Source organism: Medicago truncatula, chromosome 4 (assembly GCF_003473485.1).
Source record: "Medicago truncatula cultivar Jemalong A17 chromosome 4, MtrunA17r5.0-ANR, whole genome shotgun sequence".
Classification (NCBI taxonomy): Eukaryota; Viridiplantae; Streptophyta; class Magnoliopsida; order Fabales; family Fabaceae; genus Medicago; species Medicago truncatula.
Genome location: NC_053045.1, coordinates 41,876,533 through 41,948,472, shown reverse-complemented (window position 1 = coordinate 41,948,472; position 71,940 = coordinate 41,876,533). Strand labels below are relative to the sequence as shown.

At 32.8% G+C, this 71,940-nt stretch overlaps 8 protein-coding genes across 9 annotated transcripts; 4 read left to right on the top strand and 4 right to left on the bottom strand.

The window, feature by feature from the left end:
• The first annotated feature begins 16,404 nt into the window (after nt 1-16,404).
• LOC11441410 (CDPK-related kinase 5) lies at nt 16,405-22,137 on the top strand. The gene is made up of 11 exons (XM_003607975.4): nt 16,405-17,501; nt 18,102-18,232; nt 18,823-18,864; nt 19,066-19,174; nt 20,158-20,236; nt 20,329-20,625; nt 20,709-20,821; nt 20,926-21,033; nt 21,113-21,175; nt 21,266-21,433; nt 21,585-22,137. The coding sequence occupies exons 1-11, from the start codon at nt 16,977-16,979 to the stop codon at nt 21,726-21,728; spliced, it is 1,779 nt and encodes a 592-aa protein (XP_003608023.1). The 5' UTR covers nt 16,405-16,976; the 3' UTR covers nt 21,729-22,137.
• Nucleotides 22,138-24,630: 2,493 nt separating this feature from the next.
• Nucleotides 24,631-26,615, bottom strand: LOC112421292 (protein ANTAGONIST OF LIKE HETEROCHROMATIN PROTEIN 1). Its single transcript, XM_024782414.2, has one exon. It carries the CDS (start codon nt 26,269-26,271, stop codon nt 24,940-24,942), a length of 1,332 nt encoding a protein of 443 aa, XP_024638182.1. The 5' UTR covers nt 26,272-26,615; the 3' UTR covers nt 24,631-24,939.
• A 3,463-nt stretch (nt 26,616-30,078) lies between these two features.
• On the top strand, nt 30,079-34,961 carry LOC11445730 (zinc finger protein ZOP1). The gene is made up of 5 exons (XM_003607973.4): nt 30,079-30,298; nt 30,527-30,727; nt 33,407-33,485; nt 34,235-34,330; nt 34,417-34,961. Exons 1-5 carry the CDS (start codon nt 30,290-30,292, stop codon nt 34,767-34,769), a joined length of 738 nt encoding a protein of 245 aa, XP_003608021.1. The 5' UTR covers nt 30,079-30,289; the 3' UTR covers nt 34,770-34,961.
• Nucleotides 34,962-39,480: 4,519 nt separating this feature from the next.
• LOC11446958 (uncharacterized) lies at nt 39,481-40,783 on the bottom strand. Its single transcript, XM_003607972.4, has one exon. The coding sequence runs from the start codon at nt 40,612-40,614 to the stop codon at nt 39,652-39,654; it is 963 nt and encodes a 320-aa protein (XP_003608020.1). The 5' UTR covers nt 40,615-40,783; the 3' UTR covers nt 39,481-39,651.
• A 5,472-nt stretch (nt 40,784-46,255) lies between these two features.
• Nucleotides 46,256-50,727, bottom strand: LOC11446957 (polyadenylate-binding protein RBP47). The gene is made up of 6 exons (XM_003607971.3): nt 50,108-50,727; nt 48,895-49,390; nt 47,838-47,923; nt 47,629-47,759; nt 47,206-47,302; nt 46,256-46,735 (listed from the first exon to the last, which is right to left on the bottom strand). The coding sequence occupies exons 1-6, from the start codon at nt 50,528-50,530 to the stop codon at nt 46,604-46,606; spliced, it is 1,365 nt and encodes a 454-aa protein (XP_003608019.2). The 5' UTR covers nt 50,531-50,727; the 3' UTR covers nt 46,256-46,603.
• Nucleotides 50,728-54,120: 3,393 nt separating this feature from the next.
• Nucleotides 54,121-59,674, bottom strand: LOC11443441 (nodulation protein H). Of its 2 annotated transcripts, none has more exons than XM_024783040.2 (6): nt 59,334-59,674; nt 58,771-58,988; nt 58,431-58,689; nt 55,611-55,790; nt 54,762-54,917; nt 54,121-54,656 (listed from the first exon to the last, which is right to left on the bottom strand). In XM_024783040.2, exons 1-6 carry the CDS (start codon nt 59,361-59,363, stop codon nt 54,483-54,485), a joined length of 1,017 nt encoding a protein of 338 aa, XP_024638808.1. In that variant the 5' UTR covers nt 59,364-59,674; the 3' UTR covers nt 54,121-54,482. The 2 variants fall into 2 exon arrangements, with proteins under 2 accessions (XP_024638808.1, XP_003608017.1); XM_003607969.4 differs by having other exon boundaries at nt 58,771-59,006; nt 59,334-59,673.
• Nucleotides 59,675-65,315: 5,641 nt separating this feature from the next.
• Nucleotides 65,316-66,677, top strand: LOC11445231 (probable carboxylesterase 2). Its single transcript, XM_003607965.3, has one exon. The coding sequence runs from the start codon at nt 65,499-65,501 to the stop codon at nt 66,450-66,452; it is 954 nt and encodes a 317-aa protein (XP_003608013.1). The 5' UTR covers nt 65,316-65,498; the 3' UTR covers nt 66,453-66,677.
• Nucleotides 66,678-70,356: 3,679 nt separating this feature from the next.
• Nucleotides 70,357-71,593, top strand: LOC11444596 (probable carboxylesterase 12). Its single transcript, XM_003607962.4, has one exon. It carries the CDS (start codon nt 70,513-70,515, stop codon nt 71,476-71,478), a length of 966 nt encoding a protein of 321 aa, XP_003608010.1. The 5' UTR covers nt 70,357-70,512; the 3' UTR covers nt 71,479-71,593.
• Nucleotides 71,594-71,940: the final 347 nt, after the last annotated feature.

Genomic DNA, 71,940 nt, shown 5'->3' with positions numbered 1-71,940 from the left:
GACGTTTTTAAGAATTTTTTTGTCCCTTTTTATAAGACCTCTTTGCTATTTCCAACTATATTAATTATTTTTACATACATGCCCCTATTAATTATACATCTTTTTCTTCAATCAACAATAAATAACATATTGAAAACATAAATCATCTCTCTCTTAAAGGATAAAATTGTAAAAACAATACTAATTACAAACATATTTAATACAAATATCCACTATCTTAATTTCCGTTATTTTTTCAAAAGGGCCTATAATTAGGGATGGAGGTAGTATTGTTGTACTTATCAAGGGTATATTGTGGTGCATCTGATATTGCTTAACGAAATACTATCTCACATGAATTAAGAAATATTGTTGTGTTTCCCCTCTCTATGTTTTTTTTTTTAACAAGAAAAATGGAATTATATTAACAACAAGAGTCTCATTAGCACAAGACGTGCCACAAAGACTACTTCAGAATTCAGTACAACAACAAAACCAAGTTAGCCAATACCCAAACATTGTAACGGGTTTGACCACCAATTAAAAGTGCCAAACAAAAAAGAAGCGTTTCTAGCTTTCAACCAACCTAAAGATAAATATTTTACTTTGTCAAGCAACCTGGGTAAAGGAGTAATAGAATCATTGAAACACATATTATTACGTTCAGTCCATAAAACCCAGACACAAAGAAGCCAAATAAACTGGAGAAAAGACTGAGAAACCCTCTCTATGTTATATTAGATTAATGTTTTTTTCCTCTCTTCTCACTTATTCTTATAATTCTGAAATACTATCTTGCATAAATTAAGAAAATTATAAATAAAGAAAAAGTATGATGATTTTACTAAATTATCTTTTTCAACTATTGGAGATTTTTTATTATCAAAAACGTAAAGAGAAAAGTAATGTTTATCAAAATAGATAGACAATTAAAAGTTGGGCGAATTTTCTCCAAGTCGATGGAAAATTATGTGAAGGCTTTAACAATCGAGTAAGGGATATCTGATTCTTTCTCAAGTCTACGGACTTTGTCAACGAATCATGTCATGAAGTGGGAAGGTAGCGTATTATGGACCTTGTCAACGAATCATGTCGTGAAGTGGAAAGCTGACAGTCGTACGTGGGGTGCCACAAACCCCTCCGGAGGGAAAACTAACACACTGACCACCAAAATAGTCGAGCAAAGCTAGACACTGTAGTGCATGTCATTTCAGCCACTAGGAATAGTTTTTCCTATAAATACCTTTGTTTTTTAAGAAGTTAAACTAGCCCGTCCAAGTTGGCATCAGGGAGAATTAAATCTGAGACTTTGAGGAAGAGCACAAGCCAACACCTCCAGACTAACCCCAATGGGTTTATAAATACATATGTACTACAACGTAGTAAACACACAATCAATTAAACACAATCTATTTTTGCTATTTTTATCCTTTTATCATTTTTTTTTCTTTATCTCTATTACATGCATTTCTTAGTTTAGTAGAAAAAACCTAAAAACAATTGCAGTTAACGTTCTACTAGAGTTGTAACGTCCGAGGCTGGCGAGGATGAGGAGTGGTCGTCAGTGCACAAGGCATGACAATGAGCGACTCTTGGCAGCTTCTAGGCAAACTGAATCACATCGGAATGAGAGGGATCATGAGATCGTGCAGGTATGTGACTACATTATTTTTTTTTGTCAAGAGTGACTGCATTGTTTAAGGAAGGCTTATAAGAATTGTTTTATAGGAAATTTCTCATAAAATGTGTGTGTGATGACAAAACACGCTGAAAGAACTTGTGTTGGTTTGTGGAATCAGTCGACAATACTTAAATCGTCTTAGATGTTAAAGGAATAGTTAAAGAACCTAAAGTTGAGGGATAAATTTTATTCTTCAACGACTAATTCCTAACTTCACTAACAAATAATAATTTGGAAGTGATGTACATAGTATTAGTTAGACACGGTGATGATTCATGTTCAAAGGTGTGAATGTTATGATATCCAAGACTCGTTCTTCACAATATAAATACCATTATCCAGACACAATCGAAGGTACACTTTTCCTATCCAAAAATCTTTACTATCACTTAATCATGTAAAGACTTCAGAGTAGAAGTGTCATCATGTACCACCCCAGTTTCAAGGAGACGAAGTGTTGTCCTTGGAGTCTACCAGTCAGGCCATCATTCTCGATACATTCTAGACCAGTTTCTATACATGAAAACATATAACTTGATATCCTTATTGGTCTAGTTATTTGTGTTTGATTATAAAGGATGTTTGTATTTGAGTCGGTGTACTTCCTATATTGTCATTAATTCAAATTTCATTATAAAAAAGGAAAACCATGTACACACGAAAAACATTATGATGTCAAAGTAAGACATGGTTTAACCAGGATTTTAATATACACTTGACTTGAGTTAACCAACATATTTATCTTTAAAATTACACTTTCAAATTTACCCATTTGAAAGATAGGAATAGTTTTTTTTTCTTTTTAGATTTACCCATCTGAACTACTTGGAAGTGGAAAAATAAGCTTTCATTATAACAACGTCAATGTTCGTCTCAAAGTATCCTTCATTCTAATAAATTTCAAACATTTCTTTCTTAAAACAAAAATCACATACCCCCACCCTATACCAAAATATTGTCACAAAGTGGATGTACAAATATCATTATTACTAGATGTTTAAAAAAATAAAGACAGTCCAACGACCTCCCTTCAATTAAAAAAAATGAAAAGATCCACAGAAAAAAAAAATACTTGACTTTTGGTGACAGACTAAATATCACTAGAAGTCAGTTTTACTGTACTACCTAACATTTACATTCATCATATATACAAATTGACCTGACAGATTTTGTTTGTCACTGAAACTTTTCTTTTCAAATATTTTTAACGGTTTTTTCCAAAAATATTTGAAATAAAATTAATTTTAGTTACAAACAAAATTCGTCAACCAAAGTTAAGCTTACTACACAATCCGATATTCACATTCATCATACTATATAAATCTTTTTTTTTCCCGGATCTATATAGAGGGTGTTTTGGGTAGTTCGTGTGTTTTATAGGGGGTAGAAGTGCAAATGGGGGGTAAGAAAATAACTTCTCTAGTATTTAACACAAAAAGTTTGTGAATGGGCGTTATGTTTTTTTTTTTGTTGGAGAAGGGTGGGCTATAACTTAGAATTCTGCTCTTCATCCAGCACATTTTGCTCGCATCCCTGCACATTTTTCAAATATACCTTTGTGTGAGTTAAGTCACGCAACGTGGTTTAACTCACGCACCTCACAAACTCTGCGTGACTTAAGTCACGCAACACAAAGCCTCTGCGCGAGTTAACTTGCGCAAGTTGGCCGGTAGTAAAAACTGAAGCACAAACGTTTCTTGGACGGTGGTCAATGGTTTTGATTGATTTTTACACGTTTTTCTTAAGTTTTTCACACGTTTTTAGACATCATTAAGTGTTATCTACCTTATATCACCTATAAAAACCCTCACATACTTCCTCTTTTCCTCACATTTTCTCCTCCCACTCTCTCCCCCTCTAGGTCTTTATACCCCTTTAGGTAAATACCGGTGGCTTTTGGGGGAAGTATGGTCCGTTAGGTTGGGGAAAAAGACATCATTCCTTGAGGTAAAATTAGGTTTGCTTCCTTTTACTCCCAAAATATTTTTACCGTGGGTAAAAAGAATCATCATGAAGGTATAAAAGGAACCAAATTTAAATTTAACTCAAGGGGTCTTGATGTCGTTTTTCCCAATAGGACGAATCACTATTTTTTCCAAGGGCTATTGGCATATACCGAAGAGGGTAAAATATTTGTATTATATATTGTAATGTTAGAATCACATTAATAAAATGAGAGTTATATTTATTAATTTTGTTTTTTATTTTTATTTATTTTTGCATTTATTTTATGTTTGGCTCTGTTTGGTAAAAATAAGCTATAAGCTAGCGGATAGCTTATAGCTGAAAAGCTTGCTTATTAAAAATAATGTGTTTGGTAAAATTAGCTGTTGAAATGGCTGATAAGTATAAAATGACACAAAAGGACATGTTTTTTTTTTTTTTTTAGTATACATATAGACACACATTTTTTTGTAATGTATTTATTTTTTAATATTTTTAATTATAGTTAAATATGTTTTTGGTCCCTATAAATATTCAAACTTTTGGTCTTAGTCTCCATAAAAAAATTCTTCGACCTTTAATCCTAAAAAAAAAAATCACCGACAATTTTGATCTCTGCTTTATGTATCCCAAAATTAAGAGAAAGGTGAAAACAAAAAGTGAGCTAGAATATATAAAATTTTACAACGTACAAAAGACTAGTTATTTTTTCCTTTAAAAAAAATAGGCTAGTTATTTTTTGTGTGGTGTACGGCAGGTTAGTTATAGCAAAATATAAAGCATTTCCTTAAAAAAAAATATATATATATAAAGTGCTCCTTAAAAAAAACTACGTGGCATTTTTTTTAAGGTAAAAAATGGGGCGGTTATAAATATGAACATGGATAGTTGTTTAATTAAAAAAAATAATTAATTTAAATTAATAGGGTTAAAGTTGGAAGAAAATATAAAAGCCTACCAGCTATAAGCTAAAAAGCTACTTGAAATAGCTTTTCAAAAAACACTATAAGCTCATGAAAAAAGCTTGTTACCAAACACGTCACGTTTTCATCTAACGAGCTTATAAGCTAATTCAACAAGCTATAAGCTAGCTTTTTTGTGTTACCAAACACAGCCTTTATGCTTATGTATTGAATAAAGAAATATTGAATAAATAAATTAGAATGAAAATTTAATTAGTATAAAATCGAATTTATTTTATGTGCATAAATAAATTAGAATAAAGTGACCAAATAATTTAAAATTAAGTAAATAGAATAAATAAATAAAAAGTAGCTACTTTGCGTCACTTTACGTGCGCACTAGTTTACACTTGCGCCACTTAACGTGCGCAAGACTACTAAACTTGCGCACTAGTTTACACTTGTGCTAGTTAACTAGCATAGAGGCATTTTGGACATGGCTGCAGGGTGCGAGCGAAATGTGCTGGGTGAAGAGCAAAATTCTATAACTTAACCTTTTTTTACTATTGCTCTTTAATAGGCTTCAAAAAAATTTCTCATGCACCCTAAAATGATCTTAATACCCCAAACAACACAACTAAGGATGGCAATTGGACCCAGGCCCAATGGATACCCGCATAAAATACCTACAATGGGTAGGATAAAACTCCGCTATCATGGATCTAGGGACGGGTCCGGGTAATACCCACAAATTTAAATGGGTATGAGCACGGGTAAGGGTACTATACTGCCCAGCCCCACAACCCCGCATATACATATTTATTTAATATCATAAGTAATTTATTTATTTTTAGTGTATAATTAAATAATTAATTTAGCTATTTAAGCCTAAACTAAAACCTAAATCAATAAACTGTTTAATACAGTAACAACTCTATTATGCGAGTGTACAATTTTTTAGAGATATTTTGGATGTTTTTAATTTGACTAAATACTACGATTCGTATTATTTTATTAGTTCATTTTAAAAGATTTTGATCATAATTTTATTTCAATTGTGATGTTTTCATTATTTTTTCATAGTTAAAGTGCGGGTAATGGGTGCGGGTATGGGCACTTAGATACCCATAGGATATAGGAAAGGGCACTAAAGTTATTGCCCACGAGGGTACGGACACGGGTACAGGTAATTTTTAAAAATGCAGATATAGAGATGGGCATTGTAGTACCCTACCTATTGCCATCCCTAAACACAACGGTTCGTTAGTGGTAGTGAATGACAATTAACTGTCGTTTAAGGTATTAAGGTAACTACAAGTTGCAGGAGATAATTTTTTTAAGCTTAAAGGATAATTTTCACCGTTTTTTTACTGCATTTGTCCCATATTTTGGTTAAACTTTATATATTGTCTACAGAACATATTCACCTGATTTAAAATTGATTTTGTATGCAACATTGAATTTTTTTCTGATCCATCATAAAAAAATTACCAAACTACCACATTTTTAGAATTAAGTTACATTACAACCATCATTTTCTATGAGTGGACAACATTCACACCAATTTTAGGGGAACCCTTTTTATTTATTTATTTATTTATTTACATGATTGAGGGACAAAAACAATCACACCATTAACTAAGTACCATTTTTTTTTAGAGCATTTATTTATTTATTTATAACCAGGTAAAAAGATGGAAAATCAGTTATATCCACAATCTAATTTTTCACCTAGTTATAAATAAATAAAGGGAAATGTTAACTACTGACCGGTTAAAAGCGTAACTTATCATGAAAATATATGTAATCAATGTATCGGAAATCGAAATATTTAACTTTTTTATAAAATAATTTTTTCTTTTGAAATCCTTAAAGAATACCCCGGAGCCACTCGTTCACAAGACCCATAAATAAAAAGCAATGGTATTAGTCAATATGGTGTTATTGTTTCCCTCAAACATGTACGATTCTCACAAAATTTATGTGAATGTTGTCAATCATAAAAAAGAATGAATGGTAGTAGTGGAGTAAACCCCAAAAGGGTGGTAGTTCGGTAATTTGTTATGATGATACGGTAAAATAAAATAAAAAATACCAAACCAACACCCTTCTAGGCATGGCCGATTTCAAGGTCCGGCAACCCCAGGCAGTCGCTCGGGCTTTAGCCTAAATTTTTTAAAATTTCTTTTGTAAATCCCTCTAAATTTCTTATATAAACTCTTATAAATTAGATAATTTCTTTAGATTGTATTAATATTTTTGCTTGCAATTTTTTATGTAAACCCATGTAAATGTGTTGCAATTTTTTTTTGTCCAAACTATATAATAAACCTAGCTCCGCCGGTGCTTTTAGGATTAAGTAAGCTACTACCATCATTTTTATGATTGAACATCACTCACGCCAATTTTAGGGGAATCAAATATATCGTTTTCTGAAAATTGGTGTGAATAGTATTCGGTCATAAAAAATTATGATAGTAATGTACTTAATCCCAAAACGACGGTAATATGGCCTTTTTTTTATGGTGGAACAGTAAAAAAAAAACCTTAAATTTACACTAAATTTACCTTAAATGCTCAATTGAGAAGACTTAACACACTAAAAAGATAAATTTTAAAATAGGAATGATATATTTTTAGCTTCTAAAAGTCCAATTTAGCTTCTTTTTGACCATCTTTAATGAGACTTTTTAAGTACAAAAAATGAGTGTATCCATTGTAGATGATGTTATGAGTCATGCATGTTTATGATAAAAATGGAGGAATGTGCCTAATATATTACAATTACAATGTATACATGCACAGAGGGACCGCACCACCCTGCTGCTGAATCCTGATTGTAGGGAAAAAAAACTGATTAATCATAGAAATATAAAACACTAGAATAAAAGAACTATTAATTAGTACTTCTTCCACTGCTGCTATGACAAAATATAGATTGCTGCAACCGAAAGTTGAAATTCCAATTGATCCAAAAAGACTGGCCGATGTTAAAGTAGTATACTACACTGACAAATTTCAGAAACAATTCAAAACCTGAACTGATCAACTGTAATGTAACCACTATTGGATACCATTGCTAGTTGAAAGTGGAAACTGACAAGTTGCATTGTTTGGAAATTCGGGAAAGTAGACCCAGGAAGCATGATTGCCATATGTATGTATATGCGTATAATCCGATCCACCTTGCTATCAACGTACAAAATCGTGCTTTCAAAGTATCAAATCTATGTAAAACTTTGTGTTTGGTCATCTATCAAATAGTATATATTTTATGGACTATAGCATACGTGATTATTTAAGAATTAGACGTACTTGGCATTTGGTGGTTTATCCAACTAACTTTTGATGCATTTTCGAACCTTCAAGTTCAATTCATATTGACAAATTAACAAGGACCATGGAATGAGTCATTAGCATAGTAACTGCCAAAATATCTTCTGTATCAAAAAGATTTCATCCTCAGATTACAAAGGTGTCTTAATTTGACCTGTGCGTAGTTGGGGAAAATTGGATTTTAAGAAACCAACAAATTTTATTTGTTTTTTTACCTTTTGGCAGTACTATATAAGATCTCAATTAATTTCATTCTTGAAATATAATTGCTTCCTCAAAATATATATATATATATATGATTGCCTAGCTACACAAGATGGATTAAAAATATCCAAAGTTACTAAGTGGAAGTGAGTGAGATCCTGAAAAAAAAAAAAAAAGGTATTGTTTATAAGAAGATCAAGCACTAGAGGCTAGAGTAAACAACTTATTTTAATTGAAATTTCATAAGTAAATAAACGATATTGACATAACTTTTGGTCTATCTTATATTATATGATGACAAAATCTTCATGAACAAAAATAAGAGGGGAGAGTCTTCTTTTTTCTTTATTTAATTTTCAGTTGTTAGATAAAGGAAATCCCCATAAATATGAAGCTCATTTATACACAATTACACATGTTGTGGTAGTTGTAGTACACATTATTTACTAGGTGAGGTGAGGTGGGGTGGGAGAGGGTTTTATATTGTTGCGAGTTGGGGAGTGCCGGAAGCTACGACTGATAAATTATATTGAATCACAAGAGATAGACATATCAAAAATCTTAAGATATCATGTACATACATTTAATTTATTCATAATCGATGATCCACCACTCACACTTAAATCATTAATATATTAATAATATGAGTTTCAAACTTTCAACTCTGCCTCAACCATTTTTAAGAGAAAAAGTAGTTTGAAGTTCGTATACAAATTCAGACCAACAAGTAAGTATTAATCTAACTATTAATTACTAACATTTATCATTTAAAAATAAAAAACTAGGAGGAGTTGTACAACAGTCCAAACAACCGATTACTAAAGAAACAAATAATTGTAAGGTAGGTGGTATAAGATAAATGGAATGAATGAATATATCTAAAGAAACTACGTACTGTACACAGTTAATTAATATAGCAAACAGAGGCAAGAAAAAGACCGAGAGAACAATGTTTGAGAAGTGCAGCAACGATATATCTATCTAGTACCAGTAGTATTTGTAACAAGAACATGTGGATCACACGTATGCCTATCAATGTGGGGACTCATCCAACATAATTTTGAACAGTACAAGTCATCACTGCTTGTTGCTGTTTAAATCATGATGATGATGATGATGGTGCCATATATTTTTTTCTAAGGAAATAAAGTGAAGCATAGAGAGATTCAAGTACTCCATATCACCATCCACTAGATAATAATAATAATAATAATAATAATAATAATAATAAGTAATGGGATATCATTTTCATTTTGTATGGGCATAGTTGATAAGTTAGTTAGAAGATGTGAAAATTATATGTTCCAAATTAATATTTTGTTAGTTAAACAGGTTGTCTTTAACCTAAATCATTTATTAGACTATTGTTTTTATGTTTGCATGTAACTAAACATGGTGAAGAAAGGGTAGGTGAAAAAATATATATGAGCTTCGAGGGTGGGTGCCAAATCTATTTTTACCTTGAAGCAACTGAGAAACTTTAAATAGATGCATTGATTAAACCGACCACCAAAGAATGGTTAATTATGGTCAAATTTGCGTCCATATCAAACAGAAAGGCTACAATGGGATTTAGTGGGGAACCCACTATCACAGCCCCATGATGAGGAGGCCAGAAAAATATATCTACTCTACCTTTCTAAATCAACTTTTCAATTCCCAAAAAGATTAATCAAATTTTCAAGAAAATTTGTTATAAAGAGAGTTTAACCAATTATAGGTATTTATTTAAACTTTTGACCTCTTATGTTTGTCACTGTAGCAATTTTGACCCCTAACAAAAATAATGTAATTTTGACCCCTTAATTTTCCCAACTGTCATGAGAAGCTGCCACGTGTCCCAAAAAAGGGGTCATAATCGCAACTTTTTTGTAAAGATAAGAGGCCAAAAATGCATATTTCGCTAAACATGGCAATATTAGGGGGTCAAAATTGCATTTTTTTTGTTATGGAGCCAAAATTGCTACGATGGCAAACATATGGGATCAAAAGTGCATTTAAGTTTTATTTAAAATGTTAAATATATTTTTAGTCCTTACAAATTCACGAGCTTTTGAGTTTAGGTCCTTAAAAAAAATATTTACTCTTATTCCATATTTACATTTTTATAATAACCATTTTGAAGATTAAAAGTGTCCACTTTCTGTAAATAGTCTTCAAAATAAAGATTATTCTTACAAACAACAATATTACAGATGATTAAAATTACCATTAAAATTTGATGGAACTAAACTTAAAAATTCATGATTTTGTATGAGCTAAAAAACATACCCTTATTTAAATCAATAAATCATAAATATAGTTTTTCTATGCCTGTTTTGAAAAATTATTGTACAATTACATTTAGTTATAGTTACATATTAATTATAGATTGCTTTGAGTGATAAGTTAGATAAGCTATTTAATTTGAACGATGAGAGAAACCTAAAGTATTGGGTGACCGTTACATCGAGATAAAAGTAATCACATAAGTGTTTGGACATCATATTCTCACTCAAAATAGCTAGATATATATATATGTCATCTCACTTGCATACAACTTTTTTTTTCTCTAATGTAGGACTCTTAGTTACACTTGACATATATACCATCAATATGGAGTCCTAGAGTTTTGATTTCCTTTATTTAGTGTCCATTTGTGAAGGAAATAGACATACATGATAGCTTAGTGATTAAGTGGATCTCATCCGCGGATCAAAGCTTTCACATACGTATATCTATCTTATAAATGGACAATAAATGGAAGAAAGTAAATGGAGCAATGTTAAACTCGGAGTCCTATGGTATTGTGAATTTGAGTCTCCTAATAATCTTGTGAATTTGAGTCTCTTAATAATCTTATTAGAAGACAAACTAAGGAAAATGTCAACTTGTGTTCCAATGGCACGAGATAAGGATATTAAAATATAATTAAAAAATAAATATTGCATTGAAAAGATAAATTTTTAAACTTTTAATGGTATGAATGTATAATTTTTAAGATTAAACTTATACATTTAATGTCTTATCTTATGTTTTAGGATACAAGTTATAAGAGCACAAGTTAGCAAGACTCTAAAATTAATATGTAACATTTATCGTTCAAAATAATAATTTACTTTTGATACACTGTCATTTCAAAAACTTTTACGCCGTGAATAAATCACAATCAGTTATATATGAGATTTTAGAAGTTGATTAGGACTAAAATTAGACATTTTTTAATGATAAGATGATTGACTATAAAATAAAAGAATCTTTACACTAAAAAGTATATGAATTAAATCCATAATAGTACTTGATTTAAAATATTTCTAACAATGCATCAAAAAATGGTTGTATTTAGCAAAAGTAGACTAATCTCGGACGGACAATATGTAACAAATAGATGTTTCCATTTGGTATGCTACAGTGTCTCAAAGAGAATCATAATATCTTTGTGGAATACCAATCATAATATCTTTGTGGAATACCAAAAATGTATCAAAGAATATATATTTTTCTCACTTGTTGGAAGATATAATTTTGGAGACTCTTTAAGAAGCAGAAAAGTGAGTCAGATAGAAGAGGTAGTGGAAGAAAGGGAATGGTGGGGGATAAAAATGTAATAAAATCAACCTAATATATGATCGCATTGAACCTGCTTTTATGATAGTCTTAATTTACACCATAAATATACATCTAGGATTCCTTTAGAAAGGCCAGTATCATACAGATAACAAAGTTTTTCATGAAAAAGCACAAGTTTTGCTACAACAAGTGATTCTTTTTCTTTACTGTGTCATTTATTCTTTGACAGTGGAATAATTGAAACCTCCTTGTGGATTCTGTCAAAAGTCATTTTCTTGATAGAATATAACTCAATGACTTAGGTCTCAGTGGATTTTTATTCAAAGTAATAAAAATATAGTACTATGGTTGATGGCTGCATTTCTGGCTTTTTAATAGTGGACAAGTCTAAATTCAAGACTAGACCTGTCAATATAATTGATCATGACATTAATAATATTTACTTACCATACCATTATTATTATTACCAATAGTTATTTTCCCTGGCCGGTAATTGAGGTGCACCCATGTGTTACTTTATTGATTGTGTACGTTTGGATCAATAAACTAGTAATTAGTTATATTGGTATTAGGCACAACCAAACCAAACATACAATGATTATGGCATGAATTAATAATATTCATTGTACAAGCTAAAACTATTGTTGGACCAAGCATATGTTTTTCACTCTTTTAAACCAAACAGAAATGTGGTTGGAGACTTGAAGTGGAACGTTATGAAATAAATCTTGACAACAATATTATTTGTAATGGTTAAAAATTGACCGAGGATCCTGTTTCGGTGGAATAGGGATTGAGCACGTGTCTAGGATCAGATTCTTAAAAGTGCATCAATATACAATCATGTACCATCCGTTTGTACTCTGTACCTAAAATCTTTGAGAAGAAGGCCAATATTTTGCATTGCATTTTGCATGAGAAATACTACTATTTTATTTTGGAGTATGACATTATATACTATTGATGCAGTACTAATTAGAAAACAAATAACCCTTCCATTATTCCTCTTCAACCTTTGATTTGTGAAATCATTAGAAACTTAAACACATCTTTCATCCATATTTTACATATACTCAATTATAACTTTGTTCGTCTTCCTTTCATAAAAAAAACACCATGAATCCACCAACCCTTGTCAATTCTTTGGTAACGAGAATATCTTCAATGACCAAGAACATTACTCCTCATGCACATTCTTTCCAACACAGGTAACCACCATGTAACCTGTGCCAATAAAACCTTTGAACAATGTTAGGAACAAACATGAACAACGTAAGCGTTAATTTGAGAGAAAATAATAGTAATTTTTAAAAAAAAAATAAAAATTGAACAAGTCTCAATCCTAACATGTCATTTTCTTGGATATGCATGAAGTATAAAGATATGCGGCCGTCCAATTAAGATTTGACAATCCAGATTTCAAGATCAACTTATGTTTAATAAATATAATAAAATTCAATCGTGAAATATGGGTCATCCAATCTTATCTTAATTAATGAGATATTTAAAAGACATGACTTAGTACTAACATCAAGATAATGAAAATAGTGAAATAAAATGAAAACAAGTAGTATTAAAGACAAAACCCCATTGCATTCAATGAACTAGAAACCAATTTTATGTACTAAATTTAGTTTGGATTAACTTTTAACTTACGAAAGATTTTCAGTTAAAAAAAATATATATAATTGGGCTTTCATTTGTAGGTGAGAATTTAGATGAAAATTAGGATGTCCAATTTAATTTTAACTTGAAAAGACTTAGATTCCTTTTAAGATTCTCTCAACTTTTAGGAAGCTAGTTTAACTAAATTGACAAGTATTAAACAATAGGTATACATTATGATTTGGGTTAAATATGTTTTTGGTCCCTATAAATATGTTAATTTTTTGTTTTAGTTCCTCTAAAATTTTCCTTCAACTTTTAGTCCCTATAAAATTTTTAATCTTCACTTTTGGTCCCTCTTTTAAAGTAAACTCATATGTAAAATTTATATTTTTTAATAAAATTTTCCAGAAAAATTCAAAATATTACAAGAATCACGCCAAAAAAAATTTAAAATTTTTTAACAAAACATGAATTTAATATGAATTTTTATATGTTTTACGGTTAAAAATTCATATTTAATTTGTGTTTTGTTAAAAAATTCTAATTTTTTGTAGGAATTTTTTTTAGAATATTATACATATTTCTGCGCAATTTAATTAAAAAATACAAAAATTAAATTAAAAATAGGGACAAACAATAGTGATTGAAAATTTTATAAGGACTAAAAGTTGAAGGAAAATTTTAGATGATTAAAACAAAAAGTTGACATATTTATAAAGTTTGGCTAAATTATATTTAACCCTTATGATTTTAGATAAATTATTGGTACCGAAGTTGATTTTAACTCTGATATAAAGTTTGCCTAATCTGAATCAATTTGATTTGATTTGATTTGTACTACAATTTAGGTTGGGTGATGAGTTTGTAAATGGACTACAACAGCGAAAACTTTGTTATTATCCTTGAACATCATTACCATATTTAGGATATAGGGATTGCTTGCGAATTACTCGGTATTTAATGGATAAGTTGGCACTGCACATGGGTGAGAACCTCCAAGTAGTGTTACGTGCATTGTTAGCTTGATAGATACTAGTTAGTAATTTAAAATTAAAATTGATTGCATGTGAAACACAAATCATATGGACTCGCAGATCAAGTTCCTTCCATGTACCGGATCCGTATCTTAGTCCCAAGAAAACAACATGTCTTATACTATATTTTTTTTATTAGAGATATCTTAGACTATGTTATTATAATAAAAAATTAAAATAAAAAGTTAGAATAGCATCGCACACGTATATTAAATTGCACTCAAAAGCTTATGTATTAGCTTTATTAAAATAAAAATAAAAAACAGTTTAGGTATTAGCTAACGTATATATGAGATTTTTTAATATTTAAGTGAAAAAATAATAATTATATTCGTCATTTCTGTTAGAGCCGCCCTACCTCAAGACAATTATATTCGTCAATTCCTGCATGAATATTTTTATTACACATTTTTTTAATTTAAAGAAAAAAATTGTTAAAGTGGTGTAACACATATGATAGATATTTGGATCTCTTAACTATTATTTGGTCCAAAATTTGATCTTTGGTCATGCGTAAGGAAAAAAAAAACATATTTTAGGATATGTCATAATGTTCAAGGAGCAAATAAAACTTTGGGAGAGAGGTGTCCAAAATGCACCGTTTTACCAAGTATCCAACTGACTGGTCATGTCAAATTAAACTATTTCATCAATAACTTCATTCTTACAAGCCTCATTTGAATAACTTGTGTACTTATAAGTTTTGAGGAATTGGTACTTAGTCCACATCATGAACATTGAGCGACACTTCTCAACCATTTCACTCTTATAGAGCCTGTGCTTTGGGGGGCTTATATACCAATATGGATTTCGAACAGTTGACAATTGTAGTCAAACAACATTGATCCAGGCCATTTTTTATTCAGTGTGAACAATTAGTGCTTGAGGATTACAAAATTAACAGTGTGGGCGATCATCCAAGTAAGATAATCTGATCCATAACCTAACCCTAATGAGGAGCTAACTAGACCTATTTATAAACATATACGAGGAGACTCCCCTAACATGACCTAAACTCCATCCACCTCACTAAACCCTAATGCGAGATAACCTACCTACATACCCCATTGCAATTCCTATAGAAAATACCTTAGATTACCAAAAATAAATTTACCTCAAAATTGTAAAATGTCTCCTTATAGTTGAATATCAAACATATTTTCAACAAATATTTTTTGAACTATGTTTTAGTGGAGCACTATAGCAGCAACAACAAATTAATTATTATGAACACTAAAAAAATTTGACATTATGTTTTTGGAGAACATTATGGAGCAACAAAACTAATGATCCATAGCACTAAAAGACTTTGACACAATATCTTCATTTAGTATATTAATCACCACTCTTATATATTCATTTAGCATGTTTATACCTGATGAGAGACTACTCAAACATGAATTCCAACAATCTCCTATCAAATGTAAGTATTCCACAACATATACTTGTAATATTATCGTTGCCAACAGACAAAGCATGTCTTCTAACTACATCGTCAAAAATACTTTTGACACAACCATCAAATACACAATGGTCCACTCCACCACCAAGCTCAACCTCACTCTAACACCACTTTGTTGGAGAGTTCAAGGGAATGTCAAAGCATCAAGAAATTATTGACCAAGACCACAAGTCCTTGACATCACATCTCCATCAAAATCTTACGACTTTTTAGTATACGACTCATCATTCTCTTATATCCTTCATTTAACTATTATAACTTTGATGCGTGACTAATCATCCATACTTAAATTCAAACAAATCTAAATTTTGATTTAAGTAATCGGTTCTATTTTGTATTTATATTATTACATCTACAAAATCACCTTATAGATTACTTAGATAGTGATGTATGTAAGAAAGAAGTTTGGCATGATATGTGATTCAAGCCAAGAAAATAGGGATGAGGCATGCATATGCCCAAACCGTTTATAATAAATAACTAAGTGGTTAATGAAGTCAAGAATATGCTATGCTCTAAAATTGGAGTTTGCTTACTTGAAGCATATGACGAGTTGAGTGAAAACAAATCAATAAATAATTGAAAGTCGTATGGTATCCATCTTCTATTTAATTGTTTATACATCACTATCTTATTTCATAACCACTCAATGAATAAATACTATACACATAATAATACTTATTCAATTCAATGATAACTGCCCCCTAAACTTTATTAGTTTTGTTTTTCAGTTTTTGTATTCTTGCCTTCATATTACACCATGACAATCACCCTTTATTTTCCTCATAATTTTTCTTTCTATTATATACTTGTAATTTCTTTTGGTACGGCATTCTTGGCCTTCAGTCAAATGGGGGAACAATATGTAGCCAAATCTGTGGCAACAATACAATTACAATAATCCCCTTTTCCATCTTCACACCTATTGCTTCACTATTCTCTTCACCACCATCATCATTTTCAATCCCATAACCATTTTCTCTTCTCTTTTCACTTTCCAAATTCAATGAACACCAAAACCAAAACTCAATACTCACGTGCATGACACGTGTCACGTGAAATTTTCCAATCTTATTCTTCTTCTTCATCATCTTCTTGTACACCTAAACAAATCCACTTATAGTTCAACCTATCTCAATTTTTTTTCCAACCCATTTTAAACTTTTGCAAAGTTTGAATCTTTAGTAGAAAATAACAAGACCCAGAAAATTATTTTTGCAATGCGACGAGTAATGATTCAGTAGTTTCAACTTTCAAGCTTCTGTGATCGTTCAACAATGGGGGGTTGCACTTCAAAGCCACAGAAACCAAACCCATATGCCCTTAGAGAAACGGAAACTGACCCAACACAAATCCCACAGACCCCACAAAGTCCCTACACCGGTAACCGGAAAGATGACGTCATCGCCGGAAAAAAGTCTCCGTTTTTTCCATTTTACAGTCCAAGTCCAGCTCGGTTTCTGAAGAAGTCTCCGTCGACTCCGGCGAGTGAAAGAAGCCGGAACTCGACGCCGAGAAGGTTTTTCCGGCGACCCTTTCCACCGCCGTCTCCGGCAAAACATATAAGGGCTGTGTTGGCTAGGAGACAAGGGAAGAAGGAAGCCGCGGCGATACCGGAAGAGGGGGAGGAGGGTGCTGGGGATTTGGACAAGAGATTTGGGTTTTCAAAGGATTTTGCTAGTAAGTTGGAGGTTGGGGAAGAAGTGGGTAGGGGGCATTTTGGGTATACTTCTGCTGCTAAATTCAAAAAGGGTGAGTTTAAGGGTCAACAAGTGGCTGTCAAAGTGATTCCTAAAGCAAAGGTTGATTCTGTTCTTCTACTTTATATGGTTATTTTTAGCTAATCATGAACTTAAAATTGTATTTGTTTAGTGTTGATACTTTCTTTGATGAATCACTTGGTATACTTTGGAATATTGTTATAGGCTTGGAATTCGTTTTGATTTTGGTGATTCATATATTATTTGCTTGACAAACTTTGAGGTTTTAGGTTGTTTTCTGGTTACTTGTGTTTAAGGATATGCTGTTGAGGATTGTTTGTTTAGAATTGTTTGGAAATGTTTTTCTAGGACTTGGAATGAAGCGTTAGTTTACGTGTTTTTTGGTGAAAATAGAGTAGATCAGCTTCGATTAGTACTCTTATTCTGAGCTTGATCTAAAAGTTAGCTTGATTGATGTTGATCAAACTTATTGGAGTTAAACTTGAGGAATAAAGAGTATAGAAATTGAATTTGCCTTGGAATTTGGACGATAATGTTTGTTGTGTCCATATTTTGGAATTTTCTATACTCCGTGATTCATTCTACTCCGTGTTTTATTTTTGTTTCCTTGCATTTGATTTAAACTTTCTAGAGGGTACCACATAGAAATTACATATTCATCTTTAAGTGTTTTGTTGCCAGATGACAACAGCAATTGCAATTGAAGATGTGAGAAGAGAGGTCAAAATATTGCGAGCTTTGAACGGGCACAGCAATTTGGTAAAATTTTATGATGCATTTGAAGACCAAGAAAATGTCTACATTGTAATGGAGTAAGTTTGAGGGCATTTGTTTCTTTTTCAATTATGATTTTGGTAGTGCTTTGCACATCCTAGTTAAGAAATGTATGTGCGTATCTATACATACATTATATTCACTTCCTCTAACAAGTCTTTTAAACTTTCTTTGTTAAATAACTTCGTATAAACATTTAGTTTCATCAATTCGACTAGATTTCATCTATTCAACTAGTGGATGGGACGTTCTTATTAAGTAGATCGAGTCTACAAACAATCATGCAATATAAGAAATAAAATTGATACTTAATCATAAAACTTTTTTCAGTGAGTAATATACTTTTAAATAGCAAATATTGACTGCAAGATTGCACACTGTATCAAAAATTGATAGGTCTAACTAATGATTCAGCTATTGGATTTGTTAAATTAATATTTCACATAAAGTTGTTAAAGAGATTAAGCTTAAGATTTGTTTCTAGAGCAAGTAAATCCCCACGTATAGGTGACACCAAGGTGATTTATTAGGTTTAACATTTATTTGTTGATTTGAATGCCTGCTGCTTGTGAGAATTTTTTGTTTATATAGCATATTCATAATTAACTGAATACTATCAACGTTTCAGGTTATGTGAAGGGGGAGAGCTATTAGACATGATACTATCAAGGTAATTATTATGTTGTCAATAGCATGAAATAGAGCCGCTATCGGTGCGGTGCAGTGGGTGACCTCCCCCACATGCACCGTCTCACCCTAGACATGAGCAGCGGCCATCATAGCCGCGTTAGCGGCGTTATTTCAATAATAAAATTTAACTTAGTAATTGCACCTTGCCACTTACTAGCCACATGATTTATTGCTTCTTCAGAGGAGGGAAATACTCAGAAGATGATGCCAAAGCTGTCATGGTACAGATACTAAATGTTGTTGCATTTTGTCATCTTCAGGGTGTGGTGCACAGAGATCTTAAGCCTGAGGTGAGCATATTCTTTCATTTGTCTTTCAGATAGTTAATGTCTTAGAGTCTGCTATAGTTAATCATATTTAAATATCCTAATTTTACTCCCCCTTCAAACAAAAAACCTTTGCCTCTGCATCATTCATCTGCCACAGGGACATGGTACTGACTTTAGATCTGATATAAGCCTATAAGTTCACTGATCTTTTCTTATCGCTTTATGTCGCTGGCACGGGTTCTAAAACATTCCATAAAGCTTACCAACTTTTCAACATGAGTCGTCTTTGCAAATCAGTCAGCTAGTCTTCAGCTGACTGAACTTGGAATTTCTCAATAAACTTTAATTTGATATTTTTTCTTTCCTTTGAACAGTTGTCCATATGTGTGTGTTTACTCATACATTTGATTTGTCATAAAAGGGGACTGGACAACTTTTTTTGTACATTGTTTGATTTAGAAACTGATCATGGGACTGGACAAAATAGGTAGCAAGGAAATGGACAAACTTGAAAACTCTTTGTCCATTGTATAGACTATCAAAAATACCAAAATGCCCTTTTTATTTTCCAACATAATTCTTGAAGTTTTGTCTTGTCCTGTACTGTTTTGCAAATGAAACACATCTTTATGATATATTGGTCAATATCATCCGTGAGTATAATTTATGCAGTTTCATTTAGTTCACGGTCACTTGGACAATAGAAACTAGCTTCCTTGTCAGAGCCTCAGAGATGCTAGGATAAATAGAATGACAAATTCCATGTCCAGTCAGCGGAAGACTAGCATTATTTTTTGTATTATAAAAAACTTGTTGAATTTATTTATATATATATTTAAACTCTAGAAACAGAAAATTTCAAGAATTAATTTTTGCCGGAAAAACTTGTTGTTTGTATTGTATATATAAACAATTCACTCTAGCTTAAATTGAATTATTGAATATGGATTTCAATTTCGAATTGATTGCATATTGTCTAACCCCCCTTGTGTTTTCTTATTCAGAATTTTTTGTACACTACAAAGGATGAAAGTTCTGAGTTAAAAGCTATAGACTTTGGGTTGTCAGATTTTGTCAGACCAGGTTTTTCTTCACAAGCCCTTGGTTTTGGTATTAATATCTTTTTCCTCATGAGAGTTCAGCAATTTTCTTAATTACTTTTTCATGTAATACAGATGAAAGGCTTAATGATATTGTTGGAAGTGCATATTATGTGGCTCCTGAAGTTCTCCATAGATCTTACAGTACAGAAGCTGATGTGTGGAGTATAGGTGTGATAGCATATATTCTATTATGTGGTAGTCGCCCATTTTGGGCTCGAACAGAATCAGGTATTTTTAGGGCAGTTTTGAAAGCTGATCCGGGATTTGACGAAGGTCCCTGGCCATCCTTATCTTCAGAAGCCAAAGATTTTGTCAAACGCCTACTCAATAAGGACCCTCGGAAGCGAATATCTGCTGCTCAGGCTCTGAGTAAGTTTTCTTGTCACCTCTAATATAAACGAGATTCTAGTAGGACATTTCTTGAGATTCGAACAATAATCTTGTGCGTACAGGTCATCCTTGGATACGTAATTACAATGATGTAAAAGTTCCGCTTGATATTTTAATATTCAAGCTCATGAAGACATATATGAGATCGTCATCCTTGCGTAAGGCTGCCTTAAGGGTGAGTATTTTGGTTTCTAAATACACTGGAATGCAATTTGTGATGAAAATGACTTTATTTGGTTTTTAATTGTATTAGTTAATTTATACTCATTTCTTTGGCAGGCCTTATCTAAGACTTTAACTGCCGATGAACTCTATTATCTGAGAGAACAATTTGCGTTGTTGGAACCAAGCAAAAACGGCAGCATATCCTTGGAGAACATTAACAAGGTTGATTGCCATATCAACTTGTAAGAAGTTTATTATTGTCAGATTCCACAAGTTTTCTCATTCATATTTTTCTGGGCAGGCCTTGAAGAAACATGCAACAGATGCCATGAAAGAGTCTCGTATCACTGATTTTCTTTCCTCGGTAATAATACCTTGTTCTATTATTGTAGATTCCGAATTAGTTTGACTGGTTGTTGTCTCACATGTTCCTGCTATTTCCCATTTATTACAGCTGAGTTCATTACAATATAGAAGGATGGATTTTGAAGAATTTTGTGCGGCTGCATTAAGTGTGCATCAACTCGAAGCTCTTGATCGTTGGGAACAACATGCTCGCTGTGCATATGAACTTTTTGAGAAAGATGGAAATAGGGCTATTGTCATTGAAGAACTAGCTTCAGTAAGTTAAAAGCACTTCAGCCATAGTTATATTATTATACATGATACCACATTTACACCTATTTTGTTTATACTTTATAACTACGCTATATATTAAATCATCAGTATACATGGCTAATCACCACCATATTTCTTCAAAAATTGTTTTATAGGAACTTGGACTTGGTCCATCGATCCCTGTTCATGTTGTCCTTCATGACTGGATACGCCACACAGATGGGAAGTTAAGCTTTCTCGGGTTTGTCAAATTATTGCATGGTGTATCTAGCCGAAGCCTTCCAAAGGTTCAGTTATGATGTAAAGCAAATGCATGTGGATATGCTGGATTTTCTCTGCTATGTAGATCAATCATATTTAAATTTGTCTATTGTACTGCAACTGATGATTTGTCTCACCGGCATCTGAAGCCATTGCAAGCATGGCCCACTAAAGTATAGTTTCATTATGAAATGCAAAATGATTCTTTTGAAGGCGCTCAAATTGTAAAATAGTCTACAGAACCGTGGCTTAAGATATGAATCGTAGGTTTAGAATTAGCTTTGCCTTGATGGGTGGTAATAATTTAGTGTCACTTATCTTAACGAATGCTTTTATATACATTTTACATTTGAAAGTCTTATAATTTCTACTCTCTTTTTTGTATTTGTGTATTGTCGCATAAGTGTACTAATTTAACATTCGTAGAATCTAATTATGTGGAAAGAAGTATACATTGTTGCACCTTTGTTCATTCCGGTCAGATATACAACTCACTCGAAAGCTATGAGCCACTGAATTACAAACTCTGCTAACAACCCTATTATTTACCAATATGGAAAGACAATCTAAATATAAAATTATGAGCTTAATCTCAGCAAAACATTGGAGCTCCATAGAGGCGTAAACAGTGCCTCAGCGTCAATTTCAATGGAGAGGTTAGCGAAATGTTGTTCCTCGGTCAAAGCAAGGCACCGCCAAAGACCCGTACACTCTTCCATTGGCAGGGATATCCCAGTCAGCCTTTGTTGCAGCAAACATCACCAAGCCAGAAGAATTTCTAGCCACACGACCCCAACCAGTTTTCCATCAGCAAAACACTCAGCATCCACGTCGATTCAGGGGGGAAGAAGCCTGCTTAAGCACTGCAACGGCTTCTGTATTTATTTTAGGAAAAGGATTGGCTTGTTTAAACTCCTCCACAAAGAGAGATACACTTTGTGCAACCCCAACGGGATCAAAGGCATCTTAGGTAAAAACAGTTTGGTTCCTATGTTTCCAAATCAGCCAAAAGAGACACTAAACAATTGTTGAGCCAGGACATTGGAGGCTGATAGCCAATACAACATCCAAGTTTGAATATCCATCTGATTAGTAACATCAATACCCAGGAGGGGGCATTGCATAAATAATTTATCAATATTTTCCAAAGATGTGTTACAAAGAATGCAGCTCATCCAAGTAAATGCCTTTTTTTCTTAAGTTTCTTCTCGTTGGAAGGATATCTTTGGCTAATCTCCACAGGAAATTCTGAGCACTTTTGGGTTTGTAACATTCCAAATCCTCTTCTATAAACCAATACAGTTACCATTTGACAATTCAGAGACAGAAACACGGTGTCTAAAATAATGATTTCCATCCTTCTTCCAATGCCAAATAAGCATATCCTCGTGACGTCTCAAAAATAGAGATATTGATAATTTGCTGCGGAGTAAAAATACAATGAAAGAGGATAAATACATAAGGTGCAGCTTAAAGAGGAACTAAATTGCACGTGATTCTAAATTTGTGCTCCCCTTTCTATAATTTGTTTTTAACCCTGAGAATATTTCATTCTGATCTTGCCACCTTGAGCAATTCCATGCTGAATTGACTTTCAAAATATGTTGCAAAAGTTCAATAACTTTGCATCACAACCAAACACCAGTAACTTCGGTATATTGTTATCTGCTTGAGCACTGTGCAGCCAAAACGAAGCTAAAACCAAGTTAACATACATTAGAACAGCTTGACATTCAGGCAGCAATCTACCGAGTATTAATGCTGCTATAAACTTTTCCAGACAATTAAAAGCAAACTATGAAACATGAGTTTGCAAATTTATTTTGTAATCAAAATAACACAAGCAAAATCTTGCAGAACTATTTTCTGTCTGAAATTTCTGCAAACCAGTTAATCTCGACAAGGGGAAAATGATGTAAAAAGAACCCAAATGGCAAAAAAATGAAGCTCTGCCATTAGAGTTCAGTTAAATTTGTCTGAAACATTTAATTCAAATCTAATGTTAGTACATTAGTACTCCTCATCTAAAAGACAACAGGCATTACATACACATTTACAAATCCTGTAATTTAGTTCTACATCTGGTTACTATGATGTGTTGCAAAGAGTGCAGCTCATCCAAGTTAATGCCATTTTTTCCTAAGTTTCTTCTTGTTGGAAGGATATATTCAGCTAAACTGAGATCTCCACAGGAAATTCTGAGCACTTTTGGGACAGGAACATTCCAAAACCTCTTCCATAAACCAATACAGTTTCGTTTGATGATTCAGTCAGAGAAATAACTCTCTCCTCGCAGAGAATGCAGTGAGCTGATCTAACACAATAATTTTCATCCTTCTTCCAATGCCAGATAAGCATATCGTCAGAACATCTCACAGAAAGAGGGATATTGATAATTTGCTATAAATCATAATATGCAATGAAAGAGGATAAACACTTAAGGTGCAGCTTAAAGAGCAACAGAATTGTACGTGATTCTAAATTTATGATCCCCTTTCTATAACTTTCTTAACCCTGAGAATATTGCATTCTGATCTCGCCACCTTCAGCAATTCCATTGGCTGAACTGACTTTCAAAAAATGCCGTGCAACTTCAATAACTTTGCATCACAACCAAACATGTTCGTTATATTGTTATCTGCTTGACCATTATGTCAGCCAACACGAAGCTAAAACCATGTTAACAATACATTAGAACAGCTTGACATTCAGGGAGCAATCTACTGAGTATTAATGCTGTTATAAATTTCATCATAGATTAAAAGCAAACTAACTATTAAAACATGAGCTTGTGAATATATTTTGCAGTCAAAATAACTCAAGTAAAATCTTCGTAAAACTATTTTCTGTCTAATACTTCAGCAAACTGATTAATCTTGACAACGGAAAAAGGATGTAAAAGAAACTGAATGGCATAATGATTAAGCTCTGCCAATAGAGTTAAGTTAAACTTGTCCGAAACATCTCATTCAAATCTAATGTTAGTACAATAGTTCTCCTCATCCACAAGTCAAGTAGCCATTACAGTTGAACACATCCACAAATTCTATAATCTAGTTCTACAACAGGTTACTAAAATCAATCAACATAAAAATACATAATAAGCATCCTACTCCTACAAGAGCAAAAAAATTCTTCTTTTAAAACACAAATCAAATAAAAATCTACATCACGAGGTGATTCACCCTCACCATCAACAATAACATATCAGTAAAAGTCTAGTTACATTTTAGAACTGGAAAATGACAGTTATCTTGATGAGAGCTTTTGGTGCAAATCCTCAGTGAGAACTTGCCTCAAGCTTTCCCCAAAGAAATACAAAGACTTCTCACTATCCAGCACCCTAGGTTGAGCTCCACTCTCATCAGGATCCTTCCACAACTCGGCCGGTTCAGGCTCCCTAGCAATCTGACACAAATTATGCAAAACACAACACGCAACAATAGTCTGCGGCACATGATGAAGACCCACGTTCAACTCCTGAAGAATCTTCCACCTCCCCTTAAGCAAAGCAATAGCTTCCACAACCACAGACCTACCCTTCATAAGCATCCCATCAAATAAATTCTGCGCTGGAGTACCCATCCCACTTGGAGAAAAAGGCGTAAGCAAAAACGGCAACAAAGGATAACACCAATCACCAACAACATAAGGACGAACATGGTGACCGCGAACATTGATCACCTTATCCCAAACAACATCACCAGAAGTTAAACGCTGGTAAAGAAGACTATCCCTAAAATGAGTAGCATCATCTGTTCCACCAGGTGCTTTAACACAAACATCCCAAAAAATCTTCTTATGATCAGAAACAACCTGAAGAAGAACTGAAGGATAACCGTAACGCGAAAGATAAGTAGCAGGGTTTGAACTAGGACCAGACCGAAGCTTAACAGATGTGGAATCAATAGCACCACACATATTAGGAAGTGAAGTGAGTTCTTCAAAGGATTGTGTAATTTCGATGAGTCTGCGACGACCTACGGGAATTTTGATGAATTCTGGGTAGAGTTTAGTGGCAAGGAGGCGCGTGACCATGTTGGTGATTTTGGTAACAAGGTAAGGCTCGAGAGAGTAACGATTAGCGACGGTTTTCGCGGAGAGGCCATGAGCGAGACGAGAGAGAACCATAGCGACGGCGTAATCAGACGGAAGAGAGAGATTTGAAACGGCGATGTGGGGTTTGAGTTTATCAACGACAGTGGTGAAAACGGGGTAGGAGAGGCCGTAAAGAGAACGCCACTGAGCGTCACGGAGTGGAGCTTCGAGGGACCAGATGTGTTCGGTTGAGAGGGCACGGAAGGCGGCTACGGAGTAGTCGGAGGCGTTTGGGTTGCGATTACGACGGAGGTGTTTGTTGCGGTGGTTGGAAGAGGAGGATGGTGTTCGGGTGGATGCGACGTGGGAGAGAACGGATGCCATGGTGAAGAGGAGGAGAGGGGCGATGGAGGATGATTGGAGGAGGGAGGAGGAGGAGGAGGTGGAGGAAGTTGCGGTGGAGGAGAGTGTGTCGGTGGTTGGGTCGAGGGAGTTGTGGAGGTGAAGGAGATTTGAAAGCATAACGAGGAACCATTGATCCATTACTAGTTCTGAATCAAAACCCTAATTTATTGTGTTGTTTTTATCCGATTTGGTTTGAATTAAGGGTTTTGATTTCTGATGATGATGGATCTAACTCTTGAGTGAGACAGACATGGTGTTGCTATAAATAAATCTATAATAATAATAATAATGTTAGTAGGATAAAGTGTTGGGTTGGATTGGGGATCTATGAAAAAAATGGGGGAGATTGCAGCATTTGTTGTGTTGTGTCACTTTCTCTGTCTGCTTCTGGTGTTGGTGGCAGTGTTGGTGGCAGTGGCAGTAGCCGGTCACTGCCTACTTCAGCACCACTACTACATCTTCCAACCCATTCTCTTTTATTTAATTTTTACCAACAAAACATTAAACATTCAATTTTTTTTTAAGGAACATTTTTTTAATCCACATTTTATTTTTTAAGAAACATTAAACATTGATGTTATTTTCCTTTTTTTTTGGCCCAATTTATATATATATATATATATATATATATACACACACACACATTGATATACATATATAAATTACACTTTTTTTAGGGAATATATAATTACACTTGTCGTAAAAAAACAAACATAAATTACATTTGTTGTTCCCTACTTATTATAATAGGACTGGTGCTAGTCACACCCCAAAAAGAACAAGTTACACCTAAATTTATTTAAAATTTTACAATAATATCAAAATTGCCATCTTCATGTAAATTTTTAAAAACTCATCTTTTCTGATCATTCTGAACCCTTACTCCCTTTCATCCACAAATCACCATAGGTGTGCAACCAATATCTGAATCAACATCTTTGTTATTGATCTGTACTATATTCATAAAGGTTAGTGAATTTTATGAATTTCATTTTCGATGAGTTTCTATTTGTTTATTGTTTGTTTTGGTATGAGATATGTTCAATTTAGGTTAGTGTAAATTCAGTTTACTTACGTTCAATGTAGGTTAATGTAAATTAAGTTTACTTATGTTCAATGTAGGTTAATGTAAATTTAGTTTACTTATGTTCAATGTAAATTAAGTTTACTTATGTTCAATTTAGGTTAATGTAAATTCAGTTTACTTATGTTCAATCTAGGTTAATGTAAATTCAGTTTAGTTACGTTCAATCTAGGTTAATGTAAATTAAGTTTACTTATGTTCAATTTAGGTTAATGTAAATTTAGTTTACTTATGTTCAATGTAAATTAAGTTTACTTATGTTCAATCTAGGTTAATGTAAATTCAGTTTACTTAAATTCAATCTAGGTTAATGTAAATTCAGTTTACTTACGTTCAATCTAGGTTAATGTAAATTAAGTTTACTTATGTTCAATTTAGGTTAATGTAAATTTAGTTTACAAATGTAAATTAAGTTTACTCAATTTAGATTAATGTAAATTTAGTTTACTTATGTTCAATCTAGGTTAATGTAAATTCAGTTTACTTAAGTTCAATCTAGGTCAGTGTAAATTCAGTTTACTTACATGTATGTATATAAGAGGTTAGTGTAAATTCAGTTTACTTACGTTCAATCTAGGTTAATGTAAATTAAGTTTACTTATGTTCAATTTAGGGGTATATTAGTCATTCTGGGATGTAACTTGTTTTTTTTTTGGGTGTGACTAGCACCAGTCTTATAATAGTAGCTCGTCTTCGCAGTTGAGTTATGAATTTTAATTTTAGATATCAATTTTGTTACTTGTCTTTTTTTTTTTCACATCATTTTTTACATTTTGAATTGTTTGTATATGAATTTCAAGCATTCAATATAAAATTCATATTTAAACATGAGCGAAGAACTGTATATTTGAAGTTTAAAAATCCACATGCAAATCGATCAAAAAGATAAAAAAACAAAATCGGTAATTGAAAATACGTTAAGAAGCGGTGAGACTAATTTTGTGTAAAGAAAACCTCGCATGCTTTCTATATATATATATATAGAGGATGTATACTATAAGAATGAGTATCTTATATGAGAATGATTATCAACCATCAGATCAAAATTAAATGATTCAGATTAAAAAAAATTATTTAAACAACCATGTGCCTTCACCTAGTCAATCCACCATGCCTATTAAGCATTAAGCGTTTCATCTTCTCCAAAATTCAACTATCCATTTTCTGCAACTTTTTCTACCAGGAAATAAAATCAAACCCAAGCTCAGGCCAAATTAAAGAAAACAAAATTCAAAATTCCACTCAGTTTGTTCATTTTTGAATCTAGATCTAGAATAATTATGAAATTATTAAAACTTGACAATCTTTTTTGAAATTAACCACGACTGATTCATGACTAGTTTGAGCAAATCCACCATTGAGGTTATTGTTTTGTGATTTTAAACTTCTGAGTTGTATCTATTTTATGAATCAAAATTCTAGATCTAGATGAATTTGACAAAATTGTTCAATTTTGTATTGAAAAATCAACCCACAACCAACTACTATTTTGTTTCTTGTTTGTTGTCAATTGAAGCCATAGCCCATTGAATCTCGCTGCACAGGTTAATGGCGGAAGTGAAATAAATGGCAGTGGAAAAACTAATGGGTTGGAGAAGATGAATGTGAATTGATATGAGTCACATGGGTTGTTTAAAGTGATGTTTATTAATCTGGCGGTGGTGGAAGGTGGAGACGGCGGGCTTCGCGCCGGTGAGGGTTGGGGTCGCCGGAGAACATCGATGTTGAGGGGGAAGAAGAAACAACGTCCAGGAAGAAGAAGAAACACGTAAAAGGAATTTAGTGAGATTTGGAAATATAATAGAATATGGAGAGACACATGTGTTTTTAAATGATATTTTTTAATCTCAGCCATCTATTTTTAATCTAATGACTGATAAATCATTCTCATATTCTCACATAACAAATTCATTCTCACTGGATATGTCCTCTATATATATATATATATATATATATATATATATATAACTCCTATTATTTTTAAACTTAAAAAAAATCATATTTTTTTTTTCTCATATTTTTTGTTTTGTTCGGAATATGAATCATCTATCAACTAACATGTATTGTCGATTGTCTGTAGTTGACTAAATGAACGATACATGTCGTACAAAACCATCATGTGACATTAGGGGATTTGAATCCAAAATTGTAGGTTAGTTGAGTTTTGGAGATCACCATAGTCAGGACATGGCTTCAAGATTCAGCGAACAACAAACATTAATAAAGTTACGTATAGATCTTCCATTAAAAAAGTTTTCACATTAACAACTTAAACTGAGCTAACGATTTTCATTGTCAAATTTATGAATTATTTTGAGCTCTTATATTTAGAGAATTATATTCTTCAACGCTCTTTCAAAACTTCATTTTCTTTATATTTCTTTATTCCTATCACAACATTATTCGATTACATTTCTATCTTTATTTCTTTCACTCTCAATGTATATATAGGATGCATGAGTGTATATGGATCATTTTCCATAGATATACGGCATTTGAACAACTGTACATAATTTTCAATTTTATTTTTGTACAAATATGCAAATATTATCTTGATTTTAATTTATCGTATACTTCTTCGGGTGTTTCTCTTTAGATCCCTTCAATATTTCTAAGGTCTCCTAAATACATATTCGATAGTTATTTATCGGATGTACAATTTTTTGAAAAACGTATATCCGGTAGATAACTATCAGATGTATATTTAGGGGACTTTAAAGATATTAAGGGGGGCATAAAGAGAAATGTTCTACTTCTCCTTTAACCTGGGTTACACCTTATGCTGGGCTTGGGCAGCTAGCCCCAATTTGAAGCCCATTTAGATTGAAAATAGGCCCACAAGAATTACCAGTAGTCTTCTTTCTTTCTGATCGCAACGAAGAAAAAACAATGATCTGACAAAAAAAGTAAAAATCTCCATTAATTCCCCCCAAAAAGAACACGAAGAGAGAAGAAGTAACAGAGCTTGTTTCAATTCTGGTGAATTAGGGTTTTCAAAATTGAACAGAGTTTGGTGAATTACCTCTCAAGCTTAGCTTCCTCCGCTCTTCATTCAAACCCTAATTTGCTACCATGACTGAGGTTTGATCAACAAAATCTTACTCAAAATTTCAATTTATTATTCTAAAAATGCATCATTTTCGTATTCCCTTAACAATATTATGTCACTTCATATCAAAAACACAAAAAAAAAAATGTTTTTTTGACTTGGGTCTTGTAGTTTAGATGCACTTTGTTTGGCTGTGACTTGTACCTAATAATTTGTTTTCACTTTGTGTTAATTATGAACTGTTTTTCTCGTTTTTGCAGTACTGGGTAAGTCAGGGAAACAAATGGTGCGATGTGTGCAAAATTTACATATCAAACAACCCTTCCAGCATCAGAAATCATGAGCTTGGCACAAGGCACAAGGAAAATGTTACAAAGCGGCTCGCGACTATGCGAAAAGAGAATGCTGCTAAAGATAAAGAACACAAAGAAACGGCTAATGCTCTTGTGCAAATCGAGGCGGTAAGACTTTTATTCTTATTAAAAATATGATTGTTTCTGTTGCGATGCATATGTTTATTTTCATTTCATTGGAAAGGTTACTAGAAAATTTGAATGTGTTGTTAATGAATATTATTTGAATAATAGCCTTTTTAAATTCGGAATTTACTTATGAAAAAAAAGTTCACATTGATAGAAAACTTTGGGTTATATCAGTAAGCAGGCCAAGCCTTGTCTTGTATCTTCAATTCTTAGCAATATAACATTACTGGAGTAATATTTTCAATAGATTTATAATATTCAATATATATAACATTACTGAAACTCCACTTTAGAGAAGCTGTGTTTTTCAATCAAGTGCTCAGGGATCTATCGTATAAACTGTATTTGTTCCATACATTAGTTTGCATGTACTGTACATAATTTTCCTGAGAAGAACTTATTTTTATTTCGTGGTTTTTATATTTTATTCTTTAGCATTACCATAAGTAAGTGAACGGGGCTGAGTTGTTCTCATTTGATCTGTAGTCTAGACTTGAAATAAGAAGGTTTTCTGGGTTCATATTAGAGTTAATAATGCAGAAAGGAGAAGAATATGCCAAATTATTTTGAATCCATATTAATGATTTTTTTTTTCCTTAAAAAAAAAAAATCATTTTCAACACAACATCAACTGCATGATTCATTTCCAACTGAAAGTCGGTCATGCAGAAGGGTTTTTCATTCTCATTGTTTTACATTGACGTCAATTTAGTAAATTTTAAACTACATTATATTAAGTATCGTTTAATCTTTTCAAACTAACAAATTTCTTCTCTAATTTAACCCTCAAATAATTAGTTTATGCATCAATCATATTTTATCTGGAACAAAAGGTTAAGCTATTGAGTGAATGCACATAATTTATCTAGAACAACACTCATGCAAAAGCCCTTTGGGCTTGAAGTTGACAAGTGTCAAGTAACGTACACATGTACTTTGTGCTGCAATTTAACATTTATTTACAACTTACAAGAATGAGAGCGATAAACTCGTACTCAGTTCTACCCCAAAAAGATTATACTATTGGATTAAAACATTAATGGTTTTATATGTAATATATCTTACAATTCTAAAATCAAACAATTTCACAATATATTACTTATTTAGCACGTCCTTTTCCATTTTAATGTCTAAATTAAGACATGTGAATCTTCAATGAAATATTAAACTATCACTTTTATCCTTCAAATTATGTATTTTGGAACCCAACAATCTCTAACCTTGTCATCCACGAGCTTTCTTCAATGTTTTCAATTCATATTCTCCTTCATTGTTCAAAAACAAATATCCCAAATCACGATCAAGATATTACTTAAATCAAATATTACTTAGCAATATCTCAAATCAAATATCCCAAATCACGATCAAGATATTACTTAGCAATATCCCAAATCAAATATTCATACTTGCACCATTGTTCTTTGGAAGCCAATGCTTGGCTTCCATGTCAAGAAAAACTCAAATTGTTCGACTTATGATTATAAAAAAAAATAACTTTCATCATCAGATTGACTTTTTACACTAAAGGCCAACAGACAGTGTATCGTCGTGTGTTTTCTCGATTCATAGCTCTTGTAACATTTGTTGGGAGAGTGTCACATCCCTGTCTACCCATGCTTGTATAAATACCACCAGTAAGTAATCACTAAAACTACACAATTAAACATGGTTCTTTTGTCCTACATGCTTACATCCAAAGACTACTATCAACACCATATTACCATATAATGTTTGTGGACACACCAAATCACATCCATCCCATCTGATTTACTCTTGTTTTTACTCTTCTTTTCATTGGTACTCATTTTTGGCATCTCCAGCCTCGTTGAGTTTCCTTCCGAATCATGTCTTGCCTAGCCCATATTATATTTTCCTTTCTGAAAGACCGACTCATCTGTAAAAATCTTAAATCTACGCAAGTTTTTGATTGAGAGGAAGTGTTAGATTGATATCATAATATTTATTGTATCTTAAATATTACAGTATCTTAGTCAATCTCTTATTAGAATATGCTGAGACAGAGAGAGAATTGAATTACCAGCATGAATGAAAACTAATCTGCATGATTCTTGTTAGGAAAATGTCTACGTTGTGCTTAGATAGCATGTCATGAACCGACTATCCCATAAGTTTATTCTATTTTCGTGAAAGATTTGATACATGTCATGAACCAACTATGCCTAAAGCATGGGCTATTAAATGAAGGGACATGCTCATTGTTACGGGAATATTAGAAAGTGAAATGCACGAAACTATTGTACTACGTTGATTTTGGGCAAACAAGCGCCTCCATCAAATAAGGACATGATAATTCTTAGCTTGTCCAAAACATGACACGTACATATTCTTGCCTTGTGTTAATTTTTTTTTTTTGTAATATCTAGATCTAGCACTGCTCTTAAATGAAACACATGAATGATTTTATATTTAATGAAGATGTTGGATTCCCAAAGGGACTCATTAAGTCAAATGTTGACTCATTCAAATTATTGAAAATGAACTGGAAGTAGGAGCAAGTTAGAACTTATATTGTTGTTTAAAAACGGGAAATGTATATGTTGCATGACTACTTCTTAGTTCATGCATTGTTTTTAGATTTGAACACATAGATGAGGTATATAGCGTTTCATATATCCATTTCTTTTTATTCTAATGCAGAAAGCAGAGCGTAGCTATCTAAAGGATAAGGCGAAGTTTGAGGAAGCTAGAGAATCACATGAATTGGATTCTCAAGGCGGTAAGTATGAATTTCCTTGCATCTATTTCTCTTGATAGAGTTCTAATTAACTGTTTGTTAGCATAGTCTTATACATGTTTCAACATTGAAACTATGTTTAGACCTAATTGGCGGATACTGTAAGGAATGAGTTGTAGCGATATACAAAGAAAAAAGAATTTTAGTGACATCTCTGTTAGGACTTAGGAGAGCCCAAATTCTGGAAATTACTCAATATTATGCGGTCTTTCAAAGCAGAAGTACAAAATTATTTTGCCACACATCTTTACGAAAGTGACTAGGAATCATTGCACTCATAAGGTGTTTTTGTCGGGATAAAGTGGGGGACCACGGGTTGCCTTCTATAACTGGATGTTCCAAATGAGATCAAAGATTGATATTATATGCCTTGCATGCTGCAGTTGTCACAGGATTATTTATTTGAGTAATAAATTAAGAAAATGGAAAACTGTGTGTTAAAGATTGGAAATTGCCTATGTGGTAGAAATATTCGTTATTGCCCAACCAAATTACCGCCCTTTCAAGAGTGGTGCTCTGGTGTTTTTGAGAAACTTGGGCAACTTTTACTTGTTATCTAATTATCTCCATTATCTTTTCTGGGCAGTTTAATCTTGTATACCCATGTAGCTTCATACATTGGTTCATGGACACAAACATAGAACTCAAGAAGACGTGTTAGTGTATTTCCTTACTGCTATATTGATTTTTTTTTTTACCTTGATGCTGATCTTTGCTGTGTGCTTTGGCAGAATGGGAGTTTGACAGCAGTTCAGGCTATTACTACCATAAAACAAATGGATTTTGCTATGATCAAAAGTCGGGATTTTACTATTCTGATGCCATTGGTATGAGTGTTGTACCTCTCATTTACATGTATATAGTAATAATATTCTTGTGTCAATACCATATTTACTTGTTTAAATTTCAACAGGCAAGTGGGTGACCCATGATGAAGCTTATGCCTCACCACACTTTGCATCAAATGCTGAGCGGAATGTACCATCTGGAAAAAAGGGAAAGATAACTTTACAATCCATATCAGATGATGAATACAAACCAAATAAACATCATAAAGGAACATTACCAGTTAGAGTGAATCCCATGAGAAATGCAAAAACCGCCGCCGCATCATCTCTTGCCGTCGGGAAGAGAAAGAGACCCAATGAAAAACCAAAGGTTATCTCCCAAGAAGAAAAAGAAGCTCTCAAGGCAAGAGAGGCTGCAAGGAAAAGAGTGGAACAGAGGGAGAAACCTTTGCTTGGGCTTTATAACAAGCCTTACTAAGTGTAAAAGTATTTACTAACAACCTTGTCTTCCCCCAAAAATTTGAGGATTATACTTCTTTATGCCTGATTTGTTTATGTTGGCATTAACTGTGTCTAATTCCCAAGTTCTCTCTCTCTTGTGAATGTGTACCTTGTATAATATATGTAGCTGTTCAATTTTTTATGCAATGCATGTTAAATTTCTGGCGTATTTGTATGCGTGTTTTGCGAAAGGGTTGAAGGAGACTTGAAAGTCTGATTTAAGTTGGACTGATAAAATGCAGGTTAAAAATCCTTGTTGAAGATTTTTTAATTGAAACGCGCAAGTTTTATTTTATGGGAAATTAAAAAATATATAGGTCAATCCTTGTGTAATACAAGGATATGGAAGCAATGCACTTTTAACGTTTACATTGCATTTCAGCAAAATGTTTCTCAGGTGTAATAGGGCAATTCCATCGTTTCAAATACTACTATATAAAAAAAAAAAAAAAATACTACTATATTCGTTCTTTGATATATTTTCTCATCAGTTTATTATTTATGCAAAATCATATGATCTACAAGGAAGGGACATGTTACATCGTGTACTTTGATTTCTACATTTTTTTCCTCATCAGTTGATTATTTATGAAAATTTTAATGTGCATGTGCCACGACTTAGTCTTCCTTCATTAAATTCTTAAATTAAAATTGTACTCGAAAAATAAAGTCCGAATTAAAATGACCGAGTCAATAATCTCGGCTGGTAGTGACGCTTGTCTCCTGTCCGTAGCTAAAAAGTTGTAAATTATACAGGGCCACGTTTGTCAAACTCTTTTTATCTATCTACTTGTAGAACCTATTTATAAGAGATTTTCAAAAAGAAATTTAGTCTTATTTATAAGGAAAAAAAAGAATTTTTTTTTTCTGCCAAAAAATACAAAAATGTTCCATTTTTTCGAAAAATTGCATAAATGCCCTACTTTTTCAGAAGTACCAGGTACCACTCCACTTGGAGTTGCGGGGTACCCTAAAACTTTGTGAAAAATTTGTCCTTATTATACCCCTCCATTTGGAGTTGCGGGGTATTTTACCATTTTTTTTTCAAATTTTTTAAATACCACGCAAGTCAAGCTTGCGTCCTATATATTGATTTTTTTTTTTTAATTTTTTTAAATACCCCTCTACTTGGAGTAGAGTGGTATAATAAGGACAAAAAAAAATTGACTTTTGTCGCATGTTCTAGCTTTTCTCACGACTACAAGACTTTTATCGATAATAAATTCACGAATGAGTGTGTATACGCCGTATACAACATCCACTTCGACGTGGTTCACCACCAGTCATATTGGTCTGATTATGAAGGACCGAAGGTGGTTCCCAACAAGTCCATGCGTAGGGCAAAGAAAGGTCGTCCACCAATTACTCGCATTAGGACCGAGATGGACGATGTGGAAACTGAGAGAAGATGCGGCGTTTGTAGGATGCCTGGTCATTCCCGCAAAGATTGCATTAATATTAGACATCAGTAGAAATCTAGTCTTTATTTCATATTTATTGTATTTCGTAAGTTTTTTATTTTATATATATTATGATTATTATTATAATTACTTTTTTATTAATGCCTAAATTAATATTATTAATATAAGTTGTATAATTTATAGTAGATGAAATAATACATGTTTCATAATAATTGTAGATTTTATGGTGTTTTATTTGTTGTATAATTTTAATTAGTTTTTTTAAATTAAATTATTATTATTATTTATGCATGCATACACGTTTACCTATCCTTCATTTTTTTTGTCCTTATTATACCACTCTACTTCAAGTAGAGGGGTATTTAAAAAAATTAAAAAAAAAATCAATATATAGGACGCAAGCTTGACTTGCGTGGTATTTAAAAAATTTGAAAAAAAAATGGTAAAATACCCCGCAACTCCAAGTGGAGGGGTATAATAAGGACAAATTTTTCACAAACTTTTAGGGTACCCCGCAACTCTAAGTGGAGTGGTACCTAGTACTTCTGAAAAAGTAAGGCATTTGTGCAATTTTTCGAAAAAGTGGGACATTTTTGTATTTTTTGACATAAACTAGGGCTGAAAAAGAAAAATCGAAAAAAAATCATAATCTTTGAGGTATACTCACTACTTAAAAAGACTTTTTTTGGTCAAGGCCATACCCTATATTATTATTCTCTCTAATATGGTGCTGAAACTATCGGAATATAATCAATAATTTTTTCATTGTTTTTATTATTGAATAAGGGGATAAAAATAGAAATATAGTATTGGAAAATTGTGAAAAGTGATAAATTTAACTTTTTAAAAATTAAAATGTTGTTGAAACCAATACAAACATGTTAATTTTGGCTTCCTTAACCATTGCCCTGAGGGCAATTGTGGACAATGGTTAGCAAAACCCTTTTATTGTATATTAATGTTAAGGAATGTTTTTTATTTACTAATTAGTAGTTAAGGAATGCTAGAGTATTTTTTTTGGTGTGAACCAAATATTTCTTACGCGTTTAAATTGAATTGAATATGACCACAATTGATAGTAAAGATCTCCTTAGAGGATTAATCTTCCTCGAGAAATTTAACACTTCTGCATTTTCGGTGGTAGATTTGAACCCAAAGTTTTTGGTTAAATCGAAAGTTTATCACTTATCATCTCATCCAAATAGTCTTAGGTAAAGAAAAGCTTCACGACCAAATTATTCTTATGAAAGTGATTTGCATTTTTATTTTGTTATCATGTTTTTTTTTTTTTTGAGGGGTATTTTGTTATCATGTTATAGGTAAAAAAATTTCATCAGAGTTTAGCGATAGTTAATCTCCCTTGAAGAACCATTAACCAATTAAGGTTTAACTCCCTTACCGAAAAGGAAAAATAAAAGGGAATTGGGTTACTTATTACATTAAAGATCTTTATAATCATAAGTAGCCTTTACATAAAGACCAGTATTGCATGCTTTGCCTTGGCTTGCTGGTTCTCTCACACTTTCTTTTCGTAAAAGACTTTGCTTTTTCTTTAAAAAGACTGCGTGTAACCACATGAACATTCATGGATTGGATATATATGATGAAAAATCTTCCTCTCTATCCAATATTTTTCTCTCTTTAGATGAAAATATCATATGCTTGTATCAATCACTGATTGCAGCATGCTATTCATGATTCGAGCATATCCAATCACATACATGAACTGTGACCTATTTCTATTATGCCACCTCTCTCGAAAGTGTATACATACATACTTGAAATTTAATTCAAATATATAATTTAAAGCAACAAAAAGCAATGGCTAATGTATCATATATACTTGAATTTTTTTTATCTCTAAAGTATCAGTATCAGTATCATATACAATTAAGCAATGCTATGTTAATTATGAGTAGGCATAACTGGTAGGTCATTAATATCTCTAAATTATTAGTATAGTACAATTAAGCAACTGTCTATATTATTGAGCAAAGCACCTGGTTGATCATTTTCAATCTGTGTGCTGTTCTCTGCTTTTGCTAATTTTATTAGTATGTTAATTAGCGCCATGATTTATTTCTTAGTGCCATGACAGTACAGTGGTCCAAATAGTACAACTAAGTTGCTAGTAACATCTCATGGTTATCACTGCTCACAGCCTTGTTAATGACATAAACTAATAGTTAGAAACTTTTTGATTTTGTTTCTAAATTCCCAAAAGTTCTATAAAAGTTATTTTCAACTCTTAACAGATTTTTAATTATGCTAATAGGCTAGATCAAGCCTTAGCTCAATCAAGCTTAATGAAAATAAATTTAATGCTATGAAGTACGGACATTCCACAAATTAGGTGTTTTTCGGTGTCGGGTACGCGTTGGTGTCTGACACCGACACATATGATTACATTAAATTATGTGATTTTCTCAAATTATTAGCGGCGTTGAAGTGTCAGTGTTCGTGTTATGTCTGGTGTCCGTGTTCGTACCCGTGCTTCATAGATTTTATGATATACTAACAAACCAACTTTAAACCTTGAAATTTTTGGAAGAAAAAAAAAAATCATACCAACATGGCTATATAAGCATATTTCCGCCTATAATATTGCATAAATTGATATGAAAAATTAGAAGTGTATGAGTCCTACCATCCTTCTTTTTGTTTTTTCTTATAGTTGTGGGGGTATGAGGGGACCAGGATTATAGGAGGGTATAATCTAAGATATGACACATGCCAAGATGTTACACATTTCTAAATTCCAATTCCAATTAGAGGTTGAACGTTGTTAAGTGGTCATCAATCATTGCATCATGTAGCCATGGACAAATAATCACATGCTTTATGGTATCTTACCATGACTTTTTTACCTTTAATTTGACTTTGGGTGCCCAAATCCACAACAAAATTTTCCCTGTTTTACATGTTGCGATCATTATTCCCTACACTAATGATTATTGTAGATTAAAAAGCTTGCCTCTTTTCTTCTGTCATGCTTTTATACTTTCCATATTAAGTGGTAAATTGATTCTAAACGTGTAAAATAACTTTGACATGTTTGGATGTTCTAGTATGATTAATCTTGCCTCAAGAAGTGAGTCTAATTTGGAGCTTTTGCATCTAAAATTGGTTTTAGTTTAACTTTCTTTTTCAACTAGCTTAAACATAAATTACTTTACGATCAACTCACTTTCAATGAAAATCAATTATTTCAAAATTAAGTACTTGCCAAATATATATATATGATTATGATATACCAAAGCATCAACATATGAAAGAACCTTTTTTATATATGTTTGTGTGTGAAGGGTACGATTATGATATTATGTTCATACAAATTTCAGACTCAACAACATGAAAATGAGAAAAGAACATGTTTGGCAACAGCATAGAGCCCTCTAAAAAAATAATGAAAAAAAACAAGATATGGATTATGAATGATTAGGAACGTGAGAAAGACCCTATTCCCCTAGAAATCTGATCCATACGATTATCAGACCCCAAGCAACCTAACAAACCTCTCTTATAAGGCAAGAATGTTCTCTTCTTCATCTCCTCAGTAACAGCCCGGTTTATTGTATAATGAATTTCATGAGCCGAAACCGGTCCACGCCGCCTCGAAAATGAACCGGAACTCTCATTAGACCGGAAACTAGAATTCCTAACTTCATCTTCCACAACACTTTTCTTAGACAAAGCTGTGTACTTTCTCAAAGGATCTTTTTCATTAGCTCTTCCTTCAGAAGCACTTCGAAATAAAAGAAAATCTCTTATCTTCCATTTTCTATAACCTTTAGTGAAAGACAAGAACGATTTCACGTTGTTACTTGTGGAAGAAGAAACAGAAACATCTTTATCTTCTGAGTTTTCTATGATGTCTGAGACTCTTAAGGGAGACAAAGACCTGCTTCCTTTCCTACCAGAAGATGTTACCCTCTCTCTCCCTCGTTTCTCTTCTTCTTTTCTCAAAGTTTCTTCAATTGCAGCTTCAAATGGATTAGAATCTCTCTCAGTATTATCATGAACCGCTTTTTTCTTTCGGGTTCTCGGAGAATTTGGTGGCAACGGTTTCATGGGACGGATCTTTCCACCGTCAAAGAGTTCATCGGCGGCGGAAAGAGACTCTTTTTGGAGGTTGCCACTGAAATCAAACTCAAAATCGTCATCGTTGCCAAAACTGTAGTTGTTATGGTGGTTGTTGGGTTTGGTTTCTTGATGAAAAGGAAGAGAGGATTCAGAGAAAAGAGGTGAAACACGAGAGGGGCTGGTAGGAGCACTGAAGAAGAAGTTGTTGGCAAAGCGTTGAGGGGAAGAAGGAGCAGTGATGTAAGGAGAGGAACAGTTACTGTCGAAGTTGAAGTCTACTGGAGGAGTAGGTGGTGCAACTGGTAGAACAACCTCCATGTTTGTTTGTGGAACCAAATTCCAAACCAAACAGTTGCTATGGTGGAAATGGAAAATGGGTGTCGGTTGGAATGTGAAGGGGTGATTATATAGAGAAGGGAAGTGGGGAAGGATAGAGGAAAGAGGGGGGTATGAGTGGGAAAGATTGACTTTTGAGTGAAGGACTAGACTGGTTTTTAGAAGGAGCAGCCTTTACTAGACTACCAATTGTTTTCCTTGCTATCATTAATTATAGTATTTTCTTGGGTCAATGGTGTGTGTGAGCTAACATTTGGATATGATATGAATAAGTAGAGACCTCTCCATTTCATGAAAAATTGACTTCTCCATCATTACATTTTTAGGGTATATGTTTGTTGGACATCCCAAAGTTGTGCTCAAGAGATAGAAATAAAAGAAAGTGATTTGATAAATGTGATAAATTAATTGATTTTGTAACATGAAGAAAGAGATAGAAAAAAAATGTGGTGTTGATTGAGTGTATAAATATTTGGAATGTTCAAATATAATTGTCGTTTGCAAATATGAATGTATTTATATCATTTATTTATTACTAAATTAATAATAATTATTTTGACACCTCTATTTCTTCGGAGAAATAAAGATGATCCTCATTCTAACTCAATATGAATGTTTGTTTACAAGTGAGAGACATCTCCGATTTTATAAGTCAATTTTATAAGGATCAATTCTATAATGAATCCTTTCACAAGCACTTATATTTTACATTATGATACCGTCCGATCTAACATTACACATGCATAAAAAAAAAACAGTCAAGTGTATTAAAACTCTTGCATATGTAAGGTTTGGGAAGGGGTCCCACCATTTTAAGATAGGTAAATAAAATCAATTGGGATATAGACGGTAAAAAGAAATAACTCCAACATAAATTTTAAAATGGTAAAATATGTTGGTTATTTGTTATTGGAGCATGCTTTAGATTTCCAATTCTTGACGTGAGAAGTGTGTATTAGATGAGACGTCACCTCAAAATATGTACATAAGTGGAGTAAATTACACTTTGTAAATCGGTTTTGTGAGGTTTAATTAAATCCAACCAAAACTTTAAGATAGTGTGTAGTCCAGCTGATATTGAATAGACTATAATATCATCTTAAAATTACGTTGAGTTTAAGTTTAACTCAACACGCTATACAAAATACTGATAGGTGAACACTTAGAGCATCTCTAATAGGAGAACTTATTTTGGTTGCTTAACTTATTTTTTGAGGGTCTAAATTGCCACATTACATGTAAGCAATAGAAATTCATTTTCAGGTAGCTATGATCTTAAAAATGTATAATTTTGTTACGTCATAATCTCAATTTTCCCATTGGTTCTTTTTCCTGTAGTAGCTCAAAAAGGAAATTGAACATGCTGTTAGAATATATCTCCCCAAAAATTGATAAAAATTGCTTATCAATTTTTTTTCCTCCTCCTGGTTTAAGAAGTGCCCCCTAATCTCTCTTTCTTTTAGCTCAATCCAATCTATTGAATCAAGACAAGGGAGAAATTACTAACACAACAACTAACATATTAATATTTGTTATTCAAAAGAAAAAACGACAGTTTGGTTATTCAAACTTTTAGAAAAATACCTTTTGATTTAAAGAGACGCATGCTTACAAAAGAAAAGAAAAATGCACGAGAAAGACAAAGAACTTTAGGAATAATATCAAAAACATATATTTAGATTTTTAAAGTGATTAGTCCCAAATTTCAGTCCTATGAAAAGTTTATTCCCCCTGCTACCTAGAGTAGATAACATAAGGTTTAAGTGGAAGGCAAAATGAATTTTAGTTTTACTTTATCCATTCAAATACCAACAAGAAATAGTAAACTTTTATTAGAATCTCAGTGAGCTATAACCTCACCTATATCATGACACTCTTTGCACCTAAAAAATTTGAAAATTAAAAATGACAAAAGATATTAAACATGCATATTTCCACCATTATGACAAAAAAATAAGACTTTTCTAATTCATCTTGCTGAACAGTGGAAGGAATGCTTTCATTTTCTCGTTATTTATTATTAAGAAATTTGGTTGCAATTTTTGACGAACTGTATGTATGGAAGGCACATTGTCCTCTAATGAAGAGAATTTTATATATGAAGTTTATTTTTTGATAAAGATATTAATATTATAAATGAAGTTATTTACTTGAATAAAAGATAATTGAAATTAATTCACACGTTGCACGAATATATAATAAAAATGTCCAATACGTCATAACAATATATCTCCTCTGTTCTTTTTTGACTATTGTCCATGAAACATCCATAGTTTATTAGCAACCATGTAGCAACAAACAAGCAATGTCCCTTTCAATTTCAACCTTTCTAATCATGTTCTCTTTAAGGCCAATGATATTAAGAATGGTTAAATAGTATTTGAAGTTTTATAATCTTAGTCTGCTACCACTAAACAATTATATCAAGTTCATAATAATTCAATTGCCTAGTTTGGATCACATTGCGGCTAGCCCAGCACATATTCTCTTAAAACGGATTTCTATCAACTTGGCCACTTGCACAACCATGACGATATACACCACAGGTTTCTAGATTGTAGAATTTCTAGTTATATATATATATATATATATATATTAATCACTAATTACACATGAATGGAAGGCAGACTGACAACAAGTTGCACCATTAGGAGACATGACATTGTTATGCATGATCCTTTAAAGAGATCACCAGCATTTGGTGCTAGGAAGATAAAAGTGACAAATGCGAATAATATGAAAGCATGTCGATTTAAATATCATGCATGAATACTTCCATTGCTCAACCAATTTCACATACATATGTTCAATTAATAAAAACAAAAGAAAAATAATTATCAAACTTACCTTAATTTGTCTTCAATTAGCAAATTTTAATTACTACTGATTATGACATATAGTCTGCCAAGAAATTTATATGGTCAATTTAGCCTTAGTCTGAACATTTTTTGTATGAATATACCATGTGCAGTGTATGTACATAATTATGTGATATCATTTCCAGGTTTTAATAAATAATAAAGACATAGATACATTCTAGATCTATGTCATGAACCAAATCGATAAGAAATCTAATTCACGATTTGCTTTTGCTTAGTTGTAACAATATTTCATGGTAGTAGTAGTAGATGTTAGTTAGATGACTAAAATCACAAACGACCTCATATAGTGAGAAAATTATATTCAATGAAGCTTAATTAGCAGTTGTTTTTTATTGATTAAATAGTTGACATGAAATTCATCCCCACTTGTATTTATAAAATGTAGTATATTAGTATATGAAAAAAAAATGTGTACTTGAGTTTATAAAATTTGCTTCTGGAAATTGAAATACTTTTGATAGAATTCTTAATTTCTTGCGATAACATGTGATTAGTATTTAGCATAGATAGAAAATCCAACAACGCAGACAAATGTGTTATCGTCAACTCTATTTATTGTTTAATATTAATTTGTACAACTAACAAATTTTTGACGTCAAAAACAAAATGTTAGTAAATAAATTGCAATTAAATCACATGTACAATGCTCCTACTCATCCATGACTAATGTGTATATACATTTTTTTTAATAAAAAATAAAGACAAGGAGACTATTTCCTTTTTTTGGGTCTAAACACCATTTCTCAACTCAAGAGCGTTTGGATGAGGAAATAAGTAGTTCGAATCTCATTCTGCTTAACTTAAAGTCATGAATTCGTCCCGTGAGCATAACTCAGTTGGTAGGATAATGCATTATTATATGCAGGGGCCGGGGTTCGAACCTCGAATACTCCACTTATTCATTTTATAAGGTGAATTCTAGCCACTAGGCTACCTGACAAAAAAAAATAAAAAATCATGAATTCAAATTCAGCACCAAGAATGTTGGGGCGTTTAAAATGCTTGAGAGAGTTTTGTCATTTATCGTGGTCTAACATAACTCAAATGATTAGTCTATACGGTTGCAAGCACGGGATACCTAGTTTAAACACAACTAATTCTAAATCGTTTCTTGTTTTTTCTAGTGCACGAAATAAATTGAAGAAATTTTATTATGTAAATTATCATTGATTGATACGCTTAATGTATGTGTGCAATTTATATTATGGATCACAGAGAATCCTTAAAGGGAATCGTCAGTCATTTCATTTGTATACGTTTTACATAAATTGATGAAGGTGAATCAAACCTAAAATTTAGTGATGGGTGTGGTAGATGAGAGATAAGATTAAAAAAGTGATTTTGTGCACAAAGAAAGAGTGAATTTCTTTGCATTATTAAAACAAATAAATCAAACATAAAATGGGTTTCTACTTTCAACTTCATCCGAGATAGAGTTTAGAAGAAAATATTTCTTCGAGCAGCAAATGGCTTTCAAAAGCTTCTCGTGAAGTGTTGATCTAATCAGTCTTGCAAACTGTTCCATCTTATGTGATGAATATGTTTCTTACTCTTTCATATCTCATTGGTGATATTGAAAGGATGGTAAACTCTTTTAAGTGAGGACATAGTGGGTCAACTAACAAGGTATTCTTTGGTTCTTATGGAATAAATTGTCTATGCACAAAAATGGAGGCATGTGTTTCAAAATTGTTACAGCTTTTAATCTTGTTACGCTTGATAAACAAAGTTGGAGGTTTATGACGGATCAGAATGCCCTTGCTTGTCGCCTTTTGAAGGCTGGATATTTTTCCCGAAGTAGTTATCTTGATTCGAATATTGGACACACTCCAAGCTTTGTCTGGAGAAGCATCTGAAATGCTAAATGTGTTGTCCGTGATACCCAAACCTGTTAATAGTGATACAACTTTGAATCAAATAATAGTTGCAAATATATTGCTACCAGGTAGCAAGACTTGGAATGTGAATATGATTAACCTGATTTAGTCAAAATGTGGCCAACCAAAATCTACACACACCTTTAGTTCCAACAGTTACAGAAGATAAATGGGTTTGGAAGGCTGAAAACAATGGCATTTATTCTGTCAAGAGTGCTTATCACATGCGTGGATGAATTAATCGACGCTTCATTTAGGGGCATGCCCAAAAAATATCTTATCTAGAAGGTGAAGGTTCTCCTAGAACTAAAAATGTGGTTTGTTGGCGTATTTGCCGTAACTGTCATTTTCTTTAATTGCGCAGGCAGTCGACAGATTTGGCAAAGGTTAAGATTTCATGCGGTGGTGTACGCAACAGTTTTGCACAGCAATGTAGCGGCTGCTACTGTCAGTTTTGTCAAATCTCAGCTGGACAAACATAAATTTGTAGTGTTCAGACAGTAGCTTGTTGTTGAGCCTAGGGAAGCAACGTAATAACAAATTATGGAACCATGCAATCGATATAACATGTATCTAAAACATGATTATGAATGAAATGCTATAGGCACCCTTTCGTTAAAAAAAAATGGTAAGTCTTGAACATAATTTGTATTTTGTCTAAAGATGACAGTGCTTTCAAAAAATTGTTACAACAGATTAAAGCACTAATGCACATTATCATGACAACAGATAAATTTTACTTTGATTAAAAGACGATATACAGTTCTTTTAAAAAAAAGATGATATGCAACACAAGCAAATTGGGAGAGAACTGAACTATGTGCAAAGTGCAAATCCGATTAAACTTAGGCATTTGGCTGTTTGCCATTAACATTGTCTTTTTAATTTTAAGATCGAAAATGAAATGAATATTTCTATATTGTTCAGTCTTTACACTCAATTTCAAGTTTTTGCAAGCAGCTACGTTGCACTGTGTAAAGATAGTATTAAAAATAATTTTAGCTGTCTACTAACGGTTAAAAAAAAAACAAAAATAACCTGAGCCATATTATATGGTCAGGTTCAATCCAAAATTTCAGACACTTAAATATATAATCTTAATAAGCCTGGGTACCATATAACCCAGCTACAAATTTAAAAATAATACTACAGTTCACTTAAGAGGGCAATAAAATCCATCCTATTTCAATACCAAGTGTGCTGCTATGACCGTTAGGAAGCCCCTTGAACTGCAGCAGCGGGTTGCATAGCTATATCCTGATTTTGTCTAGCAGCATATCCATTACTTCCATATCCATGGCCACCATATCCATGACCTCCATAACCATTAGAGTCATTCCTCCACTGCGAGATCACAAAGAATTAAATCAGAGATGGATTTAAATGATGATATAAGATTACTTGATTGGTTTCTGCTTTCCTTAAAAGGTGTGAGAATTCATTTTAGGGGTTTCATAATCAAAATCTAAGGTGAAAAGAAATTAAAAAGTGTATGTGTATGCTAATTGAAAACTCTTAGTAGAAACTAGTTACATGTTGAAGGTATATGAATGTGGAAATTTTATAAAATAATTTGGTTTGTAAGTAGAAGATGCAGGTCATAATAGAAAATATACAACAAACTACCAGTAACAATGGAATGCACTAATGCCTGTATTGATTACACTACTAAAAACAATTAGTTTCCCAGATTTAGTACACAAACATCAAACAGGACCTGATTACAGAGAGAATGAGACTCATAATTTTCCCATTAGATGGCCAAAGTGTAAATATAACAACAAATTGAATTCAAAGCAGAATAATAAACTCACATGCTTATTTCCTGGACTACGACCCCAAGAAAGGCGCACTGTCTGCTTTCCAATCACTGTTCCATTCAATCCCTGAATTGCTTCCTCGGCATTCTTTCTGTAACATAAAGAGCAGAAGGCATTAAAACATAGCTAATCCACCCAGTCAAAAATAAGACAATACTAAATAATATTGGCAGTTACAATTGCAATCACAACCATAGCATATTATACAGTAGTTCTCAGCAACTTTATTATCATATCCTTATCCTTACATGATTCTACCGGATGAGGAGTTGGCATAATCAAGGATTCCCTATCCATTTGAGGAATACTTATGCCACTGTTTATTTCGCAAGAAACCGCCCACTGTGCTGTGGGGGTTGCAATGACTTGCAAGCAAGTTACGATATATGTCTATGTTAAAGGATACCACAAATGTACCTGTCAGCAAGTTGAACAAAACCACATCCTTTACCGACTGGGATTTTCACAGAGATAACATCACCAAATTGCAAAAATGGTTGTCTGAGATCCTCATCACTAATGTCAGAGTCAAGTCCTCCAACAAATATCTGCAACAGATATCCGTTACTCAGATGTCAAAAGAAGTGAATTAAAAGATATAGAGAAAGCTACCAAAGCAGACTCACCGTTGTGTTGTTAGAATCCCCTTCAGATTGGGAACCTTGGGCCATGGCACCATTGGAGTGTCCACCACCACCAGCCAACACTACAGCTAGTTTAAGAAAGAAAAAAAGTTAGCTATTTAAATTTCTGAAGCATGATACCTGATGTTACTGCATTCAGTGATAACTCTCTGGTGTTATAAACATAAATAAGAAAGCTTGGCAATATATACCATAAAAAACAATTTTTCTGCCTGGTTATGCATTCAAGTTTCTAAATTACAAAAAGAAATCTATAGATATACATCACTAACATTCAATAAATAGACTGAGGTTGAAAAAAAATACAAACTTGTCGTTTAGACATCAAGCAATATACATCATGAGATAAGCAAGGGAATAGAAACAAAGTTGTGCAAAAGCATAGAAAAATCTGCAATGAGCAATTTTCAAAAATATAAAGCGTAAGTCCCCTCATGCATAAAGCCAGGACAAATATGAGATTTAATATACGAATTAACATATTTAAGAAGTAACAAGCTCAGAGACTAGTATTGAAAAGTCAACTATGAATACTAAAGCACACTTACAAATAAAACAGGCTACTTACAATTTATTTATCATACATGTATATATTTAATATAAACATGTATGGTAAAGCCAGAAACAAATATTCATGCATAAATATTCTTCACAATTTATTTATCATACATGTTTAAATTTATGCATAAAGCCAGAAACAAATATGATATTTACGAATTAACATATTTAAGATGCAACAAGCTACAAGACTTGTATTGAAAAGTCAAGTATGATTACTGATGTCTGAAATCATAAAGCACACTTACAAATAAAACAGGTCACTTACAATTTATTCATCATACATGTTAATATTCAGATTTAACCGACATAGAAATAGATATGCACAAATGAAATTAAACAAATCATAAAGAAAATATTAATATCAATCCAACGAGAAAATTAAATTATTAGGACCTCCTTTCAGTTAAAATGAAAATTTTAAGCATCTGCAGCAGAAAAGGTTGGTGTTGATTTAAGTGGTAATAATTAAATAACAAACCTTGTGAAGAATATTGTTGTGGATTGCCATAAGTTTTTTTGGGTGTTGCAACACCTACTCGCATAGGCCTGCTAGAACAATAAACACCATTCATTTCAGTCATTGCTCTTGTCCTTTCACTTTCATCACCAAACCTAACAAAACCATAGCCTTTTGAACGACCAGTATTAGAGTCAATGACAACTTTTGCTCCCTTAATAGATGAGAATTTGCTAGCAAACGTCTCTTGAAGCATAGCATCAGTAACATCTATGGCCAAGTCTCCGACAAAAACAGAGAGATCAGAAGTAGCCTCAGAAGAACGCCTTTCACCACCACCACCAGCAGCGCTGAATGTAGCCCAATTCAGACGAAACGCCTGATCGGTATTTGGCATCATAGTACCATTAAAGTTCTGCAAGACTTTCTCAGCCATTGCTCGCGTATAGAACTCGACAAATCCATATCCCTCCGATTGACCAGTTTGCTTATTACGTATGACCTTGGCCGATGCAACCTGCACACAAGCCAACAAAACATCAACACAAACCAATCAGAAGACGACAAGCAAAAAAGTTTGGTCATGAATGTGATAATCGGAAATGTCTAAGCGTCAATGTCGGCTATTGATATTTAACATGTGAGTATCCTACAATACATTATTGGACAAAAAAATAAATTTTGATTAGCCCCATTTTTCAAAGTTCAATTAAGAGATCTAGGTTATACTAGCAAGTCTAGTTAAAAACATTGGTCAACAAGGTCACATTTTCGGCCTTGAAAACAATAGGGGACCACTTAGGGTACCAAAACTATAATTATCTTATAGGGGCAATGCCAAGGATAGAAAAAGGAAACCATCTTAAATCACAAGAGTCAAAATTCACAACCCTAATTCATTAAAGAGTCCAATAATCATACACAAAAAGATCAATGAACTTAAATTAAACTTGAAATCATAGCTTAAAAGTTAAAACATTTAATCAAAGTTCAACAAATACTCGGTGATTAATTAAATCAATCTCAAATCCAAAACAGACAAAAAAAAAAAAAAAACATTCAAATCAGCAAATTAAGCAAAGAAGCTTGTTCCAGCAATAAATCAAGATCATTTATATAAAAACAGAAATTAACAAGATATGCTATTAATTAAGCAAATGAAGCATAATAATATTGAAATTAAAACAACAAATCTAACAAATTCAATTACAATTAAAAAGAGATAGAAATAAACCTCTCCAGTATGAGCAAAGCAGTTATGAAGAAAAGTCTCATCCATCCAATGATGAAGGTCACCAAGCCAGATCGTCCTGATCTCTTCAGGTGCCAGCTGCTTCTGCTGATGCTGCTGATACTGATGCTGTTGATGGCCGCCATGATGACTATGCGCCGATGGCGGCGGCGACACTTGTTGTTGATGAGGTGGCTGCTGCTGATAATGATGAGGATGTACATACGGCATATAATGCTGAGGATACATCATCATCTGCTGTTGCATCATAGCCATAGCAGTAGCTGGATACTGCATAGACATCCATTGTTGTTGATACTGATGTGGCTGCTGCTGAGCCCACTGTTGCTGTTGCTGTTGCTGGTGCTGGTTCTGGTTCTGGTTTTGGTTCTGATTCAGATCTCCACCGTTGGTTTGTGCAGCCATAGTGGGAGAATCAATGAAACTTCTTTCTCTGTTTTTTCTCTTAGTTCTCTCTGCTTAGTTTTGTTCTATTTGCTATTTGCACCTCCCTATTTGGTATAAGAGAGTCTGTAGCTAAACAAGAGAGAGACACTTAAGAGAAAGAGACAGAGAAAGAAGAAAGAGAAGGAACCGAAATGAAGTAGGGTTGGGTTTTAAAGGGAACGACAACATCAACACTGTGTTACACACTTTTTTTTTTTTTATTTGTATAGCAAGTTGGGTTTGGATCTGAGGGTAAAATTGTAAATATAGATTCTAACGTCGTTTAAAATAGCCGTCCGTGAATAGATCTCTTCTCATGTTGTCTCGTGGTGTGGGACCCATTTGTTTTCTGATTAACGTCTATAGTTTAACTCCCACTTGCATATTTGTGTGTATGTATGTATCTACTGTTCCATATATGCATATCCTCACCCCCACACTTTAATATTTTAATTTTAGGAACGTTTGATTGAGTTTTTTGGTTTTGAATTTTGAATGTAATTTGATTCTTATAGTGTTGTTATTTATCAATACAATCTAATTTAGTGCTTTAGAGTTTAGGGTTTACAACTTGTATTAGATTTCAGTGGTGAAAATGTATTTCATAAAAACTTTTGTAATTATTTTTGTAAAAAAATTGTTAGATTTTGTGTTTTATCAATATTTTTTTTTATATAAAAACATTTTCCCTCTTTTGGACAACTAATGTGTCTATACAGTTTCCACACAAAAAACAGTAGTATATATGTATGGTGTCCACTATTGAATTTGTCAAGATAAAATTCCCCACTACTATTTCATTTCATGAAGTTATTAATGAAACTGAGGTAAAAAAGAATAAAGAATAGTTCGTTAAAAAAAACGTGTCTAATTTTGCGGCTCTGTAAAGTGTTACTAATTCTATCTCCATGAACTTAAAGGGATAATGCATATTATATGCGGGGTTAGGGACCAGGGTTTAAATCCGAACATCCCACTTATATATCTTTAATGTGAATTTCTGTATCCGACAGACTGCTTCTAAAAAAAAATTACTATTTCTAACTTTAAAACAACTTCATGGAAGTTATTTAAGATTCTAAATCTTGTTTATTTGTTGACAATTTGAGATATTACCTGTAAATATCTGTCAAATTAGAGCTAAAGCAAGAACATTTCCATTTCAACAAACAATAGTTGAATATAGGTATGTAACCTATAATGATATATCATTAATTGATTTTATTTTTATTTTTTAGGGATATCATTAATTGATTTTATATATGTATGTAACATTAATTTTTCATTGTTTAGAGCAGCAAATTCAAATCCATCTAAATCAAAATGGTAAATCGACCCCAAAAATAAAAAATCCCACAACTCGAATATTATTAAAAATTTATATCTCTTTGTGTTAAAACGACGCGGATTGAATCAAATCCAATTGCATATTCCTTTTTCAAAATCAAATCAAAGAATGTATGTAAATTTTAATACTTATTTGTTATTTTACCGGTATAAGATATTGTGTTTATCGGTTTCAAAAATGATCGGTCATTTTTTTTAAGAAAAGATGATCGATCATTGTTATTATGCAATGTTAATTTTAAAATAAATTTGTAAGAAATTTAATATCAAAATATTATTTGATCGTGATCTTATAATATTAATATTTAATTGCATCAAATACTATTTTCAAAGTATAATTTTTTGCTTCTTAAAAAAATACGACAACATTTGACTCAAAACTGACTTAAATTGCAGCACCCCTAATTTTGAGCAGTTTGCAATCATCATTTAAATTATACGCATATATAATTTAAAATGGCTTTTATTTTTATTTTTATTTTGACAAATGGCTTTTATTTTTATTTTCAATATATGATTGTTGATAAAAAAAAAATACCATAAAAAGGAGGGACAGATATTTACAGGTAATTACATAATTTCTGAGTTGTAGTAAACCAATAAACAGTGTAATTTTTTTCCTTAAAAAAATATAAGTGTCATTTTTTTCTACTAAAGAAAGAAACTCAAACCTTAGAGGCTAGCATTAGATAATCAGTATCGGTATATACTATATATTATCTCAATTTTAATTCAAATAATTGTATCAATATTATTATTATAAACTGAAAAATAAATCTTAAAAGATTAATAATCGAGCATGTATAAAATGAAGGATATGAACATTCATTAATGAAAAATTACTGTTAGATGGTGGTTAGGTCTAACATAATGAACAAATCATTTGAAATGTTACCGTCTGAAAGAAATAACCATATCGAATATTTGATGTTTCCTTAAGTATGAGTAACATTAAGTTCCCAAATCAAAAACCCTTTCGAGTTCACTAGATTCGATTTAATTAAAGCTAGAACTAGAACTCAATGCAGTTTAGTTAAGTAAAAACAATACTAATACTAATAAGTAATATCACTTATCACTAGGACATGCTTGAGCCAACCTATATTCTGCTCCACTCGAAAATGATAGCTTGATGTAATGATAATATTATTCCTCAGTCGACAATGTAGCATCATAATCCTTGTTATTGATGATGACAATGTATAAATACTGCATGCTTTTATCAAAATCTTTCAAAAGTGGCTCTAATCTAAGGTTTCAATTTGCACCTTTTGAATTCAACGATGCGTCGGTGTTGGTCTCAATCCAATTTTTTTTAAAAGCAGTAGTTGTGTTTGGTGGTAGCTTTGGAACTTTGCACTTGCACACTTGCATGATGTTTGGGAACACGACCAGGTCAAAAATGGCTTATGCTTATGCTATGCGTGTGATATATTGCTTGCTACCAATAAACTACCGTGTCAAATTTTGCCAGTCAAGTCAACGCTGAACTTTTAGAAAGGAATTTCTAGACTTTGATGTGCTTCCTAACCTCCTTTGACTAACTTTGTATTACATCAATGAGGGGGGTAAACATGATTATATTCACGAATTAATTACGATTATATCACCACTTACTACCTCTATTTTGCATAATACAACACTCAACTTTTTTTTATAGGTTTAATGGTTTGAGTTTGACTATGTCGAGAAAAGACTTTTTCAGTAGGTTTTACGACAAGAGTGGATCAGATAGAGGATAATCAAATAAATAGGGCCAGAAGAAGATTTAGAAAAACTATACGATAAAATATTAAGACACGGTAAATAATTAGTTGGATAGAAATATGATATGTGATGAAATATTGCAATGAACTTTACCACCTATTACACTGCTATGTGAATTTATTTATATTTTGTTATTTGCCAATGCAATATTATGATGATTAGTAGGTTGTACAGTTAGTTACAATCATTGATAAGATGCATGCATTACTCAAATATCAAACTTACTTTTTTTAAAATATGATTACTCATGAGATTTTCTCTTAATCATCAAGCTACTTACTTACCTACAGCTACCTTCCATTTTCTGCCTCAGAATACAACTCAGTCCCAGCTGTGTGCATCAAAATGTCCACAGCTGTTTGCAGCTAAAGACATTTGCTTTTAATCACACTGCCCTTCAATACCCTCAAAAGACATTTGTGCTTAACATTGACAAATTTTATGAAATCTGAGGCTTCAAATATTTCTCAATCCATTATAAATATCTATCTATAGATCATATATATATATGGGGATGGAGAAAGGAAATCATCTTGACATTGACAATTGCAAATTCTCTTGATGGCTTCAATACAAGTGTTCAAAACAGTGAAGTGGAAAAGTTACAAAGAATGAATTAAATATTTAATTGAATTGGCAGACAAATTAACAACAAAAAACTTACTACAAAAATGTGAGAGCGGCCTGGCAAAAATTTCAACAGGATGGCTTTCCTGTTGGCTCGAGTGGCGACTTGTGAGCAAAGATTAGAAGAATGCTAACGGCGTAGGAAGGGTTAAAAGAAAAGGCAAAACGTGGTATGTACATACCCATCAGTTTACCTACGGTAATCTTCATGGAGGAAACTCTCATATTGTGTGCCGTTGAGTGTTTTGGTCACATCATTCCAGTTTTCAACTTGGCTCGATAAAGATCCTTTATGAATCTTGACCTGACGACTCTTTAAATTCACTTGAGGAACCTTAAGAAATTCCAGAACGTCCATTAGTTTCTGAAAACAAGAGAGACAAGTGAATTAGTGAACCGTCAAGAAACTTTTTTAGGCATATATAAAAGGAAGATGAAGTAGGAATCATGCAGAGGTGGTGTGACTTACTGTGCGGTTTTTTACAACATCTTCATAGTATAGCATGATGTGCCTTGTGCTTTTGAAAGATTCTAAAGCCTTGGTGGTTGTATCATTTACTTGCTTTAGGTTTTTAATCAGCAGTGTTGAATTGAGTGTGGGTTTGTATTTTGCAAGTATTTCTGCCTGAAAACATAGTTAGAATTTATTAACAAAGTGTAAATATTTTTAGTCGAATAATACATCAAAAGTCCCCGTGAGCTTAGCTCAGTTGGTAGGGACATTGCATAATATATGCAGGGGCCGGGGTTCGACCCCTGGACACCCCACTTCTCCACATTTAATATGTGTGAGCTATAGCCACTAGGCTACTTGACCAAAAAAAAAAAAAAGAATAATACATCAAAAGTAAACCCTCAACTTGGTCCTCCAAAGATCAAGGAATTCAAATTAGTCCTCTTAAAGATTTCTTTTCTTCATAAATTTGCTTGTCAAAGATCAACGTGTCACCTTATTAGTCCTCCAAAGAATTTTCACCAATTAGTCTCTCTTAAATTCATCATACGAATCACTGTGCTGGTGACAAAAAGAAGGCTAATTTGGTTACAATTTTATATATCAGTGACTGGTTTGATGAAGACTTCTTGAGGAAAAATTCAGTAATAGTTCAATTGTCTGAGAGACTAATTTGGTGATAAAATCTATAGGGGGCTAATGTGATGATATCATGACTTTGGAGGACAGAGTAGGCAGTTTACTCACATTTCAACCAACTCAAAGCACCTAGTGTCGCTTTGAAGCACTCATGCAAATGTACAACCAGGGACATATTTTTACTCACGCATGAGTACAAATCCACAACAAAATATAGAGACAGACCTCCTTGGGTGAATGAACATGGGATTTGTGAGTGCCATTTAATATCTTAGCATTCTTATCATATTCATTTGCAAGTACAGAAATCATCCGGCGCAAAAGGTTCTTTCTGAAAAGAAATATGACTGAAACACCATGTATTCTAAAGTACTCGGCAATTTGTTCATGATGCTGCATCAATCCCTGCATTAAATCACAACATAGAGTCAATTAACAATACAATAGTATGACATCCTCAGCTCCCTTATATAGTAAGTTTATAATAATACAATATACAGTCAATAACATGTCCAATATTAAGTTAGCTAAAAAATAAAGAAATCCATATCATGTAGGCAATACAAAATCCAGCTGTTGAAAAACTGAGTTCTTAGGTGCTTTTGATTTGGCAGGCTTGTTTCTTAGGTTGTTTTCGTTTTCCTGGGCCTTAGTCGCATTATATATATATATATGTATGTGTGTGTGTGGGTAATGCTAATGTACACCCATTTGAATTTTAGAAGGTGTGCATTAGCATCATACACCTTTTTACTTTGGACTTAAAAACCATTTCTTTTCTTTTTAAATAACTTAAACTAAAGGGTAAGAAAGTAATTTCATTTGTTTTTTGAAAACATAAAATTAATTTTCCGATTTTTTCTTATTTTTCCCGTAAAGAGGCTTTGAACTACTACCATCATGTTCTCTCTCCAAAACACGACCACCCCTCTTCATTGCTGGAATCCAAGCTACTTCAATCACATTTCTGGTTCTGCTAGCTACACATTTTGTTGTGTCATTATATGTTAAGTTTGTCTTCTACCAAAAGAATATGTTAAGTTTGTCCTTTTGGTATTGGAATTTCAATAGCTTTAGTTTTGACACAAATTGTTAACCCTGTGCTGATGAACAGAGAGGGAACGAAGGTATCTATCAAAAATCATGGACGGCAATGTTTGGTTTTTTTCCAACAGCAGAGGTGGTTCATAATAAAAGACAATTGAAATAGAAATTTTGGTGTTGGTTAATCAAAACGATAAATAAAATTAGAAGAGGGGTTTTTTTTTTTTAGGTGTAGAAGAAGGTTTTCTTCTTTCCATGTGCTAAAATGTGATTGTTTTAGAGCAAGAGAGAGAAAATGATGAGTAAGAATGGCAAAATTACTTTAAGATGCATGCTTTTAGTGACAATTGAAGAAAAAGGGTACTTTTTGTTCAAAGTAAATAGGTGTAACATGCTAATACACACCTTCTAAAATTCATGTGGGTGTGTATTAGCATTACCCATGTATATATATAACGCACTGGAAATATCTGATTAACTACTGCAAGAAAGGAAAGACAAATATGAGCAACCACAATGCTTAGCTTTCAATATTAGAAAAGTAACCTAGCAGTACCCCAAATATCCTTTTGAAAGAATGGGTATTAAATATTAGTAGAAGTTAAGTAATTGAAAAGAGTGAAAATACTACCATTAGAGATTAATATAACATAATAAAGTACTATTCACCGAACTTTATTGACGGTGAGAGCAACTTTTCCCATCACATGTGGTTCTTAGAAGCCACTCTCATCCGGATTTACCCATCAGGACAGGGAAATCACAGTTTTTCCAAATTTATCCATTCGAACGGGAGAAACAAAATATTATTATTTCTTGTTCGAATTGGTAAGTCCGGAGGATGTGGTTTTTAAGAAATTGGGCCTAAGTCCAAAAAATTGGCTGCACAGAAAGCTAGAGAAGGATTGTTAAAGCGGCAATTAATGAGCATACACAACGTGATTGTCAGGGGAGGGAGAAAGGAAGGGAATATTTATTCGGTATCTTTTCAGTTAGGACCTTAGGGTTGGACAGAGAGAGTATCATCTCTTTTCAGTTAGGACCTTAGGGAGAAAAGAAGGTAATACTTCTATTTTCAATCAATAATACAATTTCTTCTTCCTAAATTTGGGCTCCTAGCAGTAAAGAACTTCTACATTCTAGGGTACCCAAGTACTGAAGGTCATCTTCCCACACTAGAGACGTATTTCATTCTTGATCAAATTCTATTATTGTACATGCAGACTTGTTTATGTTGTATACTTTTAAAGTAACTCCAAGAACCATCCATCTTATGCGAAAGTGTTCGACAAGAAGAAAGACCGACCTAAATCTCACTGAACTTTCAACATATTATGCACCCACATTTCTAAACAAATGTATCATCTGGGAAGCAGCAATTAAAATGTGGCAAATAAACACAAATAAAAGCGTTAACGGAAAACCCATCCAGTTAATCTCTACTGATTCTTTATAACAGCAGCAGTTCAACAGAACAATCAGAAAAATGTTTAAATAACAGCGTTACTGATAACAAGTGAAGGCGAATGCATGCATCATCAACAGCATAACTCATGTCAGTGTTTGTGTGTGTGAAAAAGAGAGCGAGTTTGAGACATAATTGATAATTCTACAACCCTTCTTTTCCTTTCATGTAACATTGTTCTGCAATCCTTTTTAAAATAGAAAGAAAAGAATCAGCAAACATATACCTTCACAACTCACAAGCAACACTTTGGACATAAAAAAAATACTTTCCTCTAAATCCCATATAAATCGACAGATATATTGGTCAAAAATCATCTGAGATATTGTAGGTTACTAAAGGATAGTAGGATATATTCCAATAAACAAATGCATTTCAAAGCATCATATTATTGTTCCTATTCACCATTTTAATGTTGGTTTTTCGGACTTCATTTGAATTTAATACCAGAATACCAAAAAGAATCAACTTCCCTTTTGAAAGATGCACCAAAAACACAACTCCAAGTAACCAAACAAGAATAAAACAAACTTTACCTGATTAAGCATCCACTTCAAGCCAACAGCAGCCGTGCACTCATTTTTAGAAGCACTATTAAACCAGTCTAGATTATAAATTGTGTCCAAAGTCTCAGTTATTGTCGTTATATTACTCCTTCTAACCTTAACCGAAAAGATTTCCCCATTTGAGCTTATGTTAGGATGACTATTTAAAAACGTCTCAAACCATCCACTCCCAGATCTCTGCATCGACAGAATAGTAAAATACCGCACCGGGTGGCACCTGCATTCCTCCCTAACAAACAAAATACGATGCAGTCAATATCAGTAAAATTCAGAAACAAAATCTCTTATTCTACTCTTAAAATTCAATCACCTGCTATAAGTTTTGGGATTTGGATAGTGCACATAAGGAATCTCCCAAGGTTCAATGTTAGGTTCAGGACAAGGCTTTTGAATAACATTGATATCAAGAAAACCAATTCTGCTACCAGTGCTTATCTGCTTCAAACAAATAGAACATATATACACACCACAAACCATTGCAAAAGCCAACACAATCAACCTCCAAACCAACGTAGAATTCTTCAAACCCTTCACAAGCAAAACATCCTGTAACCATTAACTACAACATTATTAAAATTGATTCATTATTAATTAATCAATTAATATGCTAAAAAAAATCATAACTTTTTTGATCCAGTACATAAACAACATTGAATAGATTAACCCCACAGAATCTACACAACCAAATCAAAAAGCTAACAACCCATTAACCTTAAAAACAAAAAACAAAAAACAAAAAAATCTCATTAGGGTTATTTTAATAAACCAGATCGGACAAATTCATGTGACAACCCATGAAAAAACAAAATCAAAGATAGAATCTTTCACCTATAAGGTAAATAGGAAAGTGAAAAAGGAAAGAAAAACACTAACCTTGGTGAAGGAAGAAAGATCATCTGCCATTGTTGCTGAGCTCAAATCAAAAGGAATGTGGATAAAGATGCATTTTTTGGATACCCTTTTGGAAATTTGTTTAATGTAAAGCAATTTTTTCAGCTCTCATTGCAGAAACCTGCAACAACCATGGATTTGATAAAAAAAAATTGTAGGAAAAGAAAAAGGGATTGTTTTGTTGATTGATTATGGGGTGTGTGTTTTCCACTGAGCTTTTTTTCTTTTTCTTTTTCTGTTATTTTATTTATTTTTTTATTTCTTAATCTTGCTTCATTTTTTTGGTATTGTGAAGAACGAAATGATGAAGTGTTTAGTGGATTCTAACTAAATTTAGACCGTTGTTTTTTTTGTAATAATGAATACAGAAATAAACAAATTCGTTGATTTATCTTGTAACTCACACCTGGCAAGTGCACAGCAACACTCTTTTCAATTTCATTAGGGTTGAGTATGACCAAATCAATATAACATTAATTATGTTTCTGCGTACTTTAGCAATGACTTATGTATACGCAAGAGCATTGATCGAACTCGTGACGACTTATTTATAAGTTTTAAATCTCTTACCATATAAACTAATTTGTTTTTGGATGTGTTGTTTGGTTATTTAAAATGAAACTTCTCCCATCAAATATGAATTATGAATTGATTTTGGGTGAAAAAATTTGTTATCTAATTTTATTTACTTTTTGATTGAATTTTATATTTTTATTTTTCGATTAAACTTTGAATTATGAAAGCCATTTGGAACAGGAGCTTTTTTTTTTCTTTTCTTGGCTTTGAATTATCAAAGCCATTTGGATAATTGTAAAAAGAAAATATGAATGAAATCTTGGCTTTTTTAATTTTTTTTTCAAAAAAAAATGTATAAGAAATATTCCTACCAAATGTACTTAAGAGAAGAAATTAAGATGTTACCAAAATTAATACAAAAACTGTTGACAATTTTCTATCACCAAAAATAAATGTTGACGATATTATAGATTTTCTACCCACGTTGTTGATTGCGCAGTCTTGCCGTTTAACAAGATTTTTAAATTAAAAGGAAATGTCAATGAGCATGATTATTGCTTCTAGACACATTGAAAAGTAATTATCCAAATTTAAAGCATGGGTCTTTCTTACACAACAGGTGCATTAAGTATGGCGCAGAACGTGCCAATAAAAGTTTAAGGGTCATGTTAAATTAAAAAGTAACTTTTGTATTGAAAACATAAAATTTTTAATTTTTAATATATTGAATGTACAATTTCCAAATAAAGTTTTTATATTTAGTTTCTAAATTTGTGCCCCAATGACATAAGTTAACATTTCTTAAAGTTTAAATGTAGAAGGAAGCTAATTTTCTTTACGGGATCTTATTAACGAGTACTTTGATACCCTCTTAAAAAATTTCTATGAAGAAATACATAATTTTTTAAAAAGTTAAGAATTTAATTTTTAATGTAATAAATACACAAATTTAATAAGATTTTTCCTTTGATCACATCGAAATGATTGGGTTCGAATTTCAATCATGGTGTATGATCTAACAATTTGATATTTTTGCTAGTTGAATTAGAGCTTTTGTAAGTTAATTTTTTTTTTGTTTAATAGTCTAATGATAAGATTCACACACTTTAAGTGTGAAGAAATCATAAATCTAGAGTTCTAATTTTAACCCCTACAAATAATGTTTTTGGTAGCTACCAAATCAACTGTAATATTATTTTTATAGGTTATGCAAGCCTAGAAAATATCATAAAAAGGAAGACCAGAGACCTCACTAAGAAGAGTCTCCATAGCAAAAATGTTAAAAAAAAATTAGAGAAAAGGTAAAATTAGTCATCCAATCAGCACTTCTATTTTTGTCCCGCCAGGTATGATCGAAATGCACTTGCCAATTCAACTTTAAAAGCTCTTGTGCATGACACACCAATGTGGGCTTTTTGCCATCGATTTTAGCTTTCTCGGTGATCATGTCAGCCAGAGTTTTCGAGTCGCTTTCCATTTGAAGATGGTGGAAAGCTTGTCCCCAAGCAAGCTACATTCCCAAGTATATTCCCCTATTTTAGCACGAAAAGTATCATAGGTTCCAATTTTTCAAGAGTATCCTTTAATCCATTTACCATTGATAGACTTTTAGCAAGTGTACTAAAACTATCGAAGTAATAAAATTAAGTTCGTATCCACGAGGACTGTGTTAATCTCAATTTAGCAATAACGTTAATATCTAGGATGTGTAAATTTCTTTTAGTGCCCGAGGCAGTAGGTTGGTGTGCATAAAAAGTAAATAACATAAAATAAGATAGTTTTGGAAAAGACAAGGAGAGAGATGAGATCAGGTCTTTCGAATCATCGATGTTCCCCTAATTGGTATACTGCACCTATTCGTATTAATGATTTTCTAGTTCCACGATAGTTAACAAAATAGCCATAATCAATCCCTTGAGTTAGGACCCTCTTCTAAAACTACAGCCCCTAATTCCTCAGGTGGTCTAATAATTCTCAAAGGTTTAAAGCACGTTAACCTAATATCACTAACAAACGATTATCCATTCCTAGACTAATCATGTTTATTAGAACAGTTCAATTAGATCTAAGTCGAAAGCTAGGGTCAGTAGTCAAGTCATTCGTTCTCACTAAATCATGTTTATATTTGATCAGGATATAAAAAGCATCAAGAACAATTGAATTGAATAAAAACTAAATTGTCATTAATAATAAATAGAGTTTCACAACAACATGGATCAATTAGGGTTAGAAGGATTCATCTCAGACCTAATCTCTAAGAGATTTAGTTACTCATAATTGAGTTTACAAATAGTATAATCAATGAAAGAATTAAAACATACATAAACTGGATTAGAGATGATGAAATCGCCTCTTCTGCAATCTTCTGGGTGTCAAAATCGCACTTTAGCTCTCCAAAATCGTAACCCTTGTTTTCATAATAGTCTTCAGCTTAAATAGGCAACATTTTCTGCATCCAAAATTGCACCACGCCTCATAAAATCGCGCCCCGATTCTGCAAAATCGTGCCACGCCACCAGAAATCGTACCACGATTTTCGTGGTAGAACCAAACCTTCATTCTGGTCACAAAATTGTGCCACGCCACTCAAAATCGCGCCACGGTTGCCAATTTCCAGCACTTCCAAAATTTCTGCTTTTTACACCCCCGGGCTGTCTAAAATTGCTACAGACTCAATAAAAACATCAAAACAACTATTTCTTCAAAATCTTGTATTTTTCATGCTTTCCTTGTTGTTTAAGCTTGCTTGTGAACTCAAGACATCATGCAAATGACACTAAAAGTAACAAATGACTGACTGTCATCAACCATTAAAGTTTTGAAAGAGCCCACCGCAAAAAGATAGACCTAAAATTTTTTTGTAGGCTCCGTCACAGATAAACTTAATCGACCCATCCTATTGTCTTTTCAACTAATGAAAATAGTGTCACATTGGCAAATATTTATAGGACAACGTGTGTATTTGTATATGTCTTCAGCCATCTCGAGAATCATGTAAGTTGGACCAGGAAGACGTTGGAAGTCATCCTCAAAATTGGTTTTGTTCCTCCACTTCCACTTGTGCTAGTACACCACCATAAAAATTGTTGTACACTTTTATTTTGAATATCATGCACCTGATGATTGATATTCTTGAAGATTTAATCCCTACAATTTAAAGAGAGAAAAATAGAGATTTGATTTGAATGAATTAACCTTATTCATGTCCTATTGGAATTGGGATCCAAAGGAAACTTGGGTCTTTATTACTAAGACCATATTCGCGATTTATTTACGAAATTTGAAAGAAAAAAAAAAGATTGGGTTGCGCCATACATAAGAAAGAGTGCAGCTCGTAGACCACCCAAAAAGGAATATTTATTATTTGACCCATATCCTGACATAAGAAGTCTAATGAGAGCAATACTCGAAATGGCAAGGATTGCGATGGAACAATCCCTCAAAACATGAATAGTGGTCTCAATTTCTCTATCACAGTCAGAGCACATAAGAGAAGGTCCAACACGCCATTTGCTCCTTTGATAATTAGTGAGTAACCGCTCATGAGCCGCCACCCACATAAATGTTTGATTTGGCCTTTCCAGCTCCACAATACCTTCAATCTCCCTCTATGGGTTGAGAACTAGTGTTATGAGAATTATAGGCACTTTTAACTGTGAAATATGTAGTGTTGACTCCTCCCCACCCACTATTGTCATGTCCATCTTTGTCCTTAGGTATAGAGGGATAGCGAGAACCTGAAAATCAAAGGTAGACAATAAGTTAGAAATAAGACAATAAGTTACTTTGAATTTTGTGATTAATGTTATTAAAATTTCCCCTAGTAACTCTGCGGACTAATGTTCGCCTTGAAGTATATGCCCATATTGCTGACATGTTTATAACATTTTTGGTGTAAAATCTACTCCTTAGAGATTCACATTCTTAGAGAAATACTCCATCTGTCCCAAATTGTATGTCACTTTAGAAAAATAATTTGTCCCAGATTATATGTCACTTTACAATTCCAATAAAACATTAATGTTACTTTTCCTATTATATCTTTAATTATTTATTACTCTTTCTTCTTTCAATTCTTTTATTTATTTTTCCCATATCATTTATTAAGGACAATTTTGTAAAACAACTCATAATATCTCTTTCTCACATAATATTAATTACATTTCCTAATATGTGTGAAATGCCCAAATCGTCGTACAATTTGGGACAGATGGAGTATATTTCTATTATCCGCCGCCTATTGATCTCTTGTCCAAAAGCTTTGTAGAAAATTCCGTCTTTATTCTCTGTCAATATTTTTTGCAACCATGTGTCTCTAATCTCTACATCTACCATGTTATCAAGTTTAGTCATCGTGTTTTAATGATATGGCATATGAACCCTAATTTTTAAAATCCCTGATTTCTTTCGAATTCATTCGTCTATTTTCGAATCAGACTCATTCAACCTCATTTTTGAATTTGAAATTCCTTCATATATTCAAATCATACCAATTCTTTCTCGTATTTGACATCGAAATTCGTTCATCCATTCCTTCTCGTTTTCGGTTACATTCTTCAAGCATGTCATTTTTGTTCTTTTTTCGTTCAAGCATATCATTTATGTTCTTCAAGCATGTCATTTTTGAAGTTCTATGGGTCGGTATTAGTTTTATTGGTTTGAAACAAAATCTAAACAATTACCCTTTACACTTGCTGTTGAATGTGAAAAAAAAGTGTAACCATTTTAATTAATACGATGAAGAAATGAACTCATGTGCCAAAGAAGTTATATTGACTTTTGCTAAAGAAAATCAATGATAAGAAGAAGAATAAGGGTTCATCTTCCACCAATATGATTCCTTTCCTTCTTAAAATTTAATTAATTTTCTATTTTTTAATTAAATTTTGATATTAATGAGACCAAAACCGTTTGACAATAGAAAACCCAAAAATTATAAAATAGGGGGACCATAATTTCAAATAAGTTGAAAATAAAATGTAAGTATAAAAGAAGGAGGGGGGGGGGGGGGGGGGGGGGGGGGGCAATGATTTTTAAAATGGGGGGACTAAAATTTTAATTAAGTTGAAAAACCCAAAAAATGTAAAATAGGGGGACTCGGGTGTTTTAAAATGGGGGATTAAAATTTCAAATAAGTTGATGATGACCAAAATTGCATTTAAGTCAAAATAAAAACAAAAAATAAAAGGTATTTTTTTTTGTTGAGAGAAAAAGGTATTTTTAATAAGTATCGTAAAAGCACATTTAAAAAAAAAAAAATCAATTGATAAATTTTATGTTGAAAAGTTCATTATGTTTTGGCGAAGAGCAATGCTATATTTAGAGAAAAGGAGTATCTACAACTCGTACTTTAAACTTGCCAAAAATAAATAGTGAATTGTTTTAAAAGAAAGTTGATTGGACAAAATATTCTAACCACAAACAAGATGAATTGACCATCACTTGAATGGAAAGCTAAACGTAACTTACGAAAGTCATACCTAAAGAAAGAAACAACAAAACTACCTTACGTTAGAGTTAGACAAATCAATTAAACCGTTCCCTCATTCTTCTTTTTCTTTCCCTTACCTCACTCACTCTTTCTCTCTTCAAAACAAATCTTCTCCCTTCTCTTTTCATTCAATTTTCACCATGGAAGTTTTCCAAAACAAAATCGTCTCCTCCGATCAAAACTCCAATGAAATCCTCCGTGAATTCCCTCGCCTCTTCTGTCAGTACAAAGACGGCCGCGTCGAACGCTTCCTCGGCACCGAAACCACCCCAACCGGCACTGATCCATTAACCGGCGTTATATCCAAAGACATCACCATCAACCCTAACACCGGCATCGGAGCTCGTCTCTATCTCCCACCAAACGCCACTCCTTCTACAAAATTACCTCTCCTCATCTACATCCACGGTGGTGCTTTCTGTATTTGCACTCCCTATAACCCTGGCTACCACCGTCACCTCAACAACATCGTTGCCCATGCAAACGTTGTTGTTTTCTCCGTCCATTATCGTCTAGCTCCAGAACATCCTCTTCCCATTGCTTATGATGATACATGGGAAGCTATTCAATGGGTTTCAAAAGCTTCTGAGCCATGGATCAAAGACCATGTTGATCAAGACATTGTTTTCTTCGCCGGTGACAGTGCTGGTGCAAACCTAGCACATAACATGGCTATGAGAGGTGCATCGGAAGGTTTTGGTGGTTTGAAGCTTCAAGGAATGGTGTTGATTCATCCATACTTTGGAAACGATGAGAAAGACGAGCTTGTTGAGTTTCTGTACCCTACTTATGGTGGATTTGATGACGTGAAGATCCATGCAGCTAAGGATCCAAAGCTTTCAGGTTTAGGATGTGGGAAAGTGCTTGTTTTTGTGGCGGAGAAGGATTTTCTGAGGGAAAGAGGAAGAAACTATTATGAAGCAGTGAAGAAAAGTGGGTGGAATGGGGTGGTGGAGATGGTGGAAGCAGAAGATGAAGGACATGTGTTTCATTTGTTTGACCCTACCAAGGAAAAATCTGTGGATCTTGTTAAAAGGTTCGGATCTTTTATGATACAGGTTGAGAAAGACGTTCGTTCTTCTTCGTCATTGTGACTCTGCTGTGAGAGTGACTTTAATACTAAAATCGAGTGTTGGAGTGTTTTTGGGACTATGGGACCTTGAATAATTTAGTACTACCAGATGGAGTAATTTGTTTAGTTTTTAATTTTGATCACTTTTGGTTTGTAACTTGTGTTGAATTCTCGATGTCCATATGTACATTTATAATGAATGTATTTTTGTTTTTTCCTTTAATTTATCTATTGTTATTGCGTGTGATTTCATGGTTTTGTATGAAATTTACATATTTTGGAGATTAAGATCAAAACCGAATCAAATCGATATACAATGAGTTGGTTTGGATCACAATATTGACTGGTTACACTAAAAAATATTTGAGAACTTTGTCAAATGTAAAAAAAAGAAGAGTAATGCTATATGTTACGAAAAGGTTGCAGCACGAAATGCACGAACGCCAGGAAAACAACTATTCCACGCATGGTTGCTACCTTGTAGTAATAAAATTTCACCATATAAATTCAGTTACATGAGAAATCATTATAATTTGCTGGAGTTCACCATATTAATAATTGTTTTTTTTCCCAAACAATTTAAACTAACTTTTGACTTCACTCTTCAATAAATGGATCAGCTAACCATGTATTTCCACATTATGGATTTGATTTTTCCAGTGGTTATTGATCAAAGATTATTTTCTGTCATGTTACTTCTGAATTATCTTTCATTATTGGAAAAATTGATGAGAAACATAATGTAAAATATAAGTTGCAATGATGTTCGTGTAGTTTCGTGCACAAATCTTTCGTAACTTTTAGCATTTTTCAAAAAAGAAATCCAAAATTGAAACACATCAATGATCTTTAAAAAAAAAGTGTGCAATCAAGTTCTACTCATACCCTACTTTTATTTTCATATCAACATTGGTTGCAAAAACAACAAAAAAATCCTCTTCATAAAAAAAAAAACTATGGTGTTAATTCTACAAAAGTTTGTTTTTGTTTTTTTAAAAAAAAAACAAGACAATATTCATTTAGTCAAATTGGTAGAGTATATTAGATACACACATCGCTGAAAACATAAAGGGAGAATATGCGAACAAACTCACAACATCCAAGTTAATAGCATACAACTATACAATGCCTACAAATAATATGATAAAATCTAAGTCACTGAAATACCCATGCTTCCGGATCTGCAACGTTGACGCTCAAATTATTGATTGAATTTGTTTGTAATTGACGATGTCGATCTTTCAATAGGAACTAAACGAACACTGCGACAAGACGTGAAATCAAACGTCGCATAAGACGGCGAACAACACAACGCCGCACTTAGACGACGAAATCACAAAAAGCACAAAAGAAAAAACTTGATATATGTGAAAATCACTTATTTATTGAAAGAAAAGGGAAAAAAAGATGTAGATGGGTGCTTTTGGGTTAAAAAAATGACCTAAAACCACCCATTCTCGATGAATGAAGAAGAAAGAAAGTTTAGGGAAAAGTTGAAGTTTCTCTCACTAAAAAACTAAGGCCAGCTGTTTAGGAATTGAGTTTTCTACAAAAGTTAAAAATAACATTGGTGCTAATTGTAAATAAAGAAATAAAAGAAATTATAACTCAACGTCGAACAAATTCAGCTGAGAGGAGATAACTTTTCTTATATACCTTGTACATTCTTCGATGAAGATTAATCATCGCAAATTTTTAGTTATTAGATCACTGCAAAAAAAACTGTTTTAGTAAAATTTGCAATGTACAAAAATTATATTCGAATATTTTCCATATTAAATATATTAGTCTTAAAGTTATGATTTATTACTTTACTAAAAAAAGTTATATGATTGCGATTTCTAGCGGTGGTTTGGAGTTAATATTTTGTACACATGTGCGTCACCGTTGTTTTTGTAATTGTAGTTGCCACTTCTAATTGGTGCTATACACAAACAGTGTGCCATGGCCATTGATAAGAACCGGTGGATCTCAAATGGGAAGAGGATGTCATAAAGAAGGTTATAAAGAGTCTGAGATGTGGAAGTGTTGAACTTGAGCATCCTCATTCGGGAGCATGACTCTCCAATCGATAGAAGACTCGACCTTTGTATAATCATGTGCTCTTCTAAAGATCCAAAACATTGTTCATTGAGGAAAGCCGTTGGATTCTTCGGCAATCCAACAATCTCATATGAAAAAACCGACATATCAACGCCCATGGTCCATAAAAAACTGTTTTAGTAAAATTTGCAATGTACAAAAATTATATTCGAATATTTTCCATATTAAATATATTAGTCTTAAAGTTATGATTTATTACTTTACTAAAAAAAGTTATATGATTGCGATTTCTAGCGGTGGTTTGGAGTTAATATTTTGTACACATGTGCGTCACCGTTGTTTTTGTAATTGTAGTTGCCACTTCTAATTGGTGCTATACACAAACAGTGTGCCATGGCCATTGATAAGAACCGGTGGATCTCAAATGGGAAGAGGATGTCATAAAGAAGGTTATAAAGAGTCTGAGATGTGGAAGTGTTGAACTTGAGCATCCTCATTCGGGAGCATGACTCTCCAATCGATAGAAGACTCGACCTTTGTATAATCATGTGCTCTTCTAAAGATCCAAAACATTGTTCATTGAGGAAAGCCGTTGGATTCTTCGGCAATCCAACAATCTCATATGAAAAAACCGACATATCAACGCCCATGGTCCATAAAAAACTGTTTTAGTAAAATTTGCAATGTACAAAAATTATATTCGAATATTTTCCATATTAAATATATTAGTCTTAAAGTTATGATTTATTACTTTACTAAAAAAAGTTATATGATTGCGATTTCTAGCGGTGGTTTGGAGTTAATATTTTGTACACATGTGCGTCACCGTTGTTTTTGTAATTGTAGTTGCCACTTCTAATTGGTGCTATACACAAACAGTGTGCCATGGCCATTGATAAGAACCGGTGGATCTCAAATGGGAAGAGGATGTCATAAAGAAGGTTATAAAGAGTCTGAGATGTGGAAGTGTTGAACTTGAGCATCCTCATTCGGGAGCATGACTCTCCAATCGATAGAAGACTCGACCTTTGTATAATCATGTGCTCTTCTAAAGATCCAAAACATTGTTCATTGAGGAAAGCCGTTGGATTCTTCGGCAATCCAACAATCTCATATGAAAAAACCGACATATCAACGCCCATGGTCCATAAATATGGTGTGTCTCACCGAAAACAAGGTACACATTCTCATAGGAGCAACCTCTTTCAAAGTACGTTAAAAAACCTCGTTGACTTGTGCATTAAAGTGTCTTTGCTTGCACACCTTCAGCATCGGTGAAGGATCAACTCCAACCATTGTGAACCACTACAGCGATTGCTTCGCACCACCAATAACCGACTCTTCTATTATATGACAATAACATTAACTTATAAAAATAACACTTTGATGTGATGTAATTGGATACATGTGTAAAATTAGTTTTACATGTATAAAAATTAGGAAAATGCCAACATATGCCATAAGGATGCATTTTAAAAAACTCAGTTTGAAAATTTTGTCTTAGAAATTATGCAAATTTATTTCTCAAAAAGTTAAAAATTAATTTTTTGCAATAAATACTTGCTATTCGTAGAAATTTTGACTTAAAGCACATATTAATAACATGACTATAAAAATGAGAAAAATGTTAACGAGTGTCGCATAGATCCTCTCTAATCATCATAAGTGTTAAATTATTATAAATATTTGTATATTTAATATATTAAAAATTAAAATATTTAATTTTTTTAAAGAATATTTTCTTGATATGAAATCGTTAAATAGTGTATTAGAAGCACTCCTCTTTAACAAGAACCTACAAAAATTAGAAAACTCTTCTTAAATAAACGTAGTAGTAGGTGATCCTAATTCTTGAAAAGTAGTGTCATAATCACTTGCCACCAACCAAAAGTTAGCCTTTTTTTTGTTGTTGAAGGAAACTAAAAGTTAGCCATTTGTTATGCTTTTCGACATTTACTATCTTTTATTATTTATTGTCCCCTCCTTCCATCTCTGAAAACAAGAACCCCTTGAAAATTTCTTCACCATATCTCTATCCAATGGATTCAAGCTCTAACGAAGTAGTCCTTGATCTCTCACCCATGATTAAAATCTACAAAGACGGTCACATAGAAAGACTCATAGGATCCGACATCGTACCTCCATCTTTTGATCCAACAACAAACGTAGAATCCAAAGACATTCTCATCTCAAAAGACCAAAACATATCAGCCAGAATCTTCATTCCCAAACTCAACAACGATCAATTTCCAAACCAAAAACTCCCTCTCCTTGTTTACTTCCATGGTGGTGGTTTCTGCGTAGAAACACCTTTCTCACCACCATACCACAATTTCCTCAACACCATCGTTTCAAAAGCTAATGTTATTGCTGTTTCAGTTGATTACAGAAGAGCCCCAGAACACCCTCTTCCTATAGCATACGAAGATTCATGGACTTCCCTCAAATGGGTCGTTTCTCATTTGCATGGAAATGGTTCTGATGAATGGATCAACCGTTATGCAGATTTTGGAAAAATGTTCTTTGCAGGAGACAGTGCTGGTGCAAACATTGCAAATCACATGGCTATTCGTGTTGGAACTCAAGGGCTTCAAGGGATTAACCTTGAAGGGATTGTTTTGGTTCATACATTCTTTTGGGGTGTTGAAAGGGTTGGATCTGAGGCTACTGAGAAATCTGAACACTTATCTTTGGCTGATAATTTATGGAGGTTTGTTTGTCCAACAAGTTCGGGATCCGATGACCCGTTTTTGAATCCGGGTAAGGATAAGAATTTGGGGAGGTTGGGTTGTAAGAGAGTTTTGGTTTGTGTTGCTGAGAATGATTCGTTGAAGGATAGAGGTTGGTATTATAAGGAGTTGCTTGAGAAAATTGGTTATGGTGGTGTTGTGGAAGTGATTGAGACAAAAGGTGAAGGACATGTTTTTCATCTCTTTAATCCAAATTGCGATAACGCTATTTCTTTGCTCAATCAAATTGCTTCCTTTATTAATCATAGTGGTTAACCTTAAGCATGCTGTTATGCATTGCTAAATGCTAATTACTATTATGAATTTATGATTATGAATAATGTAATGTAACTCTCGTGCATTTGTGGAATACCTGTTTTCTTGGTCTACACTCTACTAGTAGTATTCTACTTGCAGTTACAAGATTATTAATAATTTGACTTTAGCATCTGCTTATTAATAAATTAACCATCAATAACTACTAATGAGTAATGAGAATACCTTATCAATCTTAGTACAAAATTATGAGTTCTTGATTTAGTGTAACTGTTCAAATTTAAGAATGACCCCTAATTTGTTTTGGATTCTTAAGTAAGATTCAACTTGGTTATGTCTTGCTACATCTTAAATTTAGCTTCTTCCGACCAAAATTTGGGAGCAGTTTACAAGAAAATCATTTTATTTCACATGGTTGTATTTAGTGTATACATCATTAAACTTGATAGTGAATGATTTAGG

What these genes read in the sequence shown, in the direction of transcription:
- LOC11441410 (XM_003607975.4), top strand. Translation starts at nt 16,977, where the DNA reads ATGGGGGGTTGCACTTCAAAGCCACAGAAACCAAACCCATATGCCCTT. An exon ending in GTCAGATTTTGTCAGACCAG is followed by an intron (nt 20,237 to 20,328) that starts GTTTTTCTTCAC and finishes CATGTAATACAG; the next exon opens with ATGAAAGGCTTAATGATATT. An exon ending in ATCTGCTGCTCAGGCTCTGA is followed by an intron (nt 20,626 to 20,708) that starts GTAAGTTTTCTT and finishes TTGTGCGTACAG; the next exon opens with GTCATCCTTGGATACGTAAT.
- LOC112421292 (XM_024782414.2), bottom strand. Translation starts at nt 26,271, where the DNA reads ATGGATCAATGGTTCCTCGTTATGCTTTCAAATCTCCTTCACCTCCAC.
- LOC11445730 (XM_003607973.4), top strand. An exon ending in CTCTTGTGCAAATCGAGGCG is followed by an intron (nt 30,728 to 33,406) that starts GTAAGACTTTTA and finishes ATTCTAATGCAG; the next exon opens with AAAGCAGAGCGTAGCTATCT. An exon ending in TTACTATTCTGATGCCATTG is followed by an intron (nt 34,331 to 34,416) that starts GTATGAGTGTTG and finishes AAATTTCAACAG; the next exon opens with GCAAGTGGGTGACCCATGAT.
- LOC11446958 (XM_003607972.4), bottom strand. Translation starts at nt 40,614, where the DNA reads ATGGAGGTTGTTCTACCAGTTGCACCACCTACTCCTCCAGTAGACTTC.
- LOC11446957 (XM_003607971.3), bottom strand. Translation starts at nt 50,530, where the DNA reads ATGGCTGCACAAACCAACGGTGGAGATCTGAATCAGAACCAAAACCAG. An exon ending in ACAACAATATTCTTCACAAG is followed by an intron (nt 47,924 to 48,894) that starts GTTTGTTATTTA and finishes TTCTTAAACTAG; the next exon opens with CTGTAGTGTTGGCTGGTGGT. An exon ending in GTAGTCCAGGAAATAAGCAT is followed by an intron (nt 46,736 to 47,205) that starts GTGAGTTTATTA and finishes GTGATCTCGCAG; the next exon opens with TGGAGGAATGACTCTAATGG.
- LOC11443441 (XM_003607969.4), bottom strand. Translation starts at nt 59,363, where the DNA reads ATGGCAGATGATCTTTCTTCCTTCACCAAG. An exon ending in AATCCCAAAACTTATAGCAG is followed by an intron (nt 58,690 to 58,770) that starts GTGATTGAATTT and finishes TTTGTTTGTTAG; the next exon opens with GGAGGAATGCAGGTGCCACC. An exon ending in ATGTTCATTCACCCAAGGAG is followed by an intron (nt 54,918 to 55,610) that starts GTCTGTCTCTAT and finishes CTATGTTTTCAG; the next exon opens with GCAGAAATACTTGCAAAATA.
- LOC11445231 (XM_003607965.3), top strand. Translation starts at nt 65,499, where the DNA reads ATGGAAGTTTTCCAAAACAAAATCGTCTCCTCCGATCAAAACTCCAAT.
- LOC11444596 (XM_003607962.4), top strand. Translation starts at nt 70,513, where the DNA reads ATGGATTCAAGCTCTAACGAAGTAGTCCTTGATCTCTCACCCATGATT.